Raw genomic sequence first — 72,089 nt, 5'->3', positions numbered from 1 at the left:
GATGTTTAGCAAATTTTTAGCAATCTTAGGAACACACAATATATTCCTAAGTTGGACTAGTTATGTGAATCAAACGATGGGAGAAACATCATACCTGTGTGAGTAATTGGTAAGGAATCTCCATTACCAACTTGAACTTTAGCACCTCCAAGTATGTCATTCGAGCCACCATGTTGGAAGTGTCAACACCCATGTGATTAGAAACCCTGGAGTCCATGTACCAAGATTGGTCTTTCACTGTCTGAGGTGGTGCAAGACTAGAACCAGAAATGTCTAAGACCAATATAGCATCTGTGGTAGAAGATGCTTGTGCAATATTAGGTTAGACATTGTTAAAAGAAACATGAGGAGCAAATTTCTGAAATTGAGAAGGTCATTGAGGAGTATAGCCAGCACCAAATTCAAATTGAGGAAAAACATATCTCTATGCATCGAGTAATCATGAAAAATAGCAAAATTGTTGGTAACGAGTCAAGCATAGGAATTTTCATTAGCAACTAAGGCTTGAGCTGAGTCAAGAGTCACAGTTGAAAATCCAGATTGACCAGGTTGAGCTTGAGCAATAGGATATGGTAAAGATTGGCTCAAGTTGTTGTAAAGACCTACCATAATGCCTTGGTAATCATAGTTGAAACTATGGTAGCAATTAAGAGCAGAGTGTCCAGGCTTCCAACAAACCTAACATATCAGCCATGGCTTACCATACCTACTGCCTTGGCTTCGACCTTTGGAAAAGGAAGCAAAACCACTAACAGTAAAACCTTGAGGCTAAGCATTGTAAATTCCTCTATTAAAATCATATCTGAAAGCATCGAGATGACCTAATACTAAAGTTTCATCATATTGATGATATCCAGAATTTTCGAGATTGAAATTTTGAGCTTGTTGTCTTGCCTGCGATAATACTCCTGATTCTGGATAATTATCCACAACTGGAGTTAACAGAGTTGAGGACTGATTTAAAGGTAATCCTGAAGTGTTCTGAGTAGATCCAGGCAGTGAAGTAGACTTGTCAGGAAGGTTATTTTTAGAGGCTAACAGAGCAGAAGACATTTGTTCGTGAAAATGCATTAAGGCACTATTCTGCTTCTCTAATCTCATTTCATGTTTGTGTAGTAAAACTGAAATGTTATATGACTGATATTAGAGGTAAGATTAGCTACAACAATGTCATACTCAGCACCTAGACCATCTAAGATATACATAAACAATTTTTCATCTTCAATATGTACACCAGTTGCATTAAGCTCATATCCTACTTCTTTCATCCTCAAGACATATTCATTCACATTTTGAGACTCATTTTCATAGTTTGTAACATGTTCCTTAAGTATAATGTTCTTGCTTTAGAAAACGATTGAAAATGGAGTTCAAGTGTGTTTCAAATTTCATAGGCACTATTGTATTTTCACACATGCCGGAACGTTGACTCTGATATTGAAAAGATCAACCAACTTACAAGAAATTGATCAGTCTTTTTCTAGCTAAAATACTTAGGGTTTGGTTGTTTGCACAATTGACCACTTCCTTCCAATTTTTCCATCACGAATAAAGGAGGACAAGCATTCATACCTGTAATGAATTCATCTAGATCATGAGAAGCTAAAGCTGGTAGGATCTGTGACTTCCAGTAGTTGTAGTTCTTCTCTCCCAATTTTACCATAAGAGTGGGAAGTGATGAGTGAACTAGTGCATTTTGAATGCCTCTAGTTCTGAACTACTCTGCATCAGATTTCGAAGCAAAAACAGAAGACTTAGGACTTGAATTAGCCATGGACGTGTGTCTTAGGCTTTGATATCATGAAAGGTTTTACTAGAAAGCAAAAAGGAGCTAAAATTGAAATAAAATAAACAGAGAATTAGACGAAGAGCAAGCGTAAATGCAAAAGTGAGAATTTCATTTCTTGAATGAATGAACTAAAAATATACTGATTGCAAACTAACCATATTGCGTGTTGCAACTTGGGTTGCAACTTGTGTAACTTGACCCAAGACTTTTACAAAACTATCCTTACAGTACCTTTAACTAATTACAAAGTGCACCTCACTACTGGATTGACTTACACCTAATACCTACTGTTAAGCCTTATCTATCTTCATTCAAATTTCAAATCACATCAACTACTTATCACAATCTTCTTTGGGTCTTTTACCTTGATATCTCATTCTTGTTATTCTTGTCATTATCTTGTACATCTGCTACTTATCTTCTCATGCAAATTCTTTATATGTTGATATTGTAATTCAAGCTATACGTGAGAAAAACATAATATTTTCCAGCCCATTTCTTTCTTTTACATGGTATCAGAGTTGTGAGTATTGCATCTCAAGATCCTTCAAACATTCAAATAACTATGGCCAATCCCATTGCTTCTTCTCCAAATGCCCATCACACCTTATCTCTCAAGCTTAATACAAAGAATTTTCTAGCTTGGAAAACTCAATTTATTCCTCTCTTTAACCATCAAAATCTCAACAGTTTTATTGATGGCTTCTCACATGCCCCACCAAAAACAGTTCTTTCTACCACCACAGCACCACAAGAAATTTCTAATCCTGAATATCAAAAATGGTTCCAACGGAATTAGATGTTTCTCTCTTGGTTATTGTCTTCTTTAACAGAAGAAGTTCTCCTATATGTCATCAATAGCTCTACCTCCTTCCAAGTATGGCAAGCCCTCTCCATTGCTTTTGGCTTTGTTTCTCAAAACCGTCAATTGCAATTAAATATAAGACTTCAGGAATTGAAAAAAAATGACTTATCTATTAGTGTATACCTTCAGCACACCAACTCACTTGCGGATGAATTAGCAATCACTGGTCGTTAGATTACTCTAGCAGAATTTAGCATCATCATCTATCGTAGCATTTGGGGTGACTACCACAGTATAATCACTGCACTCAATCTTCAACCAACACCTATCCCATTTCATGAATTACATAGGCAACTTGTTGCTCATGACATTCTTCTGAAAAGCGCATAAGAACCTCCCTTAGCAAACTCCATCATGCGATAGTCTCCTTTTTTATCTTCAACAACAGCTCCACTCCTCCCTACATCGTCGACTTCACTAGTCAGAAAAACAGGCGTCCATATGGTCCATGTCAAATTTGTGGATTGGGAAATCATACTGCTGATCGATGTCGTAGACTCTATACTCCTAGCCAATCATTCAATTCTTAGGTTAGCCATGTTTATTCTAGTGCATCAACTAACTTTATCCCATGGTTTCCAGATACTATTGCCAATTATCGTGGTACTCCATATCTTGCAAATTTAAGCATGGCATATGAATGCAAGGGTAAAGATAAATGTAAAACCCCTTCGTAGCTGGGTATTTCCTAAGTATCTCTTGGCTATTGAGAACCTAGAAAACGCACGCCTAGAAAAGAAGTTTATTTTAAAACCCTATTCAAAGAATAAACCTGTAATTTAAATACTTTTTTTTTTTTAATTTCTAAACTATAATTAGTTCATTGTACAAATCAAATAATATGGTTTCCTTTCTTGGAGTAAATTATGAAATTCATAGTAAAAATTTCAAGAACATACACACTTTTACAAACTTTACTAGCAATTTGATTTCCTTTATTAACACAAACATATTTACTCCATTATAAAACATGGAAATATTTACTACATTATGAAATATGAACATAATTACTTCACTAATTATTAGCAAAACCATTCAATAGTCATCATTAAAACATCCCTTCATGCTCATTGTGTCCCTTGGAATCCTCTCCCATCTTCATGCCTTAATCCTTACCTGCAAAACATATGAACATCGTGGGGTGAGCGCTAATCGCTCAGTAAAGGGATATGGCTATTCTAACTTTCATGGATTTCTTACACATACATAACGTTCATAAATTCACAACATATTATTCATTGTCAATGACATAAATCATAGTCATGACATTCACATTGAATTTATTATACACATAAGTCATAGTATATTTAAAACATCCTAAAACACTAAACATATATGACTCATGCAACATTCACAAACATGACATGCCTATTTCTTTTATCTAGGTATTTGACATTTCGTTTATCTTTACGAACCGATCAGATTCATTTGAACCGTTATCTTGTTCTTGATTACCATCTCAAAGGACTCATGGTTTTTATAAAATTTCCATTACTCTGATCTTGGTTTCACACCTCAAGAGACTCATGGAATTCATATACCATTAATCTGGTCTTGGCCTTACGCCTCAAAAGACTCATGGAACTCATATACCATTACTCTGATCTTGGCCTTACGCCTCAAGAGACTCATGGAAACCTTTCTTTAACATTTCATAAATCCTCCATAAGTCAACTAAACTAGGCTATATATGTTATCACTTAGAATGCATTCATAAGGGATAAAATCTCCCTTTAACATACATAAACATTACATATGCATTTATCATACATGTCATTTATAGCTAACTTATGGACACACTCATTCATAACGTTCATTCATCTAGCATATACCCATGACCACTTTCATAAATCTTTAGTCAATTGAGTGAAATTCCTTGTCATGAATATTTTCTTAATATTTCTCATTTCCTTAATTCACTTAAAATTTCATACATAAGGAATTTCACTATGTGTCTTTTACCATTCTTGTTCATATTAGGCCATAGGATTTATTTAGTGCCTTAACTGAATTTCCAAAGAAATTCAGAATTTTTTTTTATTTAGAAGGTGGATGTCGCATTCTTTTGCATGCCCATTATTCAATTATCATTCAAGCATTTCCCAAAAACAAACCAAGTCATAAAAGTCACATAAACCCTCCCTTTCACATTCAAACAAGTGCCAACCATCGTCCAACTACAAATCTCTCAAGTGGCAATATCCTCCTCCTTTTCCAATAGAAACCTCAACCAACACCAATTCACACAATACATAAACAAACCTAACTTTATGCATCAAATTAACATAACAAAAATTAAGGTTTACTAACCCTAGGTGTTGATAACATAGTTTAAAGGGAGATTTTCCCCTTACCTTGGCAATCAAAACTCAAAATAAACACTCCTCCTTGGTTGCAAATAAACACCTTCACCTATAACAAGCATTAACACTCATGAAATTGCTTTAATACATTCAAACTCATCAAGCTAGGGCTTTAGGGATTACCTTAACCCTTCAAATTGAATTTCCTTAAGGTGTATCTTGATCTTCTTCAAGAAACTGCTTGGAACCCTAAGAAAATTTGAGAAGAAAATGCTTGGATTAGTGGCTTTTATGGTTGATTTGAGAGAGGAAGAAGAAGATGATGCATTTAGGGTGTACAAGGCCGACTCTTCTCTCTTAAAACCTTATAGATATTTATTTTATTACTACTCTATTGTGATTGGTCATTAAAAGTTAGATATAAGGGTCATTTGGCATAAATTTTTCATATAAGGGCGTTTTGGTCATTTCTACCACAACATAATGATTAGCACTCATTTAATACCATTTGACTTCTTTTAAACACTTGGTAATTAATCAATCCCATTAGGTAAATGACTAATTTACCCTTAGTGCACTTTTATGGATACTTAATTCATATGGATTTGTGTGAAAAGACCATTATACCCTTGGTAACCGTTTAAGCCATTTAAACCTATGAATCTACTTTATGACCACTCTACCCTCATTTCTCTTCAATGACATCACCCCTTACACTTTATAATGGCCACACCTCGAAATGCATGCAAATTGACCATTTTACCCTTCCATTCAAAAAAGAAAATTACCTATAAGGGTAGAATTTCATACCTTAGGGCATCGAAATAATAACGTGGGGTTTACAATAAACTTCATGTTAGTAATGGACAAGGTTTGCACATTTCTCATACTGCCAATGCCTCTCTCTCTTCAGCTAATAGTCAATTACATTTACATAATATTTTACATGTCCCTAACATTGTGAAAAATTTATTATCTGTCCAAAAATTCACAACTAACAATAATTTTTTTTTTTTTAATTCTGACCTTCTCATTTTTCTATAAAGGATCAGAAAACTCAAAAGCTTCTCCTTCACAGGCCAAGTGAGCATAGAATTTTTGCCCTTCGTCAACCCTTGAATCCAAAACAAGCTTTCGCTAGTGAACAGCTCACGAATCAAGATTGGCATGTTCATCTTAGTCACCCTCATTATCGCACTATCAATAAAATAATAAATGAATTTGGCTTACCTTCTTCTCAAAGAAAATCTAATTCTATTTGTTCCTCATGTTTTTCAAGAAAACTAGTTCATCTTCCTTTAGCCTCTTTCGACCATTCGAGCAAAGAACCACTTGACATCATTCACTCCAATGTTTGGGGACCTGCTCCAGTGCTCTCTAGTTTAGGACATGGTTATGCTGTTCTTTTTATTGTTGATTTTAGCTGATATACTGGGGTTTATTTTCTTAAAAATAAAAGTGAGGTATTTTCTATTTTTCGTAATTTTGAGTCTCTTGTCAAAAGACAGTTTAATGAATAGATTAAAGCCTTCTATTATGATTGGGGAGGAGAGTATCAAAAATTAAATAAAAACTTTCAATCTGTTGGTATAATTCATCACATTGCTTATTCATGTACACACGAATAAAATGGCATTGCCGAACGCAAAATAAGACATTTAGTAGATACTGGCCTGATATTACTTGCTCATAGTCATGTTTTCATAATCATGTTTCATTTAAATATTGGCATTATGCCTTTGGCGTTGCTACAATGTCCATTAATGTTTTGCCTACTCCAATAAAATAAAATAAATCTCCACATTCTATTCTTTTTAACGCCACCCCAAATTACTTGGCCATGAAGCCTTTTGGCTATGCAATTTTCCCATTTTTACGACCTTACAACAACTATAAATTTTCCTATAGAACAAAATTGTGTGTTTACCTTGGTAACTCTCCCTCTCATCATGCAGATCGCTATCTTAATCTAGAAAGTCACTGTGTTTATGTTGCTCGTCACGTTAAATTTAATGAAAAATTATTTCCTTTTATTACACAACCTACTACTTCCACTCCTGTGTAGCCCTCAACTTTAGTGTGGCTTGAATTAGAAGGGCACAAGGACTCTCACTTGGTTCCACCTGTAAGTAAACCGGTGGGTAAATACAGCGGAAAACAAAAATATTTCCCATTGATTACTTTGATTAACCCAAGATCAGGGTATGATATGTATATATTTTACATGCTTAAATTGAAAATAACAAATATAACAAGGATCCAGACAAGGATCAGAAATCATACGCACATTTAGAGGCTCCTTCAAATGTCTCTAAACACGATTTCGCTACCGATCCAAGAATAGGATCAAACTCACGTTGTCTACACGAAGACAGTACAACAGAGACCAAAGATTTATTTTGCTAGATTCAATCCTTGGCTTTAAGGATTCAAGGTTTGGAAGAAAGAGTGAAGAAAATGAAGAGAGAAAATATTTCTCTCAAAATCACTCACAGCAAAGAATGAAGAATTCATATAAAACCTAACTTTTGCTTTCTTTATATAGTAAAGCTGTAACACCCAACATGGAGGTACATGATTTAAATTATATTTTATAGCCCTTAATTAATTTTTATTAAAGTTATTTTAAGAGAATATGAAGAAAATGCCTTAAATTTGTATTAAGGGTAAAATGGTATTTTCACTCAAAATTAGTTGAAAAAGTGGGGAGTGAAAAGAGGTAGAATTTCATAAAGAATGCAATAAAAATGAGGGCATTATGGTAATTGACTAAGGGACAATGATAGAATTTCTAAAAAAGTGTAAGGGCAAAATGGGAAAGTGAGTTTATAAAATAAGATGATAGGGGTTTGTAACCCTTATTTCCTTCATTCCACCGCCACACTACTCCCCCATTTTCTCTCAAATTTTCATTCAATCCTCCAAGGATTTTGAGTGATTTTTAATAGGGTTTTGATTCAAGACTTCAAAAGGTAAGAATTCATGCTCTTTATCTATGATTTATTTGTGTAAAAGTTGAGTTCTTATGAAGTTTATGCTCAGGGCTAGAAGAAGTTTTGAATCCAAAAAGAGTAGAGAGCTTAGTAGAGAGGACTCAAGCATAAGGTAAGTAAATTTCACTCAAAATCCAACTCAAGTTAAAGTTTAAGAATTCAAGTGAGTAGAGATTTCTTTTAAGTATGCATATGTTATGGTTATTGAGAAATTGAGATGAGATTGGCGATGAATTATGCTTGTTGTTGGATATATTTGAATATGAGAAGTGTATGTGATGGTTTGATGATGGGTTGAAATTGGAAGATTTGGAGGAAATTTTAGGAGTGTGTTTGCCGTGTAGGTATGGTGATGCTACAAGAGAGATTTTCTCTCATTTTTGAATGGTTGAGAAATAAATTGAATGATAATTAAATTAAAGTTTGTTTATGCACAAGTAATGTTTGATGAAATGCCTAAGAGAAGTATAAGTTTGAGTAGAAACGTTAATTTTATGCAACATTGCATATTTACATTTCATGAGTGCATCCAAGTAAGAATTTCAAGCATGAGCCATCCATATGCATATAATTGTGTATGTGTAGAAATTTAAGAAAGAATAGAGAATAAAGACATAAAGAATAAAGAATAAAGCAAGAAAGAATAAAACACTATAAGAATAAAGAGAAAAGAAGAATAAGCATTAAAGAATTAAGGAGTGGTAAAGAAGAGAAAAGAATAGGTTGTTGTGATGGGGAACCGTGAGTGCTAAGAAGAAATTCTCACATACACGCCACCTTAATTGAGTGACATAAGAAGAAGAAGAATTGTACGATCCATAAGAGTGTATGTGGATGAGGGTTATACCAAGAAGAATTTCCTACATGCACGCCACCTTAATTGGGTGGCCTAAGAAGAAAGAAGAATTTGTACAGTTCGCAAGAATGCATGTAGATGAGAACTGTACTCACTCACACGGCCAAGGTTCCAAATCCATACATCGATCGAGACCGATCAGCAAAGAATAAGAAAAGAAAGAATAAGAATAAGAAAGAATAAGAATGAGAAAAGAAAGAATAAGAAAGAATAAGAATAAGAAAGAATGAGAAGGCTTGAACAAGCCAAGAGAAGACAAGAAAAGAAAAGAGAAACAAGAGAAGAAAAGAAAAGAAAAAACAAGAAAGAAAAAGAAAAGAAAAGAAATAGAACAAGAAAAAAGAAAGAAAAAAGAAAAAAGCATTTTATGCATCATTCAATATGCATGAATAAATATGCATTTTATTCATGCATATTGCCATGAATTTCATCATGGTTAGGAAGAATAGAAAGAATAAAAAAGAAAGAACAGAGAGAAGTAGAAAGAAAGAAAAGAACAATGAGAGTAAGAAACAGCGAAAGAAAAGAGAATGAATTAAGTAAGGAAAGAATCTAAGATGGAGAAGAGTTAAGGGATTTACTTACTAAGCATTTTTATGCTCAACCCGTTGTTTTTCCATATTTTTGCAGGAAATAGGTGAGCAGCGGTTGAAAAGACGTCGACAAGCGGAAAGGATTGGCACTGTAATCCACTGTCGCTAAGTTTTTTGTACTTGTTATTTTGATATATGTAAAGAATTATGTTTTGTAAGTAAAGAAAAATTTGGGCCCAACTATTTTCATATACTAAGTATGTATGTTTTATTGTATATGTTATAAAGAATACTAGTAGAAAGAAGTCATTACAAAAGCAAAATATTAATTCCATCCCCAAAGTTTGCAATAACTCAACTTTAGTGGAATTGCATATGGGTCCCTGTTTAATTATTTAGTTAAATATTAATATTAATATTAATATTAATTTCAATAATTGAACTCGTAATTTTGCTAAATTATTCCAGTAATAAAATTGGACACAGGTTACAATCTCAGTAAATTTAATTACACAGCAAAATTACCAATATGCCCTTTCATCCAAAAGATGAATATACCCTTCCATAGTTAACCATCCTTAAACTGTCTCCTTAGTGTGTGACCCGTAGGCTCCTCATCATACCAACAGTGAGTAGTATCGCGATTGACACTAATCAATCGTCTCACCACACACAGACCAAGATTGGCTCCTAGCAAGGCATCATGGTCACCCAATAGATTCATATTCAGCGAAATAGTTATGTAATAACTCTTTCTAACTAGTATACTTGGGAAATACAAAATGATAAAAACACATAAGCATATAAGTGAAAGATAATGGGCCCGAAAAATTTCTTTACTTTATATACTAAATTCTTTACAATACAAAAATATCATATACATAAACTCAAAAATAGTGGATAGTGGTGCCATTCCCTCCGCTTCTCGATGTCCATCTAACTGCTTCTCACCTATTCCCTGCAAAAACAAAGAAATCAACAAAGTGAGTACTAATTATTCAGTAAGTAAATTCGGTATACTACCCATCTCTCTCCGTTGCTCAAACTCTGAACTTCTTTTCTTACATTAATTACACTTCGCTGTTTTTCTCTATTCTTTCTTTATTCTAATCTCTTTGTTCTTTCTTTCTTTCTAATTTCTCACTACTCTTGGTAGTAGGCAAAGTGCCATGCATAAGTATGATGCAATGCACAAATACATAGATGATGCCTTTTCTTTTCTGTTTTTCTGTTTCTTATTCTATTTTTCTTTCTTTTTCTGTACTTCTTTCTTTTCTCTATTTCTCTTCTTTCTTTCTTTATATTCTCCCTTTTCTTTCTTTTCTTTTCTTTCTTTTCTTTTCTTTTCTTGTTCTTTCTTATTCTTTGCTTTTATATTCTTTCTTTCTTTTCTTTTCTTCTCTTATTCTTTCTTTCTAATTCTTTCTTATTCTTTGCCAATCACACTCGGTTGAGGCATGGATTTGGAACCGTGGCCGTGTGAGTGTATTCTTCTTTCTTGTGTATAGCCCTTATCCACATGCACTCTTACGGACTGTACCGATTCTTCTTTCTTATTCTTAGGCCGCTCACTGAAGGCGGCGTGCGTGCGGGGAAATTCTTCTTGTCACTCACGGGTTCCCCATCTCAACAACCTCCTCTTCTCTTATATTCTTTTAGAACTTAATGATCATTTTCTTTTCTTTTCTTTAATAACTTTCTTTTCTTTCTTCTTTAATGTTCTTAATATTCTTAATGTTCTTATATGCATGTGTGCATGTAGATGAGCTTTTCTTATGGTTCTTTCTCAACTCAAATGTTTAAATGCAATTATGCAATATGGCATGTAAACATGTCATTCTCTACTTTCTCTACCATCTACAAGCTCATATCAAAATAATAAATCAACTTACTCATACATGCACTTCTCTATGAAACTTTATCAAACACTTTGTATGCACAAATAAAGCACTAAGGTGATTACGCTACCATAACAATTTCTAACCACCAAGATTTTGGAGCAAAGCTCCCTAGCTTCAATATCAAACCTGGCTAGCAAAAATACACTCCATAACTCTTCTTAAATTCTTTCTTAACTTATCCAAACTTCCATAAATTTTCTATCAACACAATCAACGCTTCTCATGGTGGAATTCTAATCATAAGTAACCATCAATTCCATCAACAAATCTCAACACGCAAACATATACTTTCATATAAGAAATCTCTACACAATTATTGCTCAATCAAATCAAGGGCTAGGGTTGGATTTACATCGTCCTTAACATGAAATTCCCAACAACAACATTGGGCTTGGATGGGTCCATTGGTAGACAAATAAGAAATAAACAGGATATGATTCTTTATTCTCACATATTTTATCATTCAAACTCGTCTTAAAAACTTTACAAGCAATTTGATTTTTTTATTAACACAAACATATTTACTCATTATAAAACATGGACATATTTACTACATTATGAAATATGAACTAATTACCACTAAATACTAGCAAAATCCATTCAATAGTCAGTATTAAAACATTCCTTCATGTCATAGCATCCTCGGAACTCTCCCATTTCATGCCTTAATCCTTACCTGCAAAACATATAACATTGTGGGGGTAGCGCTAATCACTCAGTAAGGGATAGGCTATTCTAACTTTCATGGGTTTCTTACACATACATAACGTTCATAAATTCACACATATTATTAATTGTGATATGACATAAATCATAGTCATGACATTCACATTGAATTCTATATAACATAAGTCATAGTATATTTAAAACATCCTAAAACACTAAACATATATGACTTATGCAACATTCACAAACATGACATGCCTATTTCTTTATCTAGGTATTTGACATTCGTTTATCTTTACGAACCGATCAGATTCATTTGAACTTATCTGTTCTTGATTACCACCTCAAAAGACTCATGGTTTTATAAAATTTCATTACTTTGATCTTGGTTCACACCTCAAGAGACTCATGGAATTCATATACCATTACTTTGGTCTTGGCCTACGCCTAAGAGACTCATGGAAACCTTTCTTAACTCTTTAAATCCTCCATAAGTCAACTAAACTAGGCTATATATGTTATCATTAGAATGCATTCATAAAGGATAACATCTCCCTTTAACATACATAAACATTACATATGCATTTATCATACATGTCATTTATAGCAACTTATGGACACACTCATTCATAACGTTCATTCATCTAGCATATACCCATGACCACTTTCATAATCTTTAGTCAATTGAGTGAAGTTCGTCAGAATATTTCTTTAATATTTCTCATTTTCTTAATTCGCTTAAAATTTCATGATACATAAGGAATTTCACTATGTGTCTTACCTCTTGTTCATGTTAGGCCAATGATTTATTTAGTGCCTTAACCAAGTTTCCAAAGAAATTCATAATTTTTTTTTTTTATTTTCGAAGTGGATGCCGCATTCTTTTGTATGGCCATTATTCAAATATCATCAAGCATTTCCCACACACAACCAAGTCATAAAAGTCACATAAAACCCTCCCTCACATTCAAACAAGTGCCAACCATCATCCAACTACAAATCTCTTAAGTGGCAATATCCTCCTCCTTTTCCAACAGAAAACCTCAACGAACACCAATTCACACAATACATATACAAACCATAACTTTATACTCAAATTAACAAAACAAAATTAAGGTTTACTAACCCTAGGTATTTGATAACATAGTTTAAAAGGAGGTTTTCCCTTACCTTGGCAATCAAAACTCAAAATAAACACTCCTCCTTGGCTCCAAATAAACATTCACCTATAACAAGCATTAACACTCATGAAATTGCTTTAATACATTCAAACTCATCAAGCTACGTTTTAGGGATTACCTTACCCTTCAAATTGAATTTCTTAAGGTGTATCTTGATCTCCTTCAAGAAACTGCTTGGAACCTAAGAAAATTTGAGAAGAAAATGCTTGGATTATGGCTTTTATGGTGGATTGAGAAAGGAAGAGAAGATGATGCATTTGGGTGTACAAGGCCTACTCTTCTCTCTTAAAACCTTATAGATATTTATTTTTATAATCTATTGTGATTGGTCATTAAAAGTTAGATATAAGGGTCGTTGGAAAATTTTTCATATAAGGGCGGTTGGTCATTTCTACCACAACAAATGATATCAATCATTTAATGCATTTACTTCTTTTAAACACTTGGTAATTAATCAATCCCATCAGAAAATGACTAATTTATGCCTTGGTGCACTTTTATGGATAATTAATTCATATGGATTTGTGTGAAAAGACCATTATACCCTTGGAACTGTTAAGCGATTTAACCTATCAATCTACTTTATGACTGTTCTACCCTCATTTCTCTTCAATGAAATCACCTTACACTTATAATGGCCACATCTCGAAATGATGCAAATTACCATTTTACCCTTCCATTCAAAAAGAAAATACCTTAAGAGTAGAATTCATACCTTAAGGCATCAGAATAAAAAGTGGGGTTCACAATAAAGTTATGTTGTAATGGACAAAGTTTGCACATTTCTCATATTGCAATGCCTCTCTCTTCAGCTAATGGTCAATTACATTTAGATAATATTTTACATGTCCTAACATTCTGAAAAATTTATTATCTGTCCAAAAATTCACAACTAACAATATTGTTTTTGATTCTGGCCTTCTCATTTTTCTATAAAGGATTAGAAAACTCAAAAGCTTCTCCTTCACAGGCTAAGTGAGCACGAATTTTGCCCTTCGTCAACCCTTGAATCCAAAACAAGGTTTGCTGGTAACAGCTCACGATTAAAATTGGCATGTTTGTCTAGTCACCCTCACTATCGGACTGTCAAAAATTAATAAAGAATTTGGCTTACCATCTTCTCAAAGCAAATCAATTCTTTTGTTCCTCATGTTTTTAGGAAAACTAGTTCTCTTCCTTTAGCCTCTTTCGACCATTCGAGCAAAGAACACTTGACATCATTCACTCCAATGTTTGGGGACCTACTCCATGCTCTCTAGTTTAGGACATGATGACATGGTTATGCTGTTCTTTTTATTGTTGATTTTAGCGATATACTTGGGTTTATTTTTAAAAATAAAAGTGAGGTTTTCTATTTTTCGTAATTTTGAGTCTCTTGTCAAAGACGGTTTAATGAATAGATTAAAGCCTTCTATTATGATTGGGGAGAGAGTATCAAAAATTAAATAAATAACTTTCAAGTTGGCATAATTCATCACATTGCTTATCCATATACACACGAATAAATGGCATTGTCGAACCAAAATAAGACATTTAGTGGATCTGATCTGACCTGACTTGCTCAAGTAGCGGTAAGCAAGGTCGAATCCACAGAGAGCAAGACAATGGCCTAATGTATTATTTGAGTTATGAAAGAGAAATTGGCAAAGATTAATTAAAACTAAGGAAACTAATTAATTGTAGGAAACTAAAAACATCAAATAAATGCTAACTAAAACACAATATTAAAAGCATTGCTGCTACGGGTTCAGTTTGACTCAAGACCAACTCTCACAATTCCTCTCCTCGCTCTTCAATTTCCTAAACCTACAGGCTAGGAAAATCAATAAAAATATCTCCTGGCAATCTAGGTATAATCTATCTGTCTCCCCGTCGTCTTAGGTACAGATCGATTGGTTTAAGATTATCATTGACTAACCGAAAAAAAGCTAAACCCTTAAACACCACTAGTTGGTACAACGTAACAAGTACAACCTATCAACTTGTATCATCCAATCACTAACTACACAACAAATGCATTCTTAGTAGAAAATATATTAACGCTAATACAACTTGATTGCAATCAGTACCGAAGCAGTTTAAAGTCAAATCAACATTCAATAATCTCAAACAGGCATTCAATTATGTGAAAAGTTATATATCAATAAACGTTCTCAATGGACATTATCAATTCAGCACGTCGAGCATCAAATAATATTAAAGCATCGAAACAAACTGAAACGAAAACAATATAATCTGAATACAAGAAACGACCAGTCCAACATTCGGGCTCATCCAGCCAGTCGAGAGCGATGAGGAGAGAAATGGAGTCAATCTCGATCTTGCTACACCGTAACAAACAACCAGGAACTCAACGCTCATGGTGGTGTTGACGGAGGCTGAAACAGTGGAAACAAAGCTCATCAGGTAGAGAGGAAGTAACCAACAGAGATATGATGTGAAGAAGGGGCGAAAATGACAGCAGATAGCCCGAAATATGAACAGTCACACTCGCTGAAAAACATTAATTTTCTGACGGGTCTTCCGAAAAATTATGGCGGAAATGAGATCGAAGGTACCGATGGAAAGCTCTGGTGATGGGGAGTTCAGATCAGGTCTTGGGGAGATGAAAGGTCGTCGAAAAGAGCAAGACCTTGGCTGGAAAATGAAGAGGCGCGGCGGCGATTTGGCAGGTTTCGACAATTTTTGCGGCGGCTGAAGCTTGGATGGGTAGATTTGGCTGTGGGGAAGTAGATCGATCACTAGGGAGCCCCAAACGTCACCGAAAAATGCCAAAATCACGGTTGGAAGTGAAGAGTCGCAGTTGGAAAATGAAACTCGTCGTGACAGCGGTGATGGTTCTCACGGTGGTGATCCGGGACGATGAAGATGATAGGTGCAAGTGGAATATGAAGGGTCGCTGGAGCTTGCCAGAATCTGATCGTAGAAGGTGAAGGGTTTTGGTGGGTGACAGCCACCCAATCTGCGTCTTTGCACTGCACTTTTACACAAAATATAGCAAAATTCCATTTGGTCCTGCATGATTGAAACATGACAAAATCAATCCCTTGAACATGACATTTTACCCCTGAACAACATAAATGAGACAAAATCAACCTAATCCATAAACCACAACCTAATATCAACTCACACCATTTCCAAATTCATCCAAATAGCTAAATAGTAAGAAAAACTCAAATATGATTTTTATACATAAATTCATAATTTCTTAATTGTTTCAATATAACTTCAATTCAATTACATATGGGATCTTTTATTCAACAAAATAGAGTCATTTCATGACTCTACGTGGTTCTCCACATAGATCACAACTCATGCTCTTCACTTGCATGATTGGGGCACTCATATTATCAATCTTTTTGTTCAATGCTTCCAATTGAGCAGAAATTGTTGTGATTGCATCCACTCCATATAATCCTGTTGCCTTCCTTTGTGGCACTTTATCAGACTGCCATTGGTAGCCATTTGAAGCGATCTATCCATAATTCATACGCTGCTTCTGTGTTCATAGAACGGTTAGCAGGAATTAAACCATTATAAAAAGTTTGTACCTGTAACCAAATTGGTAATCCATAGTGCGGGCATTTCCTCAACAAACTCTCTGAACGCTCCCCTGCTTCTATAACGACTCTCCATCTACCTGCATAAAATTAGTGTATCATACACATCCTCGCAGTTTTAGAGGGAGGAAAATATTTCGCTAGAAAGCGTGAGCAATGCATCCCAGTTGTAATAGATTCTGCAAGCAAAGAATTTAGCCAATTCTTGGCTTATCTCTTAATGAAAAAGGGAACAATCTCAATCTAATTGCATCATCTGTGACACCATTCTGCTTGAATTTATCACATATCTCCAAGAAATTTCCAATGTGAGCATTTGGATCCTCGTGGGCTAAACCACTGAATTGGCAAGCTGACTGAATCATCTGAATAATCGTAGATTTAATTTCAAAGTTTTGTTGCAATGGTTGGCTCCTAATGCTAGAAGCAGGCCCCTCAATGATGGCATTGCATAATCCATTAAAGAACATGGGGCTGCATCTTCTTCGAGATCAAAAGTGGAGGATCCACTTGATTATATTATTGTCGTCTGTCATGCTCCTTGCTTGCTTCTTCTCAATGCCCGTATTGTTCTCTCAATTTATGGATAAAAAAGGTTCAAGAATCTCTAATCTTCGTCTGTGTGTGTCATACACTGGAAGACTAAAACAAGAGAACTTGAAAAAAAATTATATATATATAATGGAACAAGATCTAAAGTAAAACTAAACTAATGATTTCAATATTGCCTAACTGCAATCCCCAGCAACGGTGCCAAAAACTGTTGTGTCATGCAACAACTCCTAGCAAGTGTACTAGTCTCAAGTAATATAGTATAACAAAATACAGGTTATCGTACCCAAGGGATTACGTAAAACAAGTACTAAAATATTAAGTCTTAACTTTATCTAGATGATCAAAACTTAGAATGGTGATCTTAACATGAAAATATTAAAATGTGGAATATTAGAAACGAATTGCAGTAAAACTAAAATTAGAAATCAATGAGAGAAAACGGCTAAGACTCAGGCTCATCTAAACTTCTACACCCCTCAATTTACTATGGTCAATGAATTTATTTAATAATGTGACAACGGGATTCCTAGGGTAATCGATATTCTTTCTCAAGCAATATTAATTCTACTTCTATACACACATAGATATTTTTATATAGATTTAATGAATAGACGAGCATTAAGCTTTATGAAATCCTTTAGCTTTCAGCACAAGTTAATCTTGCCTATGACTATTGCATGTATCAATTCATATATCTCTACATCCAATTAATCCATGGCCTATATTACTAGAGCACTCATGTGATATCTCCTCTGGTCTCAATCACACAAAACAGTTCTATCAGAAATTGATCAAGTTCATATAGCATTAAGCACATAATATAGACCATCATTAGAAAAATAATTCACTGATCAAAGAGTAAAAGATTGATCACAGATCCATAATAGACAACCATAGTCTTAACCTGAGAAAATTAGTTCATATAAAAGAAGCAGAGTAGAATCCAAGAAATAAATCATATGAAAAGTAAAAACAAACTTATGATGAATTTTGTTCTTAATTCTCCTTTCTCTTTTGTTAACAATAATCTATCTCTCAAGAATAGGAAAATTCGGCCCCCTTAATGAGTAATCTTATCACCCTTAAATACCCAAAGAGTCCTAAGTGAAAAAGGAAGAAAAAACTAAAAAAAAAACCCAAAGTGTTCGACACAGCCCTAGCCGTGTCCAAAAGTATGTCACCATGCCTAGGCCATGGTGTTTCCTGTCCGTTATTTATCTTCATTCAACCACCACGACCGTGGTGAACCACCAATAAGGCAAGGCCATGGCCTTCAAACTTGTCAACTAATCTCAATTTCTTCAAACTTTGAATTCCAATTTCATTCCAATGCTCCAATCTACTCAATTAACACCTGAAATTACAAAAATTCTACAAATCAGAGCTACCATCATATTTCAAACTTAACAAAAACAACATCAAAACACAGAAACAAATGAGAAATTAACTAGAAGGCTATAAAAACAAAACCTAAAACACTAAATTTATGCAACTTATCAGTGAACTTGCCTACAGCAAGCACCCATGTGTTGCACCAGGTTGTCAGTAAACAACCTTAAAAGTGAGATCAGTCACGTCTTTCAAACAGGTTATTCAACACTATAATAGCCTTACCGTATTATCTTTGTCCTTGGTCAAAATAATACTGGGGCTATGGACATTTCTAGAATGGCATCATATGCGCTCATAAGGTTCTCACTATCAAGATTGAAACACTTGAAACTCTCGTCATGGTTCATCATCCTAAGGATATATCAATACATACAACTATGATTTACATGATATAGTAGACAAACCTTTTATTGATTAAAAATATCATACAAAGAGTCAGTTCCACAAATATTGATTGGCTCTAGAGTACCACTTCAACACACCGATACTTCTAGGTATCAATCCAACTCCTTTATCTCCTACTCTTAATAATTCTAATTCACTCACACATCCCCTTCTAATTCTGCCCCCAATGTTCCACCATCGGATACTATTTCACTAACAGCAAATCCTTCCCCACCATCCAACCCCCACATTGTCACCTTTACCAATTTTATCACGTACCCATGCTATGGTTTTTAGACCAAAAACCAGCAAAGATGTAAAACTCTCATAGCAACAACCCCCTTACTCAAACCTAATTTTCTTTAAACCAATCCTTCTTCTTATACTCAAGCCCAACCATATGCTGAATGGCTTGAGGCTAATCAAGCAGAACAATGCTCCTTGCCAACAAAACATGGGATTTAGTAGACCCCTCAACAAAAATTCATAGATAGTAAATTGGTGTTTTGGATTAAAAGAAAGTGGATGGTACATTGAACGTTACAAGGCACGTTTGGTTGCTAAAGGATTTAAACACAGAGTGGGCTAACTACACTGGAACTTTTAGTCCAATGGTAAAAAACAACCACAATCTCTAGTCTTGGCCTTAGCTATATCTCTTGGTTGGCAAACCAACAACTGGCTGAATTCCTACTTCAAATTGGTTTTGTGGCTTCACATGCAGATGCCTCATTATTATTTTGCATACTGACAAATCAAAATAATTTGTTTTCATGTATGTCATGTATCCTTGTAACAGGTTCCAAACCATAACAAATTTCTTGGTTTGTTTGAAGCTTCAAGTAGTCTTTGCGTTCATGATTTGAGAACTCTTCATTACTTTTTAGGAATAGAAGTCCACTATTTGCCAAAAGGATATGGTTGTACTAACAGCGATTGTTGAACCAGACAGGGATGTTACTAGTAAACCATGTGCCACTCCTATGGCTAGGAGTCCTCTGCTCAGTCAATATTTCGCTCCCTCAATCTTGGATGCAGAGTTCTACCGCGAAGTTATTGGAGCTCCAGTATATTACACAGACACAATGGAATATCATTTTCTGTCAACAAGTATTTCGTTTAGCATTGTCCTAATGAAGAATACTAGAAAGCTCAAAAGGTTGTTGCGGTATCTTCGCCATACTGCTTCACTCGGCTTGTTCCTCTCCAAGGATTCAAATTTCAATTGCAAATTGCTGATAGTGAAGGGGGTGCCCAGATGACAAATGCTCACAAATGGCTACGCTGTGTATTGGTAATAATTTAATCTCTTAGACTTCAAAGAAACAGCCCACTATTTAGATCATCTACTAAAAGTGAATATCGGGCTTTGGCAAAGCATCAGCCGAATTGGTTTGGCTCCATTCCTTACTAAGCGAGCTTGGTTCCTGTGTTCATCTCCAGCAAAATTTATGGTGTGATGATGTAGGAGCAATTTACTTAACTTCTAATCCTATTTCATGCTCATACAAAGCACATCGAATTAGATTATCATTTTATTCGAAACTGATTGCTTAGGGCAACATTCAAGTAAATTTATTTCGAGTGATGACCAGCTTGCTAACATCTTCACCAAGCCATTAGGACATAGACTTTTTGAATGACACCAGACAAGCTACAACTTCTACCTGCAGAATTGACAGCTTGAGGGGGGCTGCTAAGCCTTATCCATCTTCATTAAATATCAAATCACAGCAACTACTTATCTCTCTCTTCTCGGGTCTCTTATCTTGTTATTCTTCTTATTATCCTGTATAGTTGCTACTTATTTCTCATGTAAATTCTTTATATATGTTGATATTGTAATTCAAGCAATATGTGAGAAGTCTAATATTTCCAGCCCATTTCTTTCTTTTACACACTACCACACTGTGCAATTATTACCTTAGTCCATTGGACTTGTAGGGTCTTCCTTAGAGCCCTGAAGTTAGACAAGCTGCAATGTGGGCCTGGATACCTCAAATACCTAGAAAAAAAAAAAAATCAACCAAACAACATATCTATTATTAGCCAATAAATAAACTAACCAAACAACGCTTATTAATTCAGTTAATTGTCTATCACCGACATTAAAAGTTAAAATTATTATCATTAAATACTAAAGTTAAAAATTCAATCAAACTCTTAATTAATCATATTTAAAAAATTTTGTGCGTATGCGTGTAAGCGCATGCATATACAATTATACACATTGTGAGATCTTTAAAGTTTATGCATTATGGTATCATTTTAAATGGAAATGATGATCTTAATATAATGGTGATAGTTGGTGTTTATTTTAATATATTAATTAAACTTTTCAAATTTAAGGCTCCGTTTGGTTCACTTTTTACACTTTTAGAAAAGTTTTGTGAAAAAAGTTAAAAAAAAGTTGAATTGGGTGGGTATTACGATGTAGAATTTGGAATTAAAAAAATACCCCTATATTATTTATTTACTAAACACCCCTATAATAAAACATTAAAAGTTAACAAAAACACCCCCAACCACCCAAAATATGGACAGCCGGCCACCACCGCCGCGAGGGTGCCAGAGTAGCCGTATCGGGCTGACCGACTGGATCTTGCCGGTCGTGCGCCGACGGTGGATCTGGCCAGAAAAGATCAGATCTACGGCTAGATCTGGCCATTGACGGCAGATCTGGCCGTATTTGCTCATCAACGATGGCCAACATATGGTCGTCATTGATGGTCAACGACGACCATATGGGGCGTCTTTGACGATTGGTTATAGCCAAAGATCTGGCCGTTAACGGCAGATCTTGGCTATAACCAATCGTCAAAGACAGCCAACATATGGTCGTCAGCCAGATCTTTGGCCTTAGACGGCCAGATCTTTGGCTATAACCAATCGTCAAAGACGGCCAAACATATGGTCGTCAGCCAGATCTTTGGCCTTAGATTTGGCCTTTTCCAGCCAGATCCACGTGGATCTGGCGGAAAAGGCTAGATCGACGCACTACCGGCCAGATTCAGCTGGCAGTGCGCCGTTTTACCAGATTTTGGCCATCTTTTGACAATAGTGGCCAGAATCTGGTAAACATGGGTTGTTGGGGTGTTTTTATAATTTCTAAAAAAAATATTTAGGGGTATTTAAAAATTAACAAATTTAAGGGTTTAAAAAAGTTGAATAATATTGAATAATATTGGAGTTTTTGCAATTTATACTGTTTAACTTTATTAGGAATACTAATAGTAGTATTCCCAAAAGGAACCAAACGGAGCCGAAATGATTTGGTTTCCCTTTTGGGCCATCATTTGACTTATAAGTAAAGAATAAAGACAGGTCTAGAAGCCTCTGAGCTGTAGGACTTGTCAACATCGAGTATGGGTAAATTAGAATTAAAGGGTAATACTACACTTACAACCAAATCTCACAAACTTTTCTCAACACACGGACGAACAACTTGTAATCGGTCAGCTCACAAGTGGTCTCGTCTGCTCACTATAGGTCCTGCCCGTCCAAATACAAGTTGACCAATTGCAAGCTATCACATCGGGGTTATAAGAGATAATTTGTAAGATTGGGTTGTAAACCAATCTTATCATAGAATTAACAATACTTATCCTTATACCATTCTATATTTAAATAATATAAAAAAAAATAATTTAGAAAAAGATACATCATCAAAGCATTATTTTGTGCTCACCCCGTTATTTTCCTTTGTGGATGTAGGATCTAGGTGATGATGCAGTCAGAGGGGCGTTGGTAAGCGAGGAGCAATAGCTACACTGTTTCCCCTGTGTTGTCTTTTAAAATGGCATTTTTGTAAATGACGTTCTTTGTGTATAAAAGACGTATGACTTATAATAAAAAGGAAAAGTTTTGGGCCCATTTTCTATTGTTATTATGCATGCATTGTACTAGTTTATAGCAGTTGTTACATGTAACATGTTCCTTAAGTATAATGTTCTTGCTTTAGAAAATGATTGAAAATGGAGTTCAAGTGTGTTCCAAATTTCATAGGCACTATTGCATTTTGACACATGCCAGAACGTTGACTATGATATTGAAAAGATCAAGCAACTTACAAGAAACTGATCCCTCTTTTTCTAGCTAAAATACTTAGGGTTTGGTTGTTTGCACAATTGACCACTTCCTTCCAATTTTTCCATCACGAATAAAGGAGGACAAACATTTATACCTATAATGAATCCATCTAGATCATGAGAAGCTAAAGCTAGTAAGATCTGTATCTCCGGTAGTTGTAGTTCTTCTCTCCCAGTTTTACCATAAGAGTGGGAAGTGATCAGTGAATTGTTGCATTTTGAATGCCTCCAGTTCTGAACTACTCTACATCAGATTTCGAAGCAAAAACAGAAGACTTAGGACTTGAATTAGCCATGGACGTGTGTCTTAGGCTTTGATATCATGAAAGGTTTTACTAGAAAGCAAAAAGGAGCTAAAATTGAAAAAAAAAAAATAATAAACGGAGAATTAGATGAAGAGGAAGTGTAACTACAAAAGTGAGAATTTCATTTCTTGAATGAATGAGCTAAAAATATACTGATTGCAAACTAACCATATTGCGTGTTGCAACTTGGGTTGCAACTTGACCCAAGACTTTTACAAAACTATCCTTACAGTACCTTTAACTAATTACAAAGTGCACCTCACTACTGGATTGACTTACACCTAATACCTATTGTTAAGCCTTATCTATCTTCATTCAAATTTCAAATCACAGCAACTACTTATCACAATCTTCTTTTGGTTTTTTATCTTGTTATCTCATTCTTGTTATTCTTGTCATTATCTTGTACAGCTGCTATTTATCTTCTCATGCAAATTCTTTATATGTTGATATTGTAATTCAAGCTATACGTGAGAAATACAGAATATTTTCCAGCCCATTTCTTTCTTTTACATGGCATCAGAGTTGTGAGTATTGCATCTCAAGATCCTTCAAACATTCAAATAACTATGGCCAATCCCATTGCTTCTTCTCCAAATGCCCATCACGCCTTATCTGTCAAGCTTAGTACAAAGAATTTTCTAGCTTGGAAAACTCAATTTATTCCTCTCCTTAACTATCAAAATCTCAACAGATTTATTGATGGCTCCTCACATGCCCCACCAAAAATAATTCTTTCTACCACCACAGCACCACAAGAAATTTCAAATCTTGAATATCAAACATGGTTCCAACGGGACTAAATGCTTCTCTCTTGGTTATTGTCTTCTTTAATAGAAGTTTCCTCTATGTCATCAATATCTCTACCTCCTTCCAAGTATAGCAAGCCCTCTCCATCGCTTTTGGCTTTGTTTCTCACAACCATCAATTGCAATTAAATATAGGACTTCAGGAATTGAAAAAGAATGACTTATCTATCAGTGCATACCTTCAGCGTGCCAAATCACTTGCGGATGAATTAGCAATCACTGGTCGTTAGATTACCCTAGCAGAATTTAGCATCATCATCATCTACCGTAACATTGGGGGTGACTACCACAGTATAATCACTGCACTCAATCTTTAACCGACAACTATCCCATTTCATGAATTACACGGGCAACTTGTTGCTCATGAAATTCTACTAAAAAGTGCATAAGAACCTCCCTTAGCAAACTCCATCATGTGATAGTCTCCTTCTTTATCTTCAACAATAGCTCCACTCCTCCTTACATCGTCGACTTTACTAGTCAGAACAACAAGCGTCTGCATGGTCCATATCAAATTTGTGGATTGCAAAATCATACTGTTGATCGATGTCATAGACTCTATACTCCTAGCCAATCATTTAATTCTTAGGCCAGCCATGTTTATTCCGGTGCATCAACTGACTTTATCCGATGGTTTCCAGATACTGCTGCCAATTATCATGGTACTCCAGATCTTGCAAATTTAAGCATGGCATATGAATGCAAGGGTAAAGATAAATGTAAAACCCCTTCATAGCTGGTATTTCCTAAGTATCTCTTGGCTATTGAGAACCAAGAAAACGCACGCCTAGGAAAAAAGTTTATTTTAAAACCCTATTTAAAGAATAAACCTGTAATTTAAATACTTTTTTTTTTTTAATTTCTAAACTATAATAAGTTCATTTTACAAGTCAAATAATATAGTTTCCTTTCTTGGAGTAAATTATGAAATTCATAGTAAAAATTTCAAGAACATACACACTTTTACAAACTTTACAAGCAATTTGATTTTTTATTAACACAAACATATTTACTCCATTATAAAACATGGACATATTTACTACATTATGAAATATGAACATAATTACTTCACTAAATACTAGCAAAATCATTCAATAGTCAGTATTAAAACATTCCTTCATGCTCATAGCATCCCTCGGAATCCTCTCCCATCTTCATGCCTTAATCCTTACCTGCAAAACATATAAACATTGTGGGGTTAGCGCTAATCACTCAGTAAGGGGATATGGCTATTCTAACTTTCATGGGTTTCTTACACATACATAACGTTCATAAATTCACAACATATTATTAATTGTATATGACATAAATCATAGTCATGACATTCACATTGAATTTCTTATACACATAAGTCATAGTATATTTAAAACATCCTAAAACACTAAACATATATGACTTATGCAACATTCACAAACATGACATGCCTATTTCTTTTATCTAGGTATTTGACATTTCGTTTATCTTTACGAACCGATCAGATTCATTTGAACCTTTATCTTGTTCTTGATTACCACCTCAAAAGACTCATGGTTTTCATAAAATTTTCATTACTTTGATCTTGGTTTCACACCTCAAGAGACTCATGGAATTCATATACCATTACTTTGGTCTTGGCCTTACGCCTCAAGAGACTCATGGAAACCTTTCTTTAACATTTCATAAATCCTCCATAAGTCAACTAAACTAGGCTATATATGTTATCATTTAGAATGCATTCATAAAGGATAACATCTCCCTTTAACATACATAAACATTACATATGCATTCATCATACATGTCATTTATAGCTAACTTATGGACACACTCATTCATAACGTTCATTCATCTAGCATATACCCATGACCACTTTCATAAATCTTTAGTCAATTGAGTGAAGTTCCTTGTCATGAATATTTCTTTAATATTTCTCATTTTCTTAATTCGCTTAAAATTTCATGATACATAAGGAATTTCACTATGTGTCTTTTACCATTCTTGTTCATGTTAGGCCATATGATTTATTTAGTGCCTTAACCAAGTTTCCAAAGAAATTCATAATTTTTTTTTTTTTTTATTTCGAAGGTGGATGCCGCATTCTTTTGTATGGCCATTATTCAAATATCATTCAAGCATTTCCCAAACACAAACCAAGTCATAAAAGTCACATAAAACCCTCCCTTTCACATTCAAACAAGTGCCAACCATCATCCAACTACAAATCTCTTAAGTGGCAATATCCTCCTCCTTTTCCAACAGAAACCTCAACGAACACCAATTCACACAATACATATACAAACCATAACTTTATACATCAAATTAACAAAACAAAAATTAAGGTTTACTAACCCTAGGTATTGATAACATAGTTTAAAAGGAGGTTTTCCCCTTACCTTGGCAATCAAAACTCAAAATAAACACTCCTCCTTGGCTCCAAATAAACACCTTCACCTATAACAAGCATTAACACTCATGAAATTGCTTTAATACATTCAAACTCATCAAGCTACGGTTTTAGGGATTACCTTAACCCTTCAAATTGAATTTTCTTAAGGTGTATCTTGATCTCCTTCAAGAAATTGCTTGGAACCCTAAGAAAATTTGAGAAGAAAATGCTTGGATTAGTGGCTTTTATGGTGGATTTGAGAAAGGAAGAAGAAGATGATGCATTTGGGGTGTACAAGGCCTACTCTTCTCTCTTAAAACCTTATAGATATTTATTTTATTACTAATCTATTGTGATTGGTCATTAAAAGTTAGATATAAGGGTCGTTTGGCATAAATTTTTCATATAAGGGCGTTTTGGTCATTTCTACCACAACATAATGATTATCACTCATTTAATGCCATTTTACTTCTTTTAAACACTTGGTAATTAATCAATCCCATCAGAAAATGACTAATTTATGCTTGGTGCACTTCTATGGATACTTAATTCATATGGATTTGTGTGAAAAGACCATTATACCCTTGGTAACTGTTTAAGCGATTTAACCCTATCAATCTACTTTATGACTGTTCTACCCTCATTTCTCTTCAATGAAATCACCCCTTACACTTATAATGGCCACATCTCGAAATGCATGCAAATTTACCATTTTACCCTTCCATTCAAAAAAGAAAATTACCTGTAAGAGTAGAATTTCATACCTTAAGGCATCAGAATAATAAAGTGGGGTTCACAATAAAGTTCATGTTGGTAATGGACAAAGTTTGCACATTTCTCATATTGGCAATGCCTCTCTCTCTTCAGCTAATGGTCAATTACATTTAGATAATATTTTACATGTCCTTAACATTCTGAAAAATTTATTATCTGTCCAAAAATTCACAACTAACAATAATTGTTTTTTTGAATTCTGGCCTTCTCATTTTTCTATAAAGGATTAGAAAACTCAAAAGCTTCTCCTTCACAGGCTAAGTGAGCACGGAATTTATGCCCTTCGTCAACCCTTGAATCCAAAACAAGCTTTCGCTGGTGAACAGCTCACGTATTAAAATTGGCATGTTTGTCTCAGTCACCCTCACTATCGGACTGTCAACAAATTAATAAAGGAATTTGGCTTACCATCTTCTCAAAGCAAATCAAATTCTATTTGTTCCTCATGTTTTTTAGGAAAACTAGTTCATCTTCCTTTAGCCTCTTTCGACCATTCGAGCAAAGAACCACTTGACATCATTCACTCCAATGTTTGGGGACCTACTCCATGCTCTCTAGTTTAGGACATGATGGACATGGTTATGCTGTTCTTTTTATTGTTGATTTTAGCCGATATACTTGGGTTTATTTTCTTAAAAATAAAAGTGAGGTATTTTCTATTTTTCGTAATTTTGAGTCTCTTGTCAAAAGACGGTTTAATGAATAGATTAAAGCCTTCTATTCTGATTGGGGAGCAGAGTATCAAAAATTAAATAAATACTTTCAATCTGTTGGCATAATTCATCACATTGCTTATCCATATACACACGAATAAAATGGCATTGTCGAACACAAAATAAGACATTTAGTGGATACTGATCTGACATGACTTGCTCATAGTTAGCGGTAAGCAAGGTCGAATCCACAGAGAGCAAGACTAATGGCCTAATGTATTATTTGAGTTAATGAAAGAGAAATTGGCAAAATGATTAATTAAAACTAAGGAAACTAATTAATTGTAGGAAACTAAAAACATCAAATAAATTGCTAACTAAAACACAATATTAAAAGCATTGCTGCTACGGGTTCAGTTTGACTCAAGACCAACTCTCACAATTCCTCTCCTCGCTCTTCAATTTCCTAAACCTACAAGGCTAGGAAAATCAATAAAAATATCTCCTGGCAATCTAGGTATAATCTATCTTGTCTCCCCGTCGTCTTAGTTACAGATCGATTGGTTAAAGATTATCATTGACTAACCGAAAAATGCTAAACCCTTAAACACCACTAGTTGGTACAACGTTAACAAGTACAACCTATCAACTTGTATCATCCAATCAACTAACTACACAACAAATGCATTCTTAGTAGAAAATATATTAAACGCTAATACAACTTGATTGCAATCAGTACCGAAGCAGTTTAAAGTCATAATCAACATTCAATAATCTCAAACAGGCATTCAATTATGTGAAAAGTTATATATCAATAAACGTTCTCAATGGACATTATCAATTCAGCACGTCGAGCATCAAAATAATATTAAAGCATCGCAAACAAACTGAAACGAAAACAAATATAATCTGAATACAAGAAACTTGACCAAATGTCCAACATTCGGGCTCATCCAGCCAGTCGAGAGCTGATGAGGAGAGAAATGGAGTCAATCTCGATCTTGCCTACACCGTAACAAACAACCAGGAACTCAACCGCTCATGGTGGTGTTGACGGAGGCTGAAACAGTGGAAACAAAGCTCATCATGGTAGAGAGGAAGTAACCAACAGAGATATGATGTGAAGAAGGGGCGAAAATGACCAGCAGATAGCCCGAAATATGAACAGTCACACTCGCTGAAAAACATTAATTTTCTGACGGGTCTTCCGAAAAATTATGGCGGAAATGAGATCTGAAGGTACCGATGGAAAGCTCTGGTGATGGGGAGTTCAGATCAGGTCTTGGGGAGATGAAAGGTCGTCGAAAATGAGCAAGACCTTGGCTGGAAAATGAAGAGGCGCGGCGGCGATTTGGCAGATTTCGACAATTTTTGCGGCGGCTGAAGCTTGGAATGGGTAGATTTGGCTGTGGGGAAGATAGATCGATCACTAGGGAGCCCAAACGTCACCGAAAAATGCCAAAATCACGGTTGGAATGTGAAGAGTCGCAGTTGGAAAATGAAACGTCGTGACAGCGGTGATGGTTCTCACGGTGGTGATCCGGGACGATGAAGATGATAGGTGCAAGTGGAATATGAAGGGTCGCTGGAGCTTGCCAGAATCTGATCGTAGAAGGTGAAGGGTTTTGGTGGGTGACAGCCACCCAATCTGCGTCTTTGCACTGCACTTTTACACAAAATATAGCAAATTTCCATTTGGTCCCTGCATGATTGAAACATGACAAAATCAATCCCTTGAAACATGACATTTTACCCCCTGAACAACATAAATGAGACAAAATCACCCCTAATCCATAAACCACAACCTAATATCAACTCACACCATTTCCAAATTCATCCCAAATATGCTAAATTAGTAAGAAAAACTCAAAATATGATTTTTATACATAAATTCATAATTTCTCTTAATTGTTTCAATATAACTTCAATTCAATTACATATGGGATCTTTTTATCAACAAAATAGAGTCATTTTCATGACTCTAACGTGGTCTCCTCCACATAGATCACAACTCATGCTCTTCACTTGCATGATTGGGGCACTCATATTATCAATCTTTTTGTTCAATGCTTCCAATTGAGCAGAAATTGTTGTGATTGCATCCACTCCATATAATCCTGTTGCCTTCCTTTGTGGCACTTTATCAGACTGCCATTGGTAGCCATTTGAAGCGATCTCATCCAATAATTCATACGCTGCTTCTGGTGTCATAGAACGGTTAGCAGGAATTAAACCATTATAAAAAGTTTGTACCTGTAACCAAATTGGTAATCCATGATGCGGGCATTTCCTCAACAACTCTCTGTAACGCTCCCATGCTTCATATAACGACTCTCCATCTACCTGCATAAAATTAGTGATATCATTACACATCCTCGCAGTTTTAGAGGGAGGAAAATATTTCGCTAGAAAGCGTTGAGCCAATGCATCCCAAGTTGTAATAGATTCTGCAAGCAAAGAATTTAGCCAATTCTTGGCTTTATCTCTTAATGAAAAAGGGAACAATCTCAATCTAATTGCATCATCTGTGACACCATTCTGCTTGAATTTATCACATATCTCCAAGAAATTTCCAATGTGAGCATTTGGATCCTCGTGGGCTAAACCACTGAATTGGCAAGCTGACTGAATCATCTGAATAATCGTAGATTTAATTTCAAAGTTATTTGTTGCAATGGTTGGCCTCCTAATGCTAGAAGCAGTGCCCCTCAATGATGGCATTGCATAATCCATTAAAGAACATGGGGCTGCATCTTCTTCGAGATTCTCCAAAAGTGGAGGATCCACTTGATTATTATTATTGTCGTCTGTCATGCTCCTTGCTTGCCTTCTTCTCAATGCCCGTATTGTTCTCTCAATTTATGGATAAAAAAGGTTCAAGAATCTCTAATCTTCGTCTAGTGTGTGTCATACACTGGAAGATCTAAAAACAAGAGAACTTGAAAAAAAAATTATATATATATAAATGGAACAAGATCTAAAGTAAAACTAAACTAATGATTTCAATATTGCCTAACTGCAATCCCCAGCAACGGTGCCAAAAACTTGTTGTGTCATTTGCAACAACTCCTAGCAAGTGTACTAGTCTCAAGTAATATAGTATAACAAAATACAGGTTATCGTACCCAAGGGATTACGTAAACAAGTACTAAAATATTAATTAGTCTTAACTTTATCTAGATGATCAAAACTTAGAATGGTGATCTTTAAAACTGAAAATATTAAAATGTGGAATATTAGAAACGAATTGCAGTAAAACTAAAATTAAGAATTCAATGAGAGAAAACGGCTAAGACTTCAGGCTCATCTATAACTTCTCTACACCCCTCAATTTACTATGGTCAATGAATTTATTTAATTAATGTGACAACGGGATTTCCTAGGTTAATCGATATTCTTTCTCAAGCAATATTAATTCTACTTCTATCTCACAACCTAGATATTTTTATATAGATTTAATGAAATAGACGAGCATTAAGCTTTATGAAATCCTTTAGCTTTCAGCACAAGTTAATCTTGCCTATGACTATTGCATGTATCAATTCATATATCTCTACATCCAATTAATCCATGGCCTATATTACTAGAGCACTCATGTGATATCTCCTCTTGGTCTCAATCACACAAAACAGTTCTATCAGAAATTGATCAAGTTCCTAATAGCATTAAGCACATAATATAGACTCATCATTAGAAAAATAATTCACTGATCAAAGAGTAAAAGATTGATCACAGATCCATAAATAGACTAACCATAGTCTTAACCTGAGAAAATTAGTTCATAATAAAAGAAGCAAGAGTAGAATCCAAGAAATAAATCATATTGAAAAAGTAAAAACAAACTCTATGATGAATTTTGTTCTTAATTCTCCTTTCTCTTTTGTTACACAATAATCTATCTCTCAAGAATAGGTAAAATTCGGCCCCCTTAATGAGTAATCTTAATCACCCTTAAATACCCAAAAGAGTCCTAAGTGAAAAAGGAAAGAAAAACTAAAAAAAAACCCTAAAAGTGTTCGACACAGCCCTAGCCGTGTCCAAATGTATGTCACCATAGCCTAGGCCATGGTGTTTCCTGTCCTCGTTATTTTATCTTCATTCAACCACCACGACCGTGGTGAACCACCAATTAAGGCAAGGCCATGGCCTTCAAACTTGTCAACTAATCTCAATTTCTTCAAACTTTGAATTCCAATTTCATTCCAATGCTCCAATCTACTCAATTAATTTCTGAAAATTACAAAAATTCTTCAAATCATTAGCTAACCATTCATATTTCAAACTTAACAAAAACTAACATCAAAACACAGAAAACAAATGAGAAATTAACTAGAAGGCTATAAAAACAAACCTAAAAACACTAAATTTATGCAACTTATCAGTGAACTTGCCTACAGCAAGCACCCATGTGTTGCACCAGGTTGTCAGTAAACAACCTTAACAAGTGAGATCAGTCACTGTCTTTCAACAGGGTTATTCAACACTATAATAGCCTTACCGTATTATCTTTGTCCTTGGTCAAAATAATACTGGGGCTATGGACATTTCTAGAATGGCCATCATATGCGCTCATAAGGTTCTCACTATCAAGATTTGAAACACTTGAAACTCTCGTCATGGTTCTATCATCCTAAGGACATATATCAATACATACAACTATGATTTACATGATATAGTAGACAATACCTTTTATTGATTAATAAATATCATTACAAAGAGTCAGTTCCACAATAATTGATTGGCTCTAGAGTACCTACTTCAACACCACCGATACTTCTAGGTATCAATCCAACTCCTTTATCTCCTACTCTTACTAATTCTAATTTCACTCACACACTATCCCCTTCTAATTCTGCCCCCACATGTTCCACCATCGGATACTATTTCACTAACAGCAAATCCTTCCCCACCATCCAACCCCACATTGTCACCTTTACCAATTTTATCACGTACCCATGCTATGGTTTTTAGACCAAAAACCATGCAAAGATGTAAAACTCTCATAGCAACAACCCCCTTACTCAAACCTAATTTTCTTTAAACCAATCCTTCTTCTTATACTCAAGCCCAACCATATGCTGAATGGCTTGAGGCTAATCAAGCAGAAATCAATGCTCTCCTTGCCAACAAAACATGGGATTTAGTAGACCCCTCAACAAAAATATCATAGATAGTAAATTGGTGTTTTGGATTAAAAGAAAGTTGGATGGTACAATTGACCGTTACAAGGCACGTTTGGTTGCTAAAGGATTTAAACAACAGAGTGGGCTCAACTACACTGAAACTTTTAGTCCAATGGTAAAAACAACCACAATCTACATAGTCTTGGCCTTAGCTATATCTCTTGGTTGGCAAACCCAACAACTGGCTGAATTCCTACTTCAAATTGGTTTTGTGGCTTCACATGCAGATGCCTCATTATTTATTTTGCATACTGACAAATCAAAATAATTTGTTTTCATGTATGTCAATGATATCCTTGTAACAGGTTCCAAACCATAACAAATTTCTTGGTTTGTTTAGAAGCTTCAAGTAGTCTTTGCCGTTCATGATTTGAGAACTCTTCATTACTTTTTAGGAATAGAAGTCCACTATTTGCCAAAAGGTATATGGTTGTACTAACAGCGATCTGTTGAACCAGACAGGGATGTCTACTAGTAAACCATGTGCCACTCCTATGGCTAGGAGTCCTCTGCTCAGTCAATATTTCGCTCCCTCAATCTTGGATGCAGAGTTCTACCGCGAAGTTATTGGAGCTCTTCAGTATATTACACAGACACAATCGGACATATCATTTTCTGTCAACAAGTTATTTCAGTTTATGCATTGTCCTAATGAAGAATACTAGAAAGCTCTCAAAAGGTTGTTGCGGTATCTTCGCCATACTGCTTCACTCGGCTTGTTCCTCTCCAAGGATTCAAATTTTCAATTGCAAATTGCTGATAGTGATTAGGGGGTTGCCCAGATGACAAATGCTCTACAAATGGCTACGCTGTGTATTTGGTAATAATTTAATCTCTTAGACTTCAAAGAAACAGCCCACTATTGCTAGATCATCTACTAAAAGTGAATATCGGGCTTTGGCAAATGCATCAGCCGAATTGGTTTGGCTCCATTCCTTACTAAGCGAGCTTGGTTTCCTGTGTTCATCTCCAGCAAAATTTATGGTGTGATGATGTAGGAGCAATTTACTTAACTTCTAATCCTATATTTCATGCTCATACAAAGCACATCGAATTAGATTATCATTTTATTCGCAAACTGATTGCTTAGGGCAACATTCAAGTTAAATTTATTTCGAGTGATGACCAGCTTGCTAACATCTTCACCAAGCCATTAGGACATAGACTTTTTGAATGACACCAAGACAAGCTACAACTTCTACCTGCAGAATTGACAGCTTGAGGGGGGCTGCTAAGCCTTATCCATCTTCATTCAAATATCAAATCACAGCAACTACTTATCTCTATCTTCTTCGGGTCTCTTATCTTGTTATTCTTCTTATTATCCTGTATAGTTGCTACTTATCTTCTCATGTAAATTCTTTATATATGTTGATATTGTAATTCAAGCAATATGTGAGAAGTACATAATATTTTCCAGCCCATTTCTTTCTTTTACACCTACCACACTTGTGCAATTAGTTACCTTAGTCCATTGGACTTGTAGGGTCTTCCTTAGAGCCCTGAAGATTAGACAAGCTGCAATGTGGGCCTGGATACCTCAAATACCTAGAAAAAAAAAATACAACCAAACAACCTATATACTTATTTAGCCAATAAATAAACCTAACCAAACAAGCCCTTATTAATTCCAGTTAATTGTCTATCACCGACATTAAAAGTTAAAATTATTATCATTAAATACTAAAAGTTAAAAATTTCAATCAAACTCTTAATTAATATCATATTTAAAAAATTTTGTGCGTATGCGTGTATGCGCATGCATATACAATTATACACATTGTGAGATCTTTAAAGTTTATGCATTATGGTAATCATTTTAAATGGAAATGATGATCTTAATATAATGGTGATAGTTGGTGTTTATTTTAATTATTATTTAATTAAACTTTTCAAAATTTAAGGCTCCGTTTGGTTCACTTTTTACACTTTTTAGAAAAGTTTTGTGAAAAAAGTTAAAAAAAAAGTTGAATTGGGTGGGTATTACGATGTAGAATTTGGAAATTAATAAAAATACCCCCTATATTTATTTATTTACTAAACACCCCTATAATAAAACATTAAAAGTTAACAAAAACACCCCCAACCCACCCAAAAAATATGGACAGCCGGCCACCACCGCCGGAGGGTGGCCAGAGTAGCCGTATCGGTGCATGACCGACTGGATCTTGCCGGTCGTGCGCCGACGGTGGATCTGGCCAGAAAAGATCAGATCTACGGCTAGATCTGGCCATTGACGGCCAGATCTGGCCGTATTTGCTCATCAACGATGGCCAACATATGGTCGTCATTGATGGTCAACGACGACCATATGTTGGCCGTCTTTGACGATTGGTTATAGCCAAAGATCTGGCCGTCTAAGGCCAAAGATCTGGCTGACGACCATATGTTGGCCGTCTTTGACGATTGGTTATAGCCAAAGATCTGGCCGTTAACGGCCAGATCTTTGGCTATAACCAATCGTCAAAGACAGCCAACATATGGTCGTCAGCCAGATCTTTGGCCTTAGACGGCCAGATCTTTGGCTATAACCAATCGTCAAAGACGGCCAACATATGGTCGTCAGCCAGATCTTTGGCCTTAGATTTGGCCTTTTCCAGCCAGATCCATCGTGGATCTGGCCGGAAAAGGCTAGATCGACGCACTACCGGCCAGATTCAGCTGGCAGTGCGCCGTTATACCAGATTTTGGCCATCTTTTGACAATAGTGGCCAGAATCTGGTAAACATGGGTTGTTGGGGTGTTTTTATAATTTCTAAAAAAAATATTTAGGGGTATTTAATTAAATTAACAAATTTAAGGGGTTTAAAAAAGTTGAATAATATTGAATAATATTGTGAGTTTTTGCAATTTTACTGTTTAACTTTATTAGGAATACTAATAGTAGTATTCCCAAAAAGGAACCAAACGGAGCCGAAATGATTTTGGTTTCCCTTTTGGGCCATCAATTTGACTTATAAGTAAAGAATAAAAGACAGGTCCTAGAAGCCTCTGAGCTGTAGGACTTAGTCAACATCGAGTTATGGTTAAATTAGAATTAAAGGGTAATACTACACTTACAACCAAATCTCACAAACTTTCTCTCACACACGGACGTAACAACTTGTAATCGGTCAGCTCACAAGTGGGTCTCGTCTGCTCACTATAGGTCCTGCACGTCCAAATACAAGTTGACCAATTGCAAGCTATCACATCGGGGTTATAAGAGATAATTTGTAAGATTGGGTTGTAAACCAATCTTTATCAATAGAATTAACAATACTTCATCCTTATACCATTCTATATTTAAATAATATAAAAATAAAATAATTTAGAAAAAGATACATCATCCTTAACATGAAATTCCCAACAACGACATTGGGCTTGGATGGGTCCATTGGTAGACAAATAAGAAATAAATAGGATATGATTCTTTATTCTCACATATTTTATCATTCAAACTCGTCTTCAATTTTTGTTTTATTTTTTATTTTTTTACTTTTTATGAACAGTGTATCCGAAGCCTCCGAGTCAGCTTACGCACACTTTAATTAATCCCTCAAGACCCTAGAACCCTTAGAACTACCGACTGGATAAAAGCTCCCGTGACTACCTCTATTAGCAATCGATGAAGGACTTGAGCTTATGACCTCTTGAGTAATACATCAAAAAGTCTCTATTAAACCACTTGGCCACCCAGAGATAGTTAACTCGTCTTCAATTCAAAAGGCGAAGTGAGTTTTGGCTCCCATCATATTGATAAATATCTTTTATTTTTAATTTTTCTTTTAAATAATTTTAACCTTAATGAAAATTTTTGTAAATAACATAATAATTTTCAAATATATTTGTACTTTATTTTTATATTTTTGTTTTAATTTTTAACATTTAATCTAAATCTTCTAAATCTTTAATTAAGAAATTGAGAAAAAATTGGGTAATAAAAACCCTAATTGAACATAACTAAGCAAGGTTATTCTTTGTATTAAATAGGGTTTTAAGAGTTTTTCCTTTAATCTAAATCTTCTAAATCTTTAATTAAGAAATTGAGAAAAAAATGGTGTAAATAAAAACCCCAATTGAACATAATTAAGCAAGGTTATTTTTTGTATTAACTAGGGTTTTAAGAGTTTTCCTTTAATCTAAATCTTCTAAATCTTCAATTAAGAAATTGAGAAAAAATGCTTTAAATAAAAAACCTAATTGAGCATAATTAAGCAAGGTTAATTTTTTATATTATATAGGGTTTTAACAGTTTATATATATATATAAAAAAAATAGAGTTTCTTTCCTTTTTTTTTTTTTGGTTTGGTGAGCACAGTGCCCAGATTATCAATTTAATATTTCCCCACAAAACCAACAATAAAAATAATGAAAACAGTAACTTTGCAATCCGAAAGTGATAAATATATGGAACTAATTAAGTAACAATCAATAAAAGAAGACGACTATGACTACTGTAATTCCATACTAAGTTTACTATGCTGGTTTCTTTTCTTCAAAATGAGGAAGATCAGGATGTTGCCACTCATCAAGATGAGGAAAGACTGATGCATAATTATCAAGAACAGGCTCAGAGGTGGCCACAACGCATTGATCATCTGTTTTTTGTACTAGAGGCGCAAAGCTACCAGAACCGGCAACATGGTAGAGCCGCCACTATCTGTGGCATCACCTCTATTTGTTCCTTGCATTGCAGGCACCGAGCTTCTGGAACCAACATAATTTGATGTATTGAACGCGTTTTGCATCAGAGGCGCAACGTTGCGATTATTACCAGCATTTTGATGAGTTCTTTGCATCATTGAGTGTGAAACTAAAAAAAAAAAAACTAAAGAGAGAAATTGAAGAAATGCGTGAACCTTTTTCTTATTAATTTCAGACAGAGACACATTTGTTTATATACAGAGACAGAAAGAAGACTAACGCTGAGAGTAAACCCAGCTCAATGACAAACTAAAGAGTAAAGTTTTTCTTCTCAAAACGACGCCGTTCTCTCTTTTGTGGAGTTGCAGTTTTACGAAACTGCCCTGCCCTGTTTTCAGTCTGGCTAACATTCCCCCTCAGACTGGACTACGGTTACTGAATTCTTCACCATTTTCTACTGAATTGTCTTCTAGACTTCAATTTGTTGTTTTCAAACATTTTATGCACTTTCTGCACTTTATCAAAAAATTGCATTTGCTTGTCTGCACTTCCTGCACTTTTAAAATAAAAAAAACATTGCATCTGCTTTTGCACACCACTGAACTACTTCACTGCATCTGCTTTTACAAGCATCTAGCATTCAATTTCACCAACATGACTACTGAACTACTTCTGCCAGCATTCAATTTCACCAACATGACTACTGAACTGCTTCTGCACTTTTCAAATAAAATCTATCACCACATTACTGGATTCCTACTAACATCCAGCATTTACCAAGTATTATCACATTCAACACTTCATCTTCTTCACATTCAACACTTCATCTTCTTCATACTTACACTCTGCACTCATTACTCCACAGTTATCATCATAGAGCACCAACATACACACTATTATAGTGCAACCATCACTTCAATTCAACACTTATCTCCAGAATTCATATTCTCATACCACAAACATCAAGTCAATACTACAAACAACACTCCACAGTTATCATCACAGAACACCAACATACACACTATTATCATGCAACCATCACTTCAATTCAACACTTATCTCCCTTCAATTCAACACTTATCTCCCGAATTCATATTCTCATACCACAAACATCAAGTCAATACTGCAAACAACACTCCAAAATAGCAAAAACAAGTAGTAGCATTTTAATCCAAGCTGCAGCATTTTGATCCAAAACAAAGAAAACAAAACAAGCAGCATTTTGGCAGCATTTTTATCAACATGCCACAAACACCTTCTCAAAACAGCAACACATCAGTGACTCAAGATGCTTCTGCATATAGTTAACAGAATTGTAATCTGCCAAAAACACAAATCTGCATGCTTCTGCATATAGTTAGCAGAGTTGCACAAATTAACATTGCAATGTTAATGCTTACTACCAGCATTCATTTCATCATACCACAAACATCATCAGCAAAAAAAAAAAAAAAAAAAAAAAAACACACTAGGAGTTTAACATACAGCAGATTCTCTGATTCTTCTGCATACAGTGTTAGCAGAATTTTACACTGCTTTAGAGAATTAAGATGATCCTGGACTACTATCAACTTTAACCTCTGAATGTGGGATCTCAACAACACAAAGTTTGTGTTTCAAATCCTAGAACTGATTAATGGAAAGTGCTTTTGTCAGAATATCAGCAATTTGAAGCTTGGTGGGAACATATTGCACAATAACCTTTTTCGCAAGAACTTGATCACGTATGTAGTGAGTATCAATCTCAATATGTTTTGTTCTTGCGTGAAAAACTGGGTTTGATGCCAACATTGTCACACCAAATGACAGGACAAGTGTTTAAAGACACCTCTATTTCAGTGAATAAACTGTCCAACCAGGCCAATTCAGTTGCTGTTTGGGCTAGTGCTTTGTATTCAGCCTCTGTAGATGATAATGCCACTACTTTTTGCTTACAAGAACTCCATTGAACCAGATTAGGACCTAGATACACACAATATCCACTAGTAGACTGTCTATCATCTAAATTACCTCCCCAAGCTGCATCGGTATAACATTCAACATTAAGAGAGGTCGTTGGTCTAAACAGCAAACAATGGAATTGAGTACCTTTAAACAACTCACTGTCGGCTGCAAATAATTTGGTTCCTGCTGCCATACGAGTAGGGTAGGCATGTGCCTCTTGCATCTTGGTTTTGACAAGCAAATCATGGACATATTTAGTTTGTTTTAAATGCAGACCCATAGCTGACCTAGTTGCTTCTAAGCCCAAAAAATATGTGACAACCCCAAGAGTTTTCAAGGAAAATTGGCTGCTTAAATCATGAACAAGCTGATAAATTTTAGACAAACTGGAACCAGTTATTAATATGTCATCCACATATATGAGAACATATAAAACTTCAGAGTTGTCCTTGAGAATGAACAAGCTGGAATCAGATACTGAATTCTGAAATCCCTTGTGAACCAACGCTTGTTTCAGTTTGTCAAACCAGGCTCGTGGGGCTTGTTTAAGACCATAGAGAGCCTTGTTAAGCTTACAAACATGAGAAGACAAGTGAGGAACCTCAAACCCTTCTGGTTGTCTCATATAGACTGTTTCATTCAAATGACCATTAAGGAAGGCATTGTTCACATCCACTTGCTATATATCCCAACCATAAGTGATAGCCAATGTGAAAATGATTCGAATTGTTGCTGGTTTGACAACGGGGTTGAAAGTTTCAAAATAATCTAAGCCAGGAGTTTGTTGAAATCCTTTAGCAACTAATCTAGCCTTATACTTCTGGAGAGATCCATCAGCATGATACTTAACTCGAAATACCCACTTATTACCAACTATGTTCATATCAGAAGTTCAAGGAACTAGACTCCAAGTTTCATTCCTAATAAGAGCATCAAACTCATCTTACATGGCCTTTTTCCACTCATCACAAGCAAGAGCTTTAGTCACTGTACCAGGTTTAGGTTTAACAGGTGAAGACTTGACCAGGGTAAGGGCAGTTGAGATTGAGTTGCTAGTTTGAGACTTGGTGACTGTGGTGGATGTATTAGGGTTTAGAGACTAGTTTGTAGGTGCAAATTCAGAGGCTGTAGTTACTGAGACATATTCTAGTGCAGGTGATGCTGAGTTTCTGATTTTCAATCTGGTGTGAGTGTTGGTTATAAGGGACTGGTTTGTGGGGTGATTATGGTTGTCAAAAGCAACAAGAGCAGGTATTTCATTTACTGAAACAAGGTCTGACTGGAATGGGTAAAGACCTGGTCAGGGTAAGGCTAGTTGAGGGTAAATTACTGGTTTTGGATCTAGTGAGCATAGGATGTGTATTAGTGGTCAGAAACTGGTTAATAGACTAATTATAGGGGCTGATGAAAAAGATTCAGGTGCATAGGTAGGAATTTCATATTGAAGACACTATGATGGAGTTAAGTCAACAACAAGAGAGTGATCAGTGTGTTTCTGAGCTGATTGTGTAAAATCTGAAGATATAGAAGGTTTTTGAATTGTGGAATTGGGAAGATGATAGCAAGATAGATCTATTTCTAATGGAAATGTATATGGAGTAGAAGATGGAATGGGAGTAGGTAATGAGGAAGTATAAGTATCAGGGTTGTTAGATGGAGATTTTGAAGTTGAGGTACTGATTCTAGAGGATGGTTTAGGAATAGATGGACTGTGTATAGATTTATTAATGTCCTGAAATGAGGAAATAGGAGTTGACTTGTTAGTAGTGAGAGAAGGATTAGGAACCGAACAGTCCACTGCAGAGGAGACTTTGCTGGTTGTACCATTAGAAAAGGGAATAGAAACAAAAGGGAAACAAGTAGAAGAACTATGAGGGACTGCTGCTTTGAGTAAAGGAGAACAGGAACCGGACAATTGTTGATTAAAACCAATAGCAAAAGGAAACTCTTGTTCATTGAATTGAACATTAGGAGTAATGACAATTTTTCCCTCTAAACATTTGTACCCCTTATGACTTAAACTATAACCCAGGAAAACACATTTAGAAGAATGAAAATTCAACTTGTGTTTATGAAAATCTCTCAAGAATGGAAAACAGGCACAACCAAAATTTTTTAACTCAGAATAAACAGGAAACCTACTCTAAAGAACCTGATATGGTGACACAAAATCCAAAATTGAGCTAGGCATTCTATTAATAAGAAATACAGCAGTATCAAATGCACACCACCAAAAATGTAAAGGCATAGATGCATGGGCTAGTAAGGTTAGACCTGTTTCGGCTATATGTCTATGCTTCCTTTCACTTCTCCCATTTTGTTGGTGTACATAGGCACAAGAATGCCTAAGCTGGATCCCAATAGTGGTAAGATAAGGAATTAAACCCATATACTCTCCTCCTTGGTCAGACTGTAAGATTTTGAGTTTATAACCAAGTTGTCTCTCAACTAAATGGTGAAATTTGATGAAAGTGGACTGAACTTCAGCCTTGGTTCTTAAGGGGAACATCCAGGTGAACCTACTGTAATCATCAATGAAATGAATGTAATATTTGAAGCCTTCTAATGAAACTACTGGTGCTGGTCCCCAAATGTCACTATGAACTATTTCAAGTGGCTGTGAAGCTCTAGAGGTTGAACTAGGAAAGTGATTTCTATGTAGTTTTCCTAATTTACATGCATCACAAAAACCTAATGAGGAGATTGGTTCTGAAGGTCTTGGATGAATGTTAGTAAGATTTTGCTTAATACGTCAGCATGTGGGTGGCCTAAACGATTATGCCAAAGGGACAGTGCATTGTTCCTAGTATTACTAGCCTGAAAAACTATAGAATGATTTGTTATAGGATGATGGTGGTATGTGTCAGATTTCCTAATGGTAGCATTTGTGGCATTATGAACAAGAAGAGCTTTAGTCGTAGCAGAATTTTCATTATCTTTCAACATAGAAACAGGATTTGCATTAACATCAAGCATAAAATTTTCATTATCTTTCAACATAGATGTAGAATTTGCATCAGCATCAACCATAGAAGTAATATGCAAAACAGAATCAGAATTTTCATTATCATTCAACATAGAAGCAGGATTTGCATTAACATCAAGCATGGAATTTTCATTATCTTTCAACATAGATGTAGAATTTGCATCAGCATCAACCACAGAATTAAAATGCAAAACAGAATCAGAATCAGTTTTGTTCAGACTAGAATCATTATTAAAATCAGAAGTATTATCAAAAATTCTGCCATAACTATCAACCAAGTCAGAGATGTTATTATTATTAGCAGGAATATCAGAAATAGCAGCAGTAAAAACAAACATACCAGACTTAGAATTAACAGGATGTAAATTAACAGGATGTAAACCAGAGCGTTCCAAACATTGAGTTTTATTAATGAAATCAGGAGTACAATCAGTTGCATATGAGATAGGACTTTGAGTGCTACAAAGTAATTATGGATCTTGTATCCTATGATTGTTATTAACTACAACATTCATGGGACTGCTAATCAGTATATTACACTTGGTAGTAGCATCTTGAAAGTTATTCAGAGAACTAATAGACTGGGGCAACCTATGACTATACTGACTATCAATACCTATTGACTTATTTGAAGACAAAGTATTACAAAACCTAGAACTCAAAGTAGCTGACTTTTCTAGACCACCAGAAGTGTAACCAGAGGAAAAGCAAGAAGGTATGCGCAATTGGTATAGACCAGCCTTAAGTCCTCCCTGTAGTAACACTGCCTTGGTAGCCTTGTCCTTAACAACACAACAATCAGAGCCAAATTCCACAATTACTTGATTGTCTTTAGTGAATCTAGAAATACTAAGGAGATTTTTAGTTATTTTAGGAACACACAACACATTGCGCAAATGTAAACACTTAGAATGAAATGAATTGGGAAATAAAGTGGAACCTATATGAGATATATGTAGAGACTCACCGTTACCAACTTGTAGTTGCTCAACTCCATCATAGGGTCTATTGGAAATTAGTTGAGTAGGATCAGGAGTGACATGGTCAGTATCTCCTGAATCCATGTACCAGGCTGGATCAACAGGAGCAGGAACTGGGACAGTCATGTGTGTTTGAGGATAATGGTTTGAGGAAGGTGCTTGGTTAGACACAAGTAAAGCTTGGTTAGGAGCATTTTGGTAGGAACTTTGCTAACTAGGGACATGAAACCCTTGCTGTTGATGAGTAAAAAATGGTTTGCCTTGCAGATTAGTGTGCTGTTGTTGACTGTGTAAGTTGGAATTTATAGTTGATTGACATGGTGAATCATATGATCCATTAGTGGGACCAATAACATGCTGACTTCCAGAATGAGGACTATATGGACTGCCAGTATGATAATGCTGCTGATTTCCAAACTGAGGTCTATAAAATCCATTGTGAAAAGCTGGACTAGAACCACCTTGTCCTAACATGTTACTTTGAGGAGGCACACCAGTGTAAGTGGAGTTGTAGCGGTGATAACAGTGAGCCGCTGTATGGCCAATTTTGCTACAAACTTGACAAATAGGCTTGCCTTTGCCATTGTTTCTTCCTCTGCCTCTCCCAAATACAAGTCTGTGTGAAGGCTTGATGAAAAAATTGAGAGCTGAGGACTAGCTGAAACATTTTGTGTTTTCTCCATTGAAGCTGAGAAGGAAGAACAAAAACAATTGCTCAGATCGTTGCCGTCGACGCTTGTCTCAGGCTCTGATACCATGTGAAACTAAAAAAAAAAAACTAAAGAGAGAAATTGAAGAAATGCGTGAACCTTTTTCTTATTAATTTCAGAGAGAGACACATTTGTTTATATACAGAGAAAGAGAGAAGACTAACGTTGAGAGTAAACCTAGCTCAATGACAAACTAAAGAGTAAAGTTTTTCTTCTCAAAACGACGTTGTTCTCTCTTTTGTGGAGTTACAGTTTTACGAAACTGCCCTGCCCTGTTTTCAGTCTAGCTAACATTGAGGCCATTGAGATTGTGGAATCAAGATTATGCTGCAAATTTCCCCCATTATTTCCTTGCATTTGAGCCTCCGAGCTAATAGAGCTAGCACCACTGCTACTAGCTGCTTGATTCTTGTTCTTTGATTTGTGATTCTTCAAGTAGACCTTGCACAAAACCCAATCGTCCAACTGCCCAAAAAATAAAAAATAAGCAATATTTATATAATTACATACGGGTTGGGATACTTGACTTGAACAAATCTCAATAATTAGACCAAATTAAAGAACGATAATTTACCTTCATGTTGCTGTCATCAGGAGTGGCATTTGACCTCGAAGTGGCTGCCTGACTTGTTTTGCTGTAAGTAGGTTTACTTGCAACCGGAGTGCTATGTTGATCCATTACATATTCATAGATGATCCAGTTAGTCTTTGTTGAATTTTTATTGCTGCCATTATAATAGACCAGTGACCTCTTGCTTGCTACTTTGATATTGTTTATTGTAACCAGATAAATAACCCCACCAGCCTACCAAAATCCATCGACGGCCTGTCGTTTTGGCCCGTTTCCATGTGGGTACTTCTGATCCCTTGGAGTGAAGAAGTACATGAACGTACCTCCTTCCTTCTTGTGCGAATCTGCACTTACAAAATTTATATATAGTAAAACATAAATATAACTAATTTCAGCCATGAATAACTTGTTGGATTGCTAAGAGATAAAGAAAAGATCAAAAGAAACTTCGGTTTGCCATGCTAATTAATAAAGTCGATCTTTTACAAACAAACAGTTTACTTAGAGAGCTAAAGTAGTCAAAGAAAATCAAAGAAAAAGGGCGATTAGTGGGGCGGCTTCAAAGCTCAGTTCAAGTCCCGGGAATTCTTCAAATTTCCTGTTTTTCCGATTAAAACTTTTATAGAATTAGAAAACTCAAAGATGTAACATACAATAATTATGAATTTAAACAATAATTTATGAAATTAAAGAAGAGAAGCGGTCTTGAATTTTTAATTTTTTTTAATTTAATTTTGATGTTTTGACTTGTTAAATTAAAATATCAAGAACAAGAAAGAGGCACGCAAATTAGAAAAACTGATGAAAAAAGATAATTTAAGACTAAATAAACAACAAAAACAGAAAGAAATCAACTTGAAAATGAAAAAAAGAATTAAACCCATGAAAAGATAACAAAAATTAATGAAGAGAAACTTGAAAAAGGAAAGATTAAACTTGTTGATGCGTGATTCTAACACCAACTAATCGACACGTGTGTAACGTTGATTGGTCAAGAGACACACGTGATTATGGATAGAAAATGTGAAGTGAATGCAATGAGAGCTCTTTAAAGTGGTTCGGATGCTAAGGTAGCAAGTCCTACGTCCACTAATTTGTATTAGTAATGTGGGTCAGGTCGCAACAGCGGACTGACTTACAAATGATTAGGAAAAGTAAATACCAAGTTTGCAAGAGAGAGAGCTCAAGTGTAAAAATGGCCGAATCCTCTTAATGAAAGGGTCTTCTCCTTTTTATAACCAGATGAGGGTGTGTAATCATCATTAAATCCATGGGTTGGTGTGAGTGTCAGGACATAATCCGGCTTTACGTCCCATTGCCCACTTCCCAAGCTGATTTCACGCGATTTATTACAGGGAAATGGACACGTGGGAGCTCTATAGTGTTTGGCAGACCTGACGTGCGCTTACCGTTCTGACGGGGGCAGGTCACACTTCATCACGTGACTCCCCACGTCAGCCCTTGATTTCCCAGGCATAACAGAAGTCCCCTAGTTTTTAAGGTTTGAGGATCGAACCTTGGAAACTAAGTCATGCCGCTATTGGAGGTTCTGGCAATTCCGACCTGAATAGAAGAAGCTCGGGATGGGGCCTTTTGCGAACACGACCCCACACAATCTTTGCCTAAACGACTTGGCAATCATCATCCTAGCGACCTGGATTCATCAGACGTTCTTTATCGTGCCTTAGGGTTGGAGATTCAATGAGCCTGTTTCAGCGCTGTTAGGCGCTCTGCACGTGTTAAAGCGTCTGGCAGGTGCATTAAATGCGTTGTGTGCTGACCTGGCGTTGTTTTGACAGCATTAATTGCATGACACATTTGAAATGATGACCCTCATCACAGCATTGAATGCGACATGGGGCGCATTTAATGCAGAGAGAGAAGGCTGTCGTTTTGATTCCGAGGGGTTGTAACTGTCGGTTCGCAGCCTATATAGAAGCCCAAATTTTTTAGATGATGCCACCAAAATCCCTTCTGCCTCAAGCGACAAATCTTTGCAAACCGGAAGTTCTTCTTTTCCGATTGGCACCTCTCCGATATCTGAAACAAGATCCGTCCTTGGTCACGTGCCCCAGAAGGTAAGGTCTTTTTCTTTCTTCCTTTCTCTTTTTTTTTTTTTTTTTTTTTTTTTTTGTTTGGTTGGTGGGCAATGGCGTTGGGTCTCCCGGTGTTTCACCAGAGACGCGACGCTGTCGTCGGATTCGAGCCGTGGATGGTGGCTTGAGTTACTGTTAGGGTTTAAGGGATTTGTCCCATGCCGCCATGCGGGACAACATGCGATGGTTAAAATGACCTGTCTGTCGGTGTTGCAGACTATGGAATGGAACCGTCAACATCCAGACCCGAGGAAGGAGCCAGTTCATCCTTGCGGGACGTTCCCGCAGACGCATCCCTTGATGTCTTCTCGGTTCTCACCCGAGAAGAGTTTGATAGGATAAAAAGACAGTTCGACGTCTACGCAGAGGTGTTCCTCGACAACACCCGGTCGTCACAGTATCCTTCCGATGGCCTTGCTGTGATCTCCGAAGAGATCTTCAAGGGTGGAGGGATGATTCCCTTCCATCCTTTCATCAGGTCAGTCCTGGATCACTTCGGGATCGCACCGATGTAGTTGACACCAAACGTGTATGTCATCGCCGTCGCGATGTACATCGCGTGCCGCGAGAGTGGCTTGGGTGAGCCAACGGCGGTGGAGCTCCGTATCGCCTACTATCTCAAAAAGAGTAAGGACCAGGATTCCTATTACTTGTCCCGGTGACCTACCATCGCCGAAGGGATACATAGCTATCCCAGCAACGCGGGGGCCTACGAGACAAAGTTCTTCTTTTTCTGCTATGATGGCCACTGCTGCTTTTAGAAACCAAGTAGGTTCTTCTTCGCTAGGTTCATTGTCTATTCGCATGTTTTATCATAACGACCTGCCTTCTCTTGCAGTTAATAAGACAACCAGCCAAGACCTGCTTGACGACTCGGACAGGCTCGTGTCTTTTGGAGTCCTTCCCGAGGAAAGCCGGGACGCGAGGAAGCTCGTGACAACCACGAACTTGCGGAAGTACGGTTTCATCAGTAACAACACGTCTTTGGAGCCCCTAGAAGGTAAGTCACACTGATTCCATTCTGGTCGCAGAATAACTTAGTTTACTAATGTACTTGCATGTAGCGACCATGCCTCCAAAAGAGTCCGAGCAGCCCCAGCAAGCACCCTTCATCTTCCCTCGATCGAGGAGGGAAAGGGCAACCGAAGCTGCTCGTCCCCTAACGGTACAACCGGTGCGAGCAGCTGCGCCTTCCCAACCCCGTCCTGGTCAAGAAGCGACCAGGACAGAACAGGTCGCTCAGCCACCACCTGCTCGCCCAAGGCGGAAGGCTCCGGCCCAGAGGTCGAAGAAGAGGAAGCAGATTCAGGTCAACGAGTCAGAGACCGAATCTGAGGAAGAACCCTTGAGGTCGCGATAGGACTCAAGAAGGAGGTCGGGCAAGGAACCCACGGACGAGACGATCGCTGTCGACAAGGCGAAGGGCACGCCAGTGCTGGACTCGTCGAGGAGCCTGCCCGAATACCTGCAACCAATAGTCTATTCTCTGCTCGAGTGTGGGCTATCGGAGTCATATGATGAGTTCGCCGATACAAGTGACGACCTGATGACCACGTCGTTCCAGCATCTAAGCAAGGTAAACGAACTGCTCTTAAAGTTTGTCCGACGTTTTCATTCTAATTCACTTCTTGCTCACAGGCTTTGCTTGCGATAAGGATGTCTATGGAGAAGACTCGGCTGGGGGCCGCGAAGGGGGCAAGCGACCTAAAGGAGGAGGTCGCGAAGCTCAAACAGAACCTGGAGTCCGTCGAAGTGGAAAGAACGCAAGCATTCGAAGCGACGAACAGGTACCTGAACCAAAAGATGCTGCTCTACAAACAGTGGATTTCCAAAAGGCGGAGCTTGAATGACGTGCAGAGGAAGTAAAGTAGCTTCAGAGGATAACCGCTAGGCTCTCTAAGGAGGTTAGAGAAAAGGACCAGGAGCTCCAGACAACCTCCATATGGGCTCAGCGAGCTGAACAAGAAAGGGAGGCTTCCGAAAAGGAAAGGCTTGCTCTGGAGGCCGAACTCCAGGAGAGTCGGGAAAGAATTGCTTCACTGACTGAAGAACTGCAGATCTAGTCAGAGGAGATCGAGGATAAGGCTGCCGACTGGGCAATCGGGTCCATTTATGCCCTGCGACCGAAGAACCTAGATTTGGATATTTCTGACCTCCCAGAGGGGTGGCAAGAGACCTTGCAGATTCTGGCGGAGAAAGATGATCAGTCAGCAGCGGCCACCCAAAGATCCGACCAGGCAGAGGGTTCTGGTCCTGCTTCGAAGGATCCCCCCGACCAGCCATAGTGCAATGGGTCTGAATCCATTAGAATAGGATCTTAATTTTTGTTGTAAATAGATGAAAATACATTTTGCTTTCAATTGTTGTTCGCTTTATCATACATAAGTGCAGTTTACAATTCAGTTTTACATAAGCAACATTACATGCGAATTGTTACAAGTGAACAGAATAAATGCGAACTGTTTCAACGAACAGAATCAATGCGAACTGTTTAAGCGAACAGAATAATACTTTACAACAAAGAGAACTAACAAAATCAAAAACTGATCTATAATGAGAGCTGAGTTCGGGATTACTGATAGTATGGCCGGAGGTGCTCGGCATTCCAAGCTCGGGGTACTTTGGAACCGTTCAATCTTTTGAGATGGTAAGTCCCCGGTCTGATCACCTAGTCGACCCGGTACGGTCCTTCCCAGTTAGGTCCTAGTACCCCCGCACTTGGCTCCCTGCTTCTGAGGAGAACTTCTTTTAGCACAAGGTCTCCAACCTGGAAGTCTCTTCGCTTGACATTTGAATCGAAGAACCTCTTCGCACGTTGTTGGTAGGCTGCTATCCTTAGTGAAGCCTTGCTGCGGCGCTCTTCAACGAGATCCAGACTTGCCCTCATAAGTGCTTCGTTTTCAACCTCATCGTACAAGTCTCTCCGAAGAGAACCAGTTTCCACCTCCACAGGAATCATTGCTTCGCAGCCATAGGCTAGTGAGAAGGGGGTTTCTGAGGTGGAGGTCCTTGAAGTTGTCCTGTATGCCCATAAGACTTCGGGGAGATCGTCAGCCCAATTTCCTTTGGCTGCCCCAAGCTTGGCCTTTAGAGTGTGCTTGATGGTCTTGTTGACAACTTCAACTTGGCCATTCGCTTGCGGTCTGGCGACTGAGGCGAATTTTTTATGGATGCCCACCTCGTCGCAGAACTGCTTGAACTCCTCGTTATCGAATTGCTTTCCATTATCTGAGATGAGGGTGTGTGGAATTCCTTAGCGGCACACTATTTTCTTGAAAACTAAGTCTTTCAGCTTTCTAGTCGTGATCGCGGCTAGCGGTTCAGCTTCCACCCATTTTGTGAAATAATCTACCGTGACCACGGCATATTTGACCCCTCCCTTTCCAACTGGCATGGGACTGATAAGGTCGATCCCCCACATGGAAAATGGCCAGGGGCTAGACATCGTTATCAGCTCGTGCGAGGGGGCTCGCGGAATGTTCGCGAACCGCTGGCACTTATCACATTTCTTGACAAAATTGTGCGTATCTTCTTGGATCCGGGGCCAATAATATCCGTGACGAACAACCTTGTTCGCAAGAGATCGAGGAGCTGTGTGATTTCTGCAGATCCCTTCATGGATTTCCCTCATGATGTAGTTTGCTTCTTTACTGATTACACATTGGAGAAGAGGGGTACTGAATCCTCTCCTGTACAGCTGGTCCCCGATGAGTGTGTAACAAGCAGATCTTGCTCGCAGGACCCTTGCCTCGACCTTGTCTCCTGGCAAGGTCCCATCCTTGAGGTATTGGACAATGGGAGTCATCCAGAAATCTGGTTGAGTCACATTTACGGCCTATTCGACTGAGCTGATAGTTGGAGCATCCACGAAACGAACAGGAATGTTGTTTGGAGCCTCTGAATCCAACGACGAGGCTGTCTTTGCTAGGGCGTCCGCTATAGAATTACTATCTCTGGGGATCTGAGTGATTTCAAAGTGTTTAAACGACCCAAGAGCGGTATTAGCTTCTTTCAGGTAGCGGACCATGTTCTCTTCCTTGGCTTGGTGTTCCCCTAAAATTTGGTTGACGACCAGCATGGAGTCGCTGTAAATGCTAATCACGGTTGCACCCATTTCTTTGGCAAGTCGCAACTCGGCAAGTAGGGCTTCATACTCAGCCTCATTGTTGGTCGCCTTAAACCCAAACCAGAGAATACCATGAATTCGACCCCCCTTGGGGCTTACAAGGAGAAGACCCGCACCAGCTTTTTTCCTGTTCGATGACCCGTCGACATAGAGATTCCAGGTCGACAGGTTTTGAATACTTTCTTGCACGACTTCGCTAGGCTGTTGCTCGCTTGGGAGATAGGAAAATTCTGAGATGAAGTCTGCAACAGCTTGCCCTTTAATGGTCGACCTGGGCTTGCACTTCAGGTCAAACTGGCTTAATTCCATGGCCCATTTGAGCAGTTTACCTGAGGCTTCTGGTTTTTGGAGGACCTGCCTAAGGGGGTAATTAGTCATTATACGGATCGTATGGGCGTGGAAGTAAGGTCACAGCTTTCTTGATGCGATTAGCAAAGCAAAGGCTAGTCGCTCCATTTCCAGATACCGCATTTTGGCATCCGACAGACGCTTGCTCGCATAGTACACTGGCCATTGCGCCTTTTCCTCTTCCCATACTAGAGCTGCACTGACCACGAACTGAGATACGGACAGGTAGATGAGCAGGATTTCCTGTGGAAGAGGCTTAGAGAGGAGAGGTGGCTTCCCGAGGTGTTCTTTTATACTCTGGAACGCCTGTTCGCATTCGGGAGTCCATTCGAATTTCTTATTGGCCTTCAGAACATTGAAAAATGGCAAGCAGCAGTCTGTTAGCCTTGATATGAAGCGACTAAGTGCCGCTATTCGCCCATTTAGACTCATGACCTGCTTCTTGCTGGTCGGGCTCTCCATATCGAGCAGAGCTTGGATCTTTTCACGGTTTATTTCTATGCCTTGCTGATTAACCATATACCCTAGGAACTTTCCTGACGATACCCCAAACGAACACTTGAGAGGGTTCAGCTTCATTCTGTACAGTCGGAGGATGTCAAACATCTCAGCGAGATGTGCAATGTGTTCTGAGGCAGCCTGGGATTTGACCAGCATGTCGTCCACATAGACCTCCATTGTCTTTCCGATCTGGTCAGAGAACATTCGGTTAACCAACCTCTAATAGGTCGTGCCCGCATTCTTGAGGCCGAAAGGCATAACTTTGTAACAGTACAGCCCCCGGTCCATAATGAAAGACGTATGCTCCTCGTTTGGCCCATACATCGGGATTTGATTATATCCCGAGTATGCATCCATGAAGCTTAGCAACTCGCACCCCGAGGTGGCATCAACGAGCTGGTCGATCCTCGGCAGAGGGAAGCTGTCTTTCGGGCAAGCCTTGTTGAGGTCGCTGAAGTCAACGCAGGTCCGCCACTTGTCGTTTGGCTTCTTTACCAGGACCGGGTTGGCAACCCAGGTCGGGTAGAGAGCCTCTCGGATAGACCCATTTCGGAGGAGGTTTTCCACTTCTGATTTCAGTGCAGCGTACCACTTTAGATCCATCACTCTTCTTTTCTGGTGAACCGGTTTGGCCTCACTATTGACATTTAATGCATGGCAAATAATGTCCGGGCTGATCCCTACCATATCTACATACGACCAGGCAAACACGTCAATGTTTTCCTTTAAGAAGCTTATCAGTTCAGAAGCGAGCTGAGGGTTGAGACAGCTTCCAATCTTTAATACTCGGCTCAGCTCCTTTGGATCAACCGAAATCTCGAACAGATCTTTAACCGGGCCGCTAGGAGGGATTTCCTGGATTCGCGGATCTATGTTATCCTCCGCTGGACCAGGCTGTGGCTCGATCCGACTGATTGCCATAGCCTAGCGAGGCACACATCGCGTAATGCCCTTGCCTGCCATCTGTACCGCTTTTACGTAGCATTCGCGAGATGGGCTCTGCGATCCGCTCACTTGCCCTATCCCCGTTGGAGTGGGGAACTTCATCTTGAGGTGATATATAGAAGTGACTGCCTTGAAGCTTCTCAACAGAGGTCACCCCAAGATTCCATTAAAGGCCGATGGGCAGTCCAAGACCAAAAATTTGGTTACCCTAGTCACCTCGTCGTAGTCGCCGAGCGTGACTGGTAGCTGGCGTTAGGAAACGACCCGGTTGCGCAGCGGAAAACAAAAAAATTACAACCATGGATCGTTCCTTAGAACCCAAAATCAGGGCATAGAAAATTACAGTTTATATTTTATAGNGCCATTTTTTTGGTGATTTTAGAATTCTTCTTCTTCCCGGGTCTATTCCCTCTTAATCTCTCTGTTGATGCTTGATTTTGAACGCCAACGACTCGCACGTGGGAAACGCTGAGCTGACTCAGGAGACACACGTGATGGATCCATGAGATTTGAATACGGAGCTGAGATTATATATTTTGCAGAAAAAATAAATAAAAGATTGGCAAGAGGGGTTTTTATAGTGGTTCGGATGCAACAAGCGACTCTTACATCCACTGTTATTTTATTTGATCTCTCCCTACTTCTATGAATTTGCCCGTAAGGTATACAAAGATGAAGAAATACAGTGTTTTTACAGAGAGAAAGAATTGAAGCTAAATCTGAGCCCAGCCTCCAGCCTCCCTTCTTCGGGAAAAGAAATGCCCATTTATTTACATTTGCACTCAATGCCATGAGAGCTTTTGCAAACTGCCTTGACACATGGAAGACTCTAGTCCATTCATCTCTTTGAAATGAGATAAAGTTGGTGAGAATATCTTCGGAGATATGGGCTTGGCAGCTGGTACAAAGAGACATTAATTGTGCTGACATAGGCTTGACTTTTGAGGCATAACAGAAGCCCCCTAGTTTTTGAAATGCGTTGCACTTTAGAAACTAAACTCTTTGATCTAACTGGCTGCGGTCTCAAACTGAAATCTATTAGGAAGATGATCAGAAATCTGTTAGGAAAACGACCTGAAATCTGTTAGGGGCGACCAGAAATCTGTTAAGAAAACGACCAAAAATCTGTTATGAGCGACCAGAAATCTGTTAAGAAAACAACCAGAAATCTGTTAGGAGCGACCAGAAATCTGTTAAGAAAATGACCAGAAATCTGGTAGGAAAACGACCAGAAATCTGTTAGGAAAACGAGCAGAAATCTAGTAGGAGCTCGACCTGAAATCTGGTAGGAGAACGACCTGAAAGGTCATAACGAGCTCAATCTGAGCAAAACGAGCTCAACTTGAGAGCAAAACGACCTCGACCTGAGAGGTCAAAACGAGCTCAAAAAGCAAAACGACCTCAATTTTAGAGGTCAAAACGACCTCTCCTCGACCTGAGAGGTCAAAACAACCTGAATGAACAAAACGACCTCAACTTGAGAGGTCAAAACAAGCTCAATGAGCAAAACGACCTCGACCTAAGAGATCATAACGAGCTCTACCTAAGAGCACAAGAGATCAGCGATCTGAACACGCGATTTGAAGCTAAAGATCCACGATCTGAAGCTGAGGATCAGGATGGGATGGGCGTGCGATCTGCGATCTGGCCATGCGATCGGAGAACTCTAATGCGTGCGATCCGCAATCTGGCCACGCTATTGGAGAATTCTGATGCGCGATCGAAGAATTCTAACGCGCGATCGAAGAATTCTAACGCGTGCGATCTACGATCTGGCCAAGCGATCGGAGAACTCTGACGCGGGTTTGAGATCTGAGCACGCCATCAAGGAACTTTGATGCAGGTTCGAGAATCGGACACCAACCAAAAAAAAAGGAAGAAGAAAAAGGGTCTTACCTTCTAGGACGCGTGACCAAGGCCGAATCTTGTTTCAGATATCTGAGAGGCGCCAATCGGAAAAGAAGAACTTCCGGTTTGCAAAGGCTTATCACTCGAGGCAAAAGGGGTTTTGGTGGCATCATCTGAAAAATGTGAGTTTTTATATGGACCGCGAACCGACGGTTATCATCCCTCGGAAGTGAAACGACAGCCTTCTCTCTCTCCCCGCATTAAATGCGCCCCACGTCGCATTAAATGCCGTGATGAGGGTCGTCGTTTCAAATGCGTCGTACAATTAATGCTGTCAAAATGACGTCGGGTCAGCACACAACGCATTTAATGCGCCTGCCAGACACTTTAACACGCGCAGAGGGTTCCGGTTCACCGAGCAGGCTGGCCTCCTCGGATTTGTCAAGGATTGCAGATATGGACACGTTCAACGGAGTGTATTGAGCTCTGTCCCGGTCGCGACGAGGAACAGGAGCATAGGACTTCTTATGTTCGTAGCGGGGTTTCTTCCCTTTTCGCTGATCATCAATGTCTCCTTTGCGATCAGCTCTCCTATTTTCTCCCCGACCAGACATACTGCTTGAAGTGCCGTGATCGCGACGGCGGAGTGCCGCCAATGAATTCTCTATCCGGAGATATTTTTCTGCAATGTTGTAAAATCTGGTGAGGAAAATATCGTCCTCAGCCTGCAGTTCTTTCCACAAGTCGGTTTGCGGGCGAACTCCAGCTATTATAAGTGTTCGGATGGACTCTTCTGGGGCATGGGCCACCTTGTTGAGTTCCCTGTGGAAACGGTCGATATAAGATTGCAGGGATTCGTCTCTTTCTTGCCTTATGTTGCTGAGGTAGCTCAAAGGCATTGAAAACTTCCGATTAGCTTGGAAATGCCGTAAGAACGTCGTGCTCATCTGAGGCCACAAACTGATCGATCCCGCTGGGAGCGACCTCAACCACCGCTTGGCATGGGAAGTCAGCGTTACGGCCAAACAACGACATTTTGCAAGATCCGAAACCTGGTGAAGCTTCATCAGGTCGTTGAACTCATATAAACGATCCTATGGATCATGGTTCCCATCAAACGGCCGCATATCGGGCATTCTGAACCCCGGTGGGAGTGGAGCAGCTAGCACTTTGGGAGAGAAAGGGGATGCAGAGGCGACCTGGACCTGTTCGTTTTGCTGCTCCCTTAACCTGTCCAGAGCTCGCTGTAGCTCCTCAATTTGTGGTAATGGAGCCAATTGGGGATTGCTTTCACCCATGCGAGTCCGGCCTTCGCGATTACGGTTTAGGAAAGTCCGGAGGTCGGATTCCTCTTCACCTCGGCCGACATTTCCGACCGCACTTGACACACGCTGGCTAGAGGCGTGTGAAGGCGATGGATTGCACGGGGCGTTTTCACGACTCTCACGGTGGTACGAACCGCCCCGCGAGGTATGGGGGCCACCCGCATGATAACGATTGGGATCGTTCTGCTGGCGGTGATACGAATCATCGCGCCTGGCATTTTTGCTTGGGTTCGCCTGCGACGTGGCATGGGACAGCTCGGGATTCACTTTTTCGCCGAGTGTCAGCTTTGCCGGCACCCTGCTCGGGGCACGGTTTGTGTTCGCTGGTCCTTGGGAGCCCGTAGGCTTACTTTTTACAACTTGCTTACCCTTGCGTTTACGCGCTGCAATGCTCGCGGCACGGGCTATTGCCCTTTGCTGCGCTTTCGCGTGACCTGTAGGCGTCTTTGGTGGTTGCACCACCCCAGCTGTTGTAGATGACATGCCTTGGTCCAAACGGTCCAACCTTTGGTTGACCGTCTAGAGAGTGTTGTCCAACCTCTCCAGGTAGCTTCTGATGGCGGGGTCAAGTTACGAAGCTGCCGGGATATCCCCCGCAGCATTTTACGAAACTGGAAGTACCTTGGAGGGGGTATCCCCTTGGGTCAAGGGGACTCCTTCAGCGCGCTGATTAGCTTGCTCTGGCTCAGATTGGAGGGCCATTTGTTGCTATAGGACCAATAGGTCGAAGATTCTCTTGATGAAGGGTAGACACTAAATCAGCCCCTCTTTCTAGCGCCAAACTGTTGATGCTTGACTCTAACACCAACTAATCAACACGTGCGTAACATTGATTGGTCAAGAAACACACGTGATTATGGATAGAGAATACGAAATAAATGCAATGAGAGCTTTTAAAGTGGTTCGGATGCTAAGGTAGCAAGTCCTACGTCCACTGATTTGTATTAATATGGTGGGTGAGGTCGCAAAAGCGGACTGACTTACAAATGATTGGGGAAAGTAAATATACCATTTCTAGAGAGAGAGTTCAAGCGTAAAAAATAGCCGAATCCTCTTAATGAAGGGGTCTTCTTCTTTTTATATCAAGCTGAAGGCGTGTAATCATCATTAAATCCATGGGTTGGTGTGATTGTCAGGACATAATCCGGCTTTACGTCTCATTGCCCATTTTCCAAGCCGATTTCACGCGATTTGGAGCAGGGAAATGGACACGTGGGAGCCCCACGGCGCTTGGCAGGCCTGACGTGCGCTTACCGTTCTGACGGGAGCAAGTCACGCGTCATCGTGTGACTCCACGTCAGCCCTTGATTTCCCAGGCATAACACTCTCAATCTTTAAAAAAAATCCTAGACATGTTTCTATAACTAGCTCAGATACCATTGTTAGTAAATGAAGAAAATTCCTAATATTATCCCACTAAAAAGGCAAAGCAAACATCACAAGGCAAGGCACAAAAGTGGCTGAGCAATGTAACAAAATTGGGCTTATCATCTACTGGGCTAGCTGTTACAGGTAAGTCCCAAATTTACATTTAAGAAAAGGATTGGTGGCCTTGTTCCTCTTTACACACAAGAGACATTACATATTGTATGTTTTACAATGAATTTGGACTCAATAAAACGTGCTCCCCTAAACAATTTATGAGGAATTGGGACCATTGGAAGTAGATGTGAACGTAACATTAATTCATAAACTTATAACAATGAAAAATAGACGTTTTAAAAATAGAGGTATGATTAAAATACAGCCAAAGAAGTGAAAGCCCCAAAAGCAAAGCGCCTTGGACAACCCCAAGGGGTCAAACAAAGAAGCAAAGAAACAAAAGGCTCAAAAGGCCGAAAGCACAGGGGACCCTGCCCTAAACAAAACGCAAAGCAAAAAAGCTAACTCCACGGCTCCAAAGGGCAGCAGTAGAATCACAAGCCAAGGACAACAGGCCCAAAACAGAATTGAACGAAATAGAGATATGCGAAAAACAAAATAAACAGAAAACACACAAACATAAATAGTAAAGAAAAAAAAATGTGCGATTTATCTTGATTCACCTAATTAACAGGTTACGTCTATCATAGTCAATATTATTTTAATATTATATCACCTCTCTTGTTTACAATGAATGAATTTACCCTATTATTTACTATCATTCATTATAAGAGAAAATAATATTTATATACTAGGTTTAAAAGACTAAAACCTAGTATTACAGGGATTACTATTCCTAAGCCTAAACCCAATAAAAATTAATAACTTAAAGGAAATCTTTCAGAGACTCTTTATGGAAAAGGCCCAAACTATTAGCAAGACCCCTGAATGCGTCTGCATAACCCATTAATGTTGAAGTGGTCGATAACTTCAACACTGAGGACTATCCATGCATCTAAAACAAGCTCGCTCATTCGAAAACTGCAGATTTTCCCTCCACAAACTTTACTGTTTCTACCCATGTTACAGCACATAAAATTTGTTCTCCACAGATTAAGCAAGCCTGAACCGATAACCCATTCTTACAACCTTTGCCAAACTGATCCAGCACCCACATAGGTTCAAATGCCTTCTGCTGCATTGCCAAACATAGGATGGTGTCTTATATTTGGATATGCACCATGATAGCCACTCAACTCCATCTAATAAACCACCCATAAGCCAAGAGCCTTAGGTAGTCCTAATACAATTCCTGGGTAAATTCCAGGAGTCCACCAGGTTACTACAGCAATAGAGTATGATGGAGCACTATATAATTGCTCTTGCTGTGTACAACTAAGATTCGAGTATCAATTACTAACAGCAATCAATGGTGTCTTATTTAATAAATTTGTACTTAAAATATTGTATGACCATCAATACATATCTTATATCCTTTTATATATATAGATGTATACAAATTACCGTTAATGATTTTTTCAATTGCCCCTCCTTGTCCTTTGGTAGCTCCATCTATAACACTAGGGGTAACGTTATCTTGCTACTGTAAACGATCCGATAAATGCGTGGATTTAGACGGCCTTTTCAAATTTCTATATCACAGAAAGCCATGGGCCAATAGTGGTGGGCTTTGATCATTATTCCCAAATGTCCAACATGAGTAATAAGGGGAAATGGGCTATCTGGGCTCAACTCTGAAAATCCCAAGAAAGCCCAAAAAAGGAAATTCACAAGGATTACAAGAGAGCTCAATATCATGAACAGTATGAGGTTGCTCTAAAAAGGGTTGGGCCTAATTAAATAACAGGATGGAGTCTCCACATTACAAAAAGTTTCATTCAACATGCAATACGATTACGAATGCAGTGACGAAATCAGAAATTTATTTTAAAGATTTAAAATAAATTTTTATATGAATATATATATATATATGAAGGATCAATGTGTACAAATTAAATTTTTTTTTTTTTTTTCTATGAACTAGTTCCTTCACCACCGCAAACCCCAATTCGATACAATGATGATACATTTTTATTTATTAGGAATTCAGATATCTTCTTCCGCTTCAGATTCAGAAAAAAAAGTTGTCTGAAATATTTTTTTCCCTTTTACAAGATATATGAACTAAGCAATCAATCTAGTGATATTGGTAATTACCTCTATGTAGTTTGGCGGTTCATTTGAGACTCTTGGGTGTATTACTCAAGAAGTCCTGAGTTTGAAGCACGTGTCGATGATACGCTTACAGAGACGTCGTTGTCGCATCGTGACTAGCAGCACGCACCCCAAGGCATGCTACGACACCTGTGAGCTCCCCATTTGTCCCGTCTTGAAACACAGACTAAGGAGTCTAACATGTATAAGAGTCAATGGGCTAGTAAACCCATAAGGAAGCTGATTGGCAGGATCCCTCACAGGTTGCACTATCGACTGACCTTGATCTTTTATGAAGGATTCAAGTGTGAGCATGTCTATTGGGACCCGAAAGGTGGTGAATTATGCATGAGCGGGGCAAAGCCAAAGGAAACTCCGATGGAGGCCTGCAGCAATACTGACGTGTAAACTACGACTATTAATAAGGGGTAGTCATTAAATATTATTAACACTATTAACTTTAAGGTCCTGAAGAACTAGTTGATGTGCGAATAAACTGGCCCAGATGTCATTAGATACCAAAAGAACAAAAAAAAAAGAAAAAAATAATGATATTGGAAGACCTCAAAAAACTTTTTCAATAAATTGACGAAAATGGAGTCAATATGTACACACCATCAAATAAATTCAATAATAATGGGGTGATGATAACGGGATCTTTTTTTAAGGATCAAAATGGAAGCTAATCCACGTGTAACTACGTTAGTAGGAAAGATCTCTCATCAGATTTTTAGACATAAGTACATGACTTCTTTTGTCTAAAGTACAAACTAATCCACGTGTAACTACATTAGTAGGTAGATCTCTCATCAGATTTTTAGACAAAACTGCCCTTATCATAACTTCTTTCTTCTCTTCCTTCTCCGATTTCTAGTAAGAGGTGTTCGGTTAACCGTATTTTTGAACCGAATTGGTTTTTCAATTCGGAAAAATTCTCGAACCGAAACTAAACCGATTTAGAAGGAAAACTAATTTTTTGAATAACCGAAAAACCAGTTAACTGTTTTAAAAAAAAGCGGTTAACCGTTTTTGAACCGATTTTCTTTTTTTTTTTTATAAAACTTATTTTTTTTATTTTTTCCTAAATTAAATTGTAAATATAAATAATACATATCCAAATAAAAATTAAACATTTATACATATCCATTGACCGCTAATAACAATACATTAAAAATATTATAATTTTTATTTAATATATAATATATAATATTATTATTTTTTATTTAATATATAATACATTATATTAGTATTTTTTTATTTAATTTCTAATATTTATTTTTATTTAATATATAATATATTGTAAAACCGGTTCAAAAAACCAGTTTCAGTTAACCGTTTTTTTTTTTTCTCGAACCAGAAATTCAGTTTTTTGAATTTTTCGAACCGTTTTTTTGGTTCGGTTCGGTTTTTGTATTTTTTTGAACACCCTATTTCTAGCCTCTCCATTTTCTTCTGCATTTTATTATAAGTTTCTTCATGCACGAGTGAACTATATGAGTATTATTGTCCAAAAATCTTTAAAAATGATTTCTAATTAAAAGTTTATTATTTTTCATTTTGATCTTTAAAAAAGGGTTTATTAAGTAGATTTCTCCAAAAAAAATTATGAAATAGTGTTGGTAAAAATGAGTAGAAATGTTTTTTAAAATGGTTTTTTTGAATACAATCTTACAAATTAATGTAAAACTAGAAAAACGATCAAAAACCATTTTCATGATTTTCTATAGTTTTAATATAAAAACAATTTTTGACTATTATATCAAACACATTTTCAAATATTAAAAATATTGAAATACAACTAAAATTTTTTATTTGTATTTTAGTTTACCCTTAATTTCACATCCAAATGAAGAATAATTCAAGGTACAATAATTTTCTTTAATTTTTTTTTTCATTTAAATAAAGAAACACTGCAATAGGGTTGCATATTGTGAGCCTCGAGAATTTTATACTTTGTGGTTATTAAGATTTCAATTTAAATTTTTAACTTATGACTTAGAGTTATATAAATTAGTAAATTATATTTTTTAATTTGTTGAATTTTGTTCAAAATATTTATTCAAGTTATAGCGAGATTCTTGCTTAGTATTTTTTGTTTTCTATCAATCATTTAACATAAACTCTTATTTATTTATTTTTACTTATACGCATTTTGACTAATTTTCAAGGAAGACTATGTCACGACCGGGGGCTATCCTCTATTTCGTCACTTTGGCTCAAGGGCTTTCCTCTCGCGTCAGACACGTCCAATGTATTGTCCGTTATGGTTCCTTTTGGCCACGCCTCCTTCGGACCCTCACGGCTTTACTTCGCTTCATGGTCTTTTTTCTACCTTGCGAATGCCTCCCCCATGACTTGAGGCTAGCCCAATGGTACTTATGTGACTTGCCCAAGGTATTAGTCCAAGGTTCAAGTAATGGGAAAGGCATTCGCAAGGTGGAAAAAAGACTATGAAATGAAGCAAAGTCGTGAGGGTCCAAAGGAGACGTGGCCAAAAACGACCCATAGTGGACAATACCTTGGACATGTCACGGGGAAAGCCCTTGAGCCGAAGTGGTGAGATAAAGGATAACCTCCAGTCGTGACAGACTAGCGTAGCAACCCACAGTCATAATCTCCTCACTCAAATCATAGATGCTCAAATTGGGAATTAAACTTGAGACTATGCGGCTATCTATACTATCTTCTATTTGTCCTAATTGTCTGGACTACCCACATATGAAAGTATGAAACAGTGACAACTAAGGCAATCACACACCTTAACTACACACGAACATGAAAACAAAAAAAATTCTAAAATCTGAAAACAAAAACAAAAAAACAAAAACAAAAACTTAAGGCGCTTCTCTTCCTCTTCTCTCTCTATTTAGATTATTCTCTGAAAATTCAAATCAATTCAACTCCCCTCCGTCCCTCCCCATCTCTCACTCAGCTCAAAGGTATAAGCTTTACAAGACGTCGTTTGAGGGCCTAAATCTAGGGTTTTTACTTCAAAGCTCTGCTCATTTCAGTTCAACACGATTCGATCTGCTGCGGGTGGCAAGTTTCGGTGAATTTCGTTGGAAATGGAGCTGGTTTGGTTAATTGCTGAGAAATTCGAAGAGAGTGGTGGTGTATGAGATGAGTAATTAGGGTTTCGTTTTTTTAGCTCGTATGGGGTGTTTGTCGAATTTGGGTTTTGTAATTAGGGTTTTTGGAGGATAGTAGTAGGGAATTGTGTTGTATTTGAAGATAGGGTTCCGGGTTGGTTGTTAATTTGGGTGAGTTTTGTTGGGTTTAATTTGAATTTCGCGTTTTGACTAGGAGTTGAAATTTAGGGTTTTTTTGGGAGTTCAGTTTATGTGGTGAATGTCTAGTGTTTATCTTTGGTTTTTCAGAAAATTGAAGCTTAAAGGTTAGTATTCGTGGTAGAATTTGGGGGTTTTCTTAAGCTGGCTGAAGTAATACAGTGTTTTTAGCTGGAAGCTTGCGTTTTGGGTTTATAATTTATAATAAAGGTTATTATTTGGTGTATGAAAGCTAGGGGTTTTTTTTGAGTTTGGGGTGAGAAATGTTTTACTCACAGTTTATTTTGGCCAAGAAAGGGCCTTTAGGAACCATATGGATAGCTGCCCATTTGGACTGATTTATCAGTATTGTGGGGATGCTGATTTATCTATAAAATTATATGGAACAATTCTGATGTAACTTTATCCCCTACAGTGCTGATCCTCAGGGATCTGTCAAACCATTGGCACCTTGGGAACAAGATAATATTACTGAGCAGATAAATGAAACTTCAGAAGCCGCAACAATGAATGACAATGCAAATCAGGTTAATTTTAATATTTCCATAATATTATGTCTTAGGTTGTTTCTGTATTTGTTATTTAGTATCTTGCTTATTTGAATATTGTGAGGATGATTTGTGTTCTAGATTTGGTCTCATAGTTACTACCTCTTTCCATTGTGACCAGCTTGAAAGACTCGGGTGTCCATGCGGAATCTGTTGAGTATGCTGAAGCACCATCTACTCCAGGACTGGTACAAGAGCCAAATTTGCCCTGTGTGCAGGAGGCTCTGGCCTGTGATGATCATTTGGAATCAGAAGATCGCAATTCTAATGAGTTAGTGGCTACGGTGAGCACAATGAATCCTTTAAGTAAGCTGGATTTGCATCATGCAGATGGCAATGCCATGGATTGGTCTTTACAAAATAATTCAAATTGTGATATTGGTCAACGCTTCCTCAGGAGAATGGCCACCATGTCAGAGATCTGGAGGTCAAACAAGCAAAGCCACTTGGTAAACTCTGTCAATTCGATGCCTATGATATCAAAAGTGTTCAGAGGGCACCACATGGTTCAGACAGAATAAAAAAGTTAAAAAACATGCAAAATGTTTTTCTTGTACGAGAAAATTGAGATTCTAAGATTTAGAGGAATGACTTGCTTCTATATCAAATTGTAAAGCTTTTCTCTTTGTTGAAATATGTAATCTCAAATAAATTGATTAAAATTTCATTAAATATGATGAATCGGATTCAAATTAGTTTAAAGTTTTTTGAATTCTTGAGTATGATAAACTAAATAATTGGTTTCAAACTTTATTAAAATACAAGTTAAATATAAATATTAGCGAAAAAATAAAAATAAAAACAGTTATGGTTCATCTCTATTAAATATGGGAAAAATTTACAGTCCCCCAAGACTTTATGTTTACTACACAAACGTTTTAACAAATTAAAATATGAACTTGTCTAAAACTTCTATGAAAGAAGGGTTCTTTATCTTCACACGTAAATCGTCTCTGAAACTCAGACCATTATTCTATTCATGGCTGGTTTGGCTAGCAATCTCACTTACTTCTCTCTGCGATCAAAAGCAATCAGGCAATAGTTAAATAACATAACAAAGGCTAAAGAAAGTTATCACCTGTATTTAAAACTTAATGAAATGAGAAGAAAATTAACCTAAATTTCAAATTCTTCTGCCTCTTTTGGTTCCAATTTTCGCAAATTCGACTCTAATTTTCAATAGTCTTGTTATTGCTTCTTTTATGTTGATCCTCTCCAGAGTTGATTCTCTTGTGCACTCTATAGCCAAACTCAAGATAGATGATACACATTCCTCCTTTCTAGAGAAATGTTCATCATCCCTTCTTAGCAAATTTGTGTCCACAACTTCCATTATTGTTCTACATGATGATTCACCAACCCAGCTCCTTAAGCTCATTCCTTCAATAAATATTTCGTCTGTTGGTTTCTTCCTTGTAAAGGTTTCCATTAGCATAATACCATAGCTGTATACATCCCCTTGTCTAGATATTTTTCCTTCTCTTCCATATTCTAATAGAGATCACATGCACTTTCATAGTTACTAGGAAACAAAGAAAATTTAATGGAAAAAATAAAAAATAAAACATACTGAACTAGAAACAGTTACCTGGAGCCATATAACCAATGGTGGCAAGGGTCTGTGTTTGTGTCATAGAGCCTTCTTCACCTAAAGGCTTTGCAATACCAAAATCACTCAAATGTGCAACCATATTTTCGTCTAGCAAAACGTTGCTAGGCTTTAAGTCACAATGAATAATGGGGACTAAATAACCAAAATGGAGATATTCCAAAGCTGATGCAACATCAATCATTATGTTCAATCTTTGTGAAATGTCCAAAACATTGTTGTCAGAATACAAGCACTTCTCAAGGCTCCCGTTAGGCATGTACTCTAGTATCAAAGATTTAAAATCATCATTTGAAGAGCTGCTGATGATTTTGACAAGATTTCGATGACGAATATTACTCAATACTGCACATTCAGCTTCAAAGCTTGTAAGCGCTTCTCCAAAATGCAAGTGGAATACCTTTACTGCAAGCTCCATCCCATCATGTAATCTTCCTCTGAAAACTGAACCATAACTTCCTCTCCCAAGCAGGTTGTTCTCACTGAATCCATTTGTTGCTCTCACAAGTTCATGGTAAGAAATTCTTCTCCATGTACGTTGTGGATACATCTCAACATGTGTAGGTGGCCTTGTTCTCTTTTTTCGGCATTTCATCAACACAAACATAAGAACAAAGACAACCAATGTGAATGTAATGCTTAGCGGCAAAGCAATGAACAACATAACTTTTCTTGAACTTGACTTTCCATGTGTTCTAATTTTGCATAGTGGAACATGCAGTCGAGAAGAACCACATAATGCAAGGTTCCCCATAAATGATTCAATTGAGAAATTTTCAAAGCGTCCTCCTTTAGGAATTTCACCGCTTAGTTGGTTGAAAGATAAATTTAGATATTTGAGGTAAAAGAGTACCTCCAAAGACTTGGGAATCAATCCAGAAAGATTGTTACTTGACAAATCCAAGAATTCCAAGCTTGTTAAGTTACCAAATGTTTCAGGAATTGAGCCTTGTAATCTATTGAATGCTAAGGAAAGGTTCTGTAGATTTTCTAGGCTGCCAATAACAATTGGAATATTTCCTGAAAGAATATTCCTTGACAAATCTATGTTTATCGCAACCTTAAGATTTCCAATCTCCAATGGAAGAGATCCATTCAAAGAATTTGATGACAAATTCAAGTACAAGATATCCTTAAGGTTCCACAAAGTTGAGGGTATAAAAGAAGTTAATTTGTTGAAACCTAACGACAATTTTCTAAGTGTAGTGATATTACCTAAGCATGCAGGTATGGATCCATAAATCTTGTTATCACTCAATTGCAACTCAAACAATTCATTCAATTGACAAAGACTACTTGGGATCAATCCTTCCAATTTATTATGTTCAAGATTCAAACCTTGGAGTTTCTGTAGTCCACCAAGTGCAACTGGAACTGATCCAGTCAGTTCATTGTCATATAGTCGTATTTCTATCAAGTTGCTTAAGTTTTCAATTTCTTTGGGAATGTTTCCACTAATGTTGCATTCACCCATGTATAAACTTTCCAAAGAAACAGAAAGATTGCCTATGGAACTTGGAAGGATGCTATTCAGAGGATTTCCTTCTAAATGTAGCTGCCTTAAATTCTGGCAATTTGTCAAACGAGAAATTAAACTCAAATCTGGAGTAGAAGATGTCAAGTAATTAAAAGATAAGTAAAGCCGCTCAAGATTTTTTAAGTTACCAATTGTTTCTGGGATGAAGCCTGAGAATGAGTTGTATACTAAGACTATAATAGAGAGCTTGGAAGCATTGGTAATGAAACTAGGAAATGGCCCAGTGAAATTATTAAATCCCAAGTAAAGCTCCTCAAGATTTGGAAACTCTGCGGTTGATGGAGGAATTCTCGAAAGCTTATTGGACATGAGTGAAAGGGCCTTTATTGTTGAGATGTTGAAAATAGCAGCTAGGACAGGACCCACAAGGTTGTTAGAATCAAGATTTAAAATCTCAAGATTACGAAGATTACCAATTTCATATGGTATCTCACCTGAAAAATAAGAGTTCAATTAGTGATTTAGTTTACAACAAGAAGAGATTCTTAAATAATAACATACAATTTGTTCAAGCGACGATGAATTCATCGATTAATGTCAAGTTCCCAATTCTCTTGGAATATCTTTCGTTATTGTTCAAACTATATGGAATTGGATTTGTGAGTTGGTTAGGAGAGATATATACATATATGCCTTCAAAATTAGGCAGAAGTTGACACCTTTTGCTCGGAAGGCTATTATCCACAAATTTCGTGTGAATTAAAAAGAAATGTTGAAATAAGTGAAGGAGTAGTTCAATTACTGAATTGGATTACGACAAAATGAAATTATTCTATTATATAAAAACAAATTGAGAGGGGTTTATCTTGTACCTATCAATTTGTTGTTGTCAATAAATAGGTACTTGATTAATGTCAACTTTCCAATTTCTTTCGGAATTTCTCCGACAAAATCAATATAAATAAGCAATTGTATTGTTCATAAAATTTCTAAAAGGAAAATTTGTAAAAACATTTATAAACAAAGTTTCATATAAAATACCTTGGAGTTTATTGTATCCAAGATATATCTCTTTAAGCTGAGTCAAGTTTCCAATTTCTTTTGGAATGGTTCTTATGAAACAGTTGAAAGACAGGGATAAGCCTTGCAAATTTTTACAATTTGATAACGAGGATGGGAGGATTGGGCAGATTATCAAAAATGCTTTCAGGGAGTAGTCCATCAGATAATCTATTATAACCGAAAGTAAGGTGTACCTATCAATTTGTTCTCGGCAAGACTTAGGAACTCGATTAATGTTAAGTTTCCAATTTCTCTTGGAATATGCTCTCCGAATTGGTTACCATAAAACTACNTTAAATTTTTAGAAAGAAAATTTGTAAAAACAGCTATATATAAACAAGGCTGCATATATCATACCTTGGAGTTTATTGTATCCAAGCCATAGTATCTTAAGTTGAGTCAAGTTTCCGATTTCTTTCGGAATGGATCCTGTGAAATTATTCATATCCAAGAATAAGTATTGCAAACCCTCGCATGTTGATAGAGTGGATGGTATTTCGCTACTGAGGAAGTTTTTATCCAAAAAAAGCCTTTCCAAATTAGGAAGATAATCAAAAAAACTTGCAGAAACTGCACCAGATAATCCATTATCACCGAAGTCAATATATATTAACGAAGTCATGTTGAAAGGGATGGAAGGGAAGGATCCCGAGAGTTGGTTTTGGTATAGACTAAGTATTTGCAGTGAAGATATGTTGAAAATGGAAGTGGGAATGGAGCCCGAAAGCTCATTATAATCAAGAAAAAGTTGTTGAAGTGAAGACAAGTTGCCAAGGGACTGAGGGATAGTCCCTGAAAATTTCACTTCATTCAATCCCAAGTGTTGAAGTTTGGTTAAGGACCCGAACCATGATGGGATCTTTAAATTGATGAAGTTATTGAAACTGAATTGAAGATATTTGAGTCGACGTAAGTTAGCCAACTCATCCGGGATAGAGCCATAAAAGCTGTTGTTGTTAATGCTTAGAATTGCAAGGAAAGATAAATTTCCTAATTGAGGAGGAAGGGTTGCTGTAAGATTCAAATAAGAAATATTCAAAGCTGTGACTCTATGGTGGCGGACACCACAAGTGATGCCAATCCAATCACAAACAGAAGCTCTTCTGGACCAATTACTGGCCAATAAATTGCTAGGATCATGGCTTATACGAGCTTTCAGGGCAAGAAGAGCTTGTTTGTCTGTGGAAATGTCGGTCACTTGTGCATTAACGAAGGAAAGTGTCGAAAGATGAAGTAAGAAAGCTAAGAAAATGTAGAGAGAAAGATTTATCTCCATGAGATGAGAAAGCCAGAAATTGCAGAGAATTGACTTATGAACTTGAGAATTTTATTGAATACTTCCTTAATCAATATAAACTGAGTTATATACTACATTACAAATGCAGGATGGCAATCCTTGTGAAAATCAATCTCAGCCATCTAATCAAGCTCTAAACAAACACAATTTTATCTAATCTTGTACGTTGGATCAATTATCAGTTTTATTTGATGATAACTGTGGAAGAAGAGGAATAAGAGAGTAAAACCTCACTGTTTAATCCTTGTGCTGCTTCTTCAAACCATAATTTCTGTAAGTGAAACGATGCCGTTTGATGGACTTAACAGATGTGTGCTTCTTTTAACTCCTCTCTTCTCTGATTTCTTTTACCGTTAATCTGTCAATTGAAGCCGTTAGTTTCCAATTCCTGATTTCCTTACACTCTCAAACAGTTGACTAGAACAAGAACAGATCGTTTTCATATCCAACTTGAATGTGTCCACCAACCCACTGAAGGAGAAATGCTTGTCTTCACAAATCACAATACAATAATGAGATCCACCAACCCACTCCATCAACTACATGAATATAGAAACTCATGAAGTGGAAGCTGCCTTCCGAGTAATACTTTTTTTTTTATTATCGGGGTGTTTAGGCCAGCTTGTGTGTACTTTAACTAATTTTCAACACTCATTGAATACCCTACAAGTCCAATGTTCCCAAGTAAGTCATAAATGTGATAGATTAGATGACCCTAAGATTCGAACCTAAAAAATTAATGAAAGAAGCAAACATTCTTAACTATCAAACCAACCCTTTGGGGTTTACATTTCATATTTTCCTTAGAAGACTCGGGTGAGTCTTTTTTTCCCGAAAAATAATTTACTTTTTATCATACACTTTAATATTGCCTTAAAAAAAAAATAGAGGTTAATTAATTATATGACAAAATCAATATTAATTGATCAACAATTTTATTGATTGTTGCAATTACAAGTTTTTTGTTTTTTGTAATGTTAAAATTACGCTGGCCATTAGAGGATATAATTGTCCCTTTTTCAACCACTCCATCAACTTATGTGAGAAACCTTTTAAGTAAATTTAGTTTGTTTTTGGGCTTAATTATTGGATTGAGTAATTAGTTTCCATACTATAGCTCTTATTTATAAATTAAAATTTCATTTAATTTGTTTCTGCACTTAAGTAGATTGGTAAAAGTTGGGGAGGTAAGTGATATTTGCCGATTTCCACCCTAGACATGAATGGGCTCCGCCACTAATCTGTATACGTTCCTTGTTGACCTTAAATATCAACTCAATCAAATGTGCATCTTTTTATTTGTCCCTGGTTATTTGAAACGAATAATAAGTATAATTATATCATTTAAATTGAAAATCAACTGAAATGTATTATCTCTAAACAATTAATGTCAACATTTTAGTTCTCATTCGAAGTTAATTAATGTTACTTTGATCATTTCCCCGAAGAATTCTATCTCACAACCCATAGCAAAGATTCAAGCTAACCCACCCAAGGTAACCCAACGGTAAAGGCAATCAAAAGATTTAAATGGGTAGAACCCACAGTCTCAGGTTCGATTTTCTGTTGAGTACAAAGGCAATACCTTTGCCTATATTTACTTGATGGGCTATGGCGATGGGTTATTATGAGATAGCTCCTTCTGATGATTAGTTAAAATATGCGTAAACTGGTTCGGACATCTCAATTTAAAAAAAAAAAAAAAAAAAAAAACTCAAGATATACAGATGGTACATTACTCCAATCCTCCTTAATTTCTAAGAAATGCATCTAAAAAGCTGATTTCCAATGGATTTATCTACTAGTTATCACATGCCTACAATTTTTGATGAAAAACTATTTCTAGTCTTATTAATTATATGTTTCTTTGTATTGATACAAAAATAATTATGACAATGACGTGAACGTAACAGTAATCCATAAACACTTATAACATTAAACAATAGACGTTTATATGAAGATTTATGTATTTTATAATTTTTTAAACACAATAATTTATTTTACATATACACATCGAAAATTTTCAGAATTTTTTATGATGTTAATAATATAACATATCTTATTTATTGAAGGTTGTTTATCATGTATAGATTATTATTTTCCTTTGTTAGGAGGTAATTGATAGAAAGAGAAAACTTAATATTAGGAGTGATGAAAGAGAATATCTTTTTTTATAAGTGTGTGGTGTGTATATATATATATATGAAGGATCATATAGATCATATGTATAATAAATAATTAACTTTTCCTGTAATATGAAGTTGAAAAAAAAAAAATTATTAATAAATGACTGCATTTTTTAAGTTTTGAAATGATTGTATTAACTTTAAATCATTAAGTAACAATTACTAGCTAGTTTAAAATCACTTTACTATAATATCTATTTTTAAAAAAAAATTGACTAATATTTTTTTTCAGATGTTGACCCCTTATCGGCCAATGGCTACTTATACTACTTTTCAAGTAGGCTTAACTTCATAATTATATAAATATCTAAATGTATATGTCATTATAGTGGAGCTAATATAAGTCTCTTTGCCCATATATTTGATATCTTTCTCTTTGAATCAGATCTCAATTTTAATACAGTCACTACAACATTATGTATGTTTAGCCATGGCGTTCATTGTAACTAAAAGTATGAATCTATGTAGCTAAATAGTTTAGCTACAAATGCAATGTTTTGTAGCTTTCTCGTAGCTAGAAGTGGCGTAGCTAAGATTTGATATCTTTCTCTTTGAATTAGATATCAATTTAATAACGGTTTTACTAAATATCTATAACTAGAAACCCTCTTTTTTGTTTTTTGAGATAATTCCTCCACCAACAAACTCCAATTGGATACAACAGATACGTTTCTTATTTTTAGGAAACTTCAAGTACTCTTTTTTTTCCTTTTGGATTCAAAGAAAAACAAAAAAAAAAGGGTTTTCCTATATATTTTTTTCCTTTTAGAAGATAAATGAACCAAGCAATCAATCCCCATTTCATATTAGCATTAAATTGATGAAAATGAAGTCAATTTGAACACACCATCAATAAATTAAATAATAATGCGTGATGACTAATGGGATT

General features: G+C 37.0%; 3 protein-coding genes and 1 non-coding gene across 4 annotated transcripts; 2 read left to right on the top strand and 2 right to left on the bottom strand.

The window, feature by feature from the left end:
* The first annotated feature begins 30,238 nt into the window (after positions 1-30,238).
* On the top strand, positions 30,239-30,345 carry LOC116131686. The gene has a single exon (XR_004128287.1). It is a non-coding gene; the product is annotated as a small nucleolar RNA R71 (small nucleolar RNA).
* A 10,827-nt stretch (positions 30,346-41,172) lies between these two features.
* On the bottom strand, positions 41,173-43,814 carry LOC116131674 (topoisomerase I damage affected protein 7-like). Its single transcript, XM_031417342.1, has 3 exons — positions 43,215-43,814; positions 42,514-43,052; positions 41,173-41,743 (listed from the first exon to the last, which is right to left on the bottom strand). Exons 1-3 carry the CDS (start codon positions 43,812-43,814, stop codon positions 41,173-41,175), a joined length of 1,710 nt encoding a protein of 569 aa, XP_031273202.1.
* Positions 43,815-63,370: 19,556 nt separating this feature from the next.
* On the top strand, positions 63,371-64,151 carry LOC116131682. The gene is made up of 3 exons (XM_031417349.1): positions 63,371-63,548; positions 63,691-63,853; positions 63,967-64,151. Exons 1-3 carry the CDS (start codon positions 63,532-63,534, stop codon positions 64,135-64,137), a joined length of 351 nt encoding a protein of 116 aa, XP_031273209.1. The 5' UTR covers positions 63,371-63,531; the 3' UTR covers positions 64,138-64,151.
* A 515-nt stretch (positions 64,152-64,666) lies between these two features.
* LOC116131673 (receptor kinase-like protein Xa21) lies at positions 64,667-68,993 on the bottom strand. Its single transcript, XM_031417340.1, has 3 exons — positions 68,075-68,993; positions 65,158-67,149; positions 64,667-65,060 (listed from the first exon to the last, which is right to left on the bottom strand). Exons 1-3 carry the CDS (start codon positions 68,991-68,993, stop codon positions 64,693-64,695), a joined length of 3,279 nt encoding a protein of 1,092 aa, XP_031273200.1. The 3' UTR covers positions 64,667-64,692.
* Between the last annotated feature and the right edge of the window lie 3,096 nt (positions 68,994-72,089).

The sequence above is a fragment of the Pistacia vera genome, unplaced genomic scaffold, assembly GCF_008641045.1.
Source record: "Pistacia vera cultivar Batoury unplaced genomic scaffold, PisVer_v2 Contig237, whole genome shotgun sequence".
In the NCBI taxonomy this organism is placed as follows: Eukaryota; Viridiplantae; Streptophyta; class Magnoliopsida; order Sapindales; family Anacardiaceae; genus Pistacia; species Pistacia vera.
The sequence above is the reverse complement of the archived record's forward strand: the minus strand, read 5'-3'. Positions and strand labels throughout refer to the sequence as shown.

Coding starts and splice junctions, on each gene's coding strand:
- LOC116131682 (XM_031417349.1), top strand. Junction 63,854..63,966: donor CTAATGAGTTAGTGGCTACG/GTGAGCACAATG, acceptor ACGCTTCCTCAG/GAGAATGGCCACCATGTCAG.
- LOC116131674 (XM_031417342.1), bottom strand. CDS start 43,814: ATGACTGTCCCAGTTCCTGCTCCTGTTGATCCAGCCTGGTACATGGAT. Junction 43,053..43,214: donor TTAGCAGTCCCATGAATGTT/GTAGTTAATAAC, acceptor GTTAATTCTAAG/TCTGGTATGTTTGTTTTTAC. Junction 41,744..42,513: donor AATACTAGGAACAATGCACT/GTCCCTTTGGCA, acceptor CCTGGGTTATAG/TTTAAGTCATAAGGGGTACA.
- LOC116131673 (XM_031417340.1), bottom strand. CDS start 68,993: ATGGAGATAAATCTTTCTCTCTACATTTTCTTAGCTTTCTTACTTCAT. Junction 67,150..68,074: donor TGGATACAATAAACTCCAAG/GTATGATATATG, acceptor CTTATTTTTCAG/GTGAGATACCATATGAAATT. Junction 65,061..65,157: donor CATTGGTTATATGGCTCCAG/GTAACTGTTTCT, acceptor GATCTCTATTAG/AATATGGAAGAGAAGGAAAA.